Genomic DNA, 63700 nt, shown 5'->3' with positions numbered 1-63700 from the left:
CCTGTTCAGGTCTTTTGACTTTCAGATATCACAGACTTGGAACCACTAAAAAGTTGTATGGAACTTGAAAACTGCTTCATTAAAAACCTCGTTTATTATAATCCCGGATTGCAGAAGGACGTAAAAATGTATTAACAAAAGGTGTAGTGTATTTGATCATTGTAATTTAACAAACGTTAAGTTTTAAACTCAATTGCTTATCGATATGATAATTTAAATTGAATTTTGCAAAAATAATTTTACCTTATATGATATGTAATACATCGTTTCAAGAATCATTTATGAAAAAGTATTTGAACCCGATGTAGGTCCTTCTATTTTTCTATCAAATGCAAATTATTATAGTTTAATGATGCTTTAAAACAAAATGGATTCATTTACAGCTTCATCAGTAGATGTTCAATTGGAAATCAAGCGTCAGAATCTCTTACAGGTGTAACTGCTTGTGTTGAAGTAATTCATGATCGCATTGTAAATTATGTACACTAGAAGTAAAGAAAACTTGTGTATAATGTTTTGATTTTAAAATACTAAATAAGTGCCTTATATTAATAAATATACTCTTTGTTTTATTTAACCAGATCGCATCCTATATAATGTTTTTAGAATTGTATAATTTGTATACGTAAGATTAAATTTTGAAAAACATGAATATGTTTTAAAAATATCTGTTTGCCGTGTTACACAGGTGAAAATGACTCAAGGGGATATTCCCCTTGACTTTAAAATCTCCTGCCCAAAAGTGCAGCGAACATACCAGTACATACTGCACCTGTTATCATAACACAATCTATAGGTACTATTTTCTTCTGTTGGTGAAAACAACCTGTATGTACTATACATATATATACATAATATATACTGTACGTATATATATTAGTGCTACAACCCTTACGCAATAATATAACATTTATAAACGCCGCATTGTGCATTACTCATAATAATGTTGCAACCAGCGCGACAGGTTACATGATGATATTAAATGTAGCCAGATTTTATTGATAATATTAAATTCGCCTTATTGATGTATTACCGCCGATTGTATATGACATAACCTATGATGTAACCGCATTCCGTACGATATGGAAGCGGGACGTAAGGTGGGGAGCCCATTATAAGGAGTGGAAGGAATGGGTTGAAGTCAGGTAGACCGTGAAGTAGGAGGAGTTCAGACGGTTATTTCATGTAATATCAATTGACGATGGTCAAGTCTTCATCACACGCTGAAACGGCAAATTCTAAGCGATGGTTTGTGGTTTAGCAATGGCCGGCTACAACGATAAAGCACTCTTATCCTCTTTTGGAATTTTCGGGGTTTGGCCAAACGCTTAATGTGCTCTGACGCTTCATATCTTAGAGCAGAAGAAGACACGCCAGTTTCAGTGGTTGCGTGGAGGCGGGACTTATACTTGCATGGTTCTTTGAGAGGATCAGGGCCTTTATGCACCATGAATCTGATGGGGTGCTTCTGTGAAATATGGTATATAGGTACGATTTAATGATATTGTGATGTGGCCAGTATTTGTAGGTAATGCGCAACTTCATAAACAAACTTTTTTCTTTTTCTATAAGTTTTAATAATTTCAATCTTTCTTCATCATCAACAGTGATATGTGGTACCTTCCAAATTATTTTATTCAAAACGACTTTTACAGAATTAGTATTACTTCCATCTTCATGTTCAACTTTTATTAAAACATTCAGATCACTATGACTTCGAGTTAATATTAGTTCTAATCTAGAATTAACTAATATTTTTTTAAAGTCTTCGAACAAACCTAACCAATATTTCAGTGGAATACAAGCACTAAATTCACCATTTGCGTTTGCGGGGTTTGTATTATTTTTAAAAATCCACTAACATTGCACATCCCAATTAATATTTCCATCTCTGCTTGAACAGCATCAGAGCATACAGATTGCCTAAATGTTGCTCCTTATTACATAGTCACGACCCGACCCTTAAGTATAGATAAATAAAATCAAATGAAAGTTATGCACACACGGATCACGACAAACACGACGAATGTATGATTCATTACAATATACTCAATGACAGATTACTACTTGTCCCAATAGGTCTCAGATAAGATAAGAAAACGACTTTGCCAGGTTATATGGACTATAAATATGACTATAAATACATTATGTTAATTAAAATAAGCAAAATTTTACATAATATTATGCATTTAAAAACCATATATATGCAATTAAAAAAAAAAAATCGTAAAATACAGAAATATGCAGTGCATGTCAAAAAATTACGAAATATGCAAAAAGCGTCAGAGCACATTAAGCGTTTGGCCAAACCCCGGAAAATTCCAAAAAAGGAGGATAAAGAGTGCTTTACTGTTGTAAAGCCATTATTGCTAAACTACAAACCATCGCTTAGAATTCTTCAATTGGCCAAGCCTCAGCGTGTGATGAAGACTTGACCATCGCTTCAATTGATATTGTATGAAATAAACCGGTCTGGACCTCCCCTCCCTCGGAACTGTCAAAGCCGTCAAAGGACTCAAAGACATCCTGTAGTAAGTTATGGATTAGCTCGTTTACTATAATTTCGATTGTGGTAGAGATAGACATAATGAAATTTAAATGTATTGTAATATTTGTAAAGAAAAGCAAGTGAACTGTTTGAACTCTAAAATGCGACTGAACTCGAATTATGATTGTCCCGACTTCGTCGCCTAGAATTTCAAATATCTCCAAGACGACGGATATAGCGTCGTTTTTATTACTGGCCAGTGAGTACCCATGTTGATCATTCTATTCGGGCCAGCATTAGGATTTCGTGGGTCCGTTTATATCTTTCAAAACACCTTTACTATAATTATTCATACACACATACTATATACATATTACATCACCCGCGTAAAAGATAAACTATTTTATAATGAAGATTTCGATTTTCGATTTGTACTGTATCCCCCGTTATATACTTTAAGATGATATTTTTTACGTTTTTTTTTTTTTATAATATTTTAGTTCTTTCGATTGTACTATGTATATGAGGCATTATTTTTGCAATAATAATTGGACATTTAATACGATAACGAACTAGCGTGCGTATTATCATATTAGGGGAAATCGGGTAAAGTAACACGAGAGGTCAAAAATTGTAACATCGTCGGTTTTCCCTGTATATGGTTTTGTACGGCAACTAACAATAATATTTGTCATTAAAATATTATTACGAACGCCCAAAATAATACAAATAATACTAAAATTAGTTGTGCGAAAATCTTTTATTATAATATTACTTAAGAACAGTAAAATACATAATATCATCTGTATTATAATATATTCTATTAGGTAGTCGGTAAGTATAATATGACTGCAAGAGGCACTATAATCCTTCAAAGTCGATTTAACATATTATGCGCATTCGTACGTTGGCTGTTCTAGCATCTAGCTTAAAATTAATTGGTAACATGCGTAGATATCAACAAACATCATGACAACGCGTATGTTTGGACGTCGTGGTTGTTGATTATGTAAACAAGGTTTTATAATTTTAATAAATTATCGACGATTTATAATTTCTTAATACGTGTATGTCGTAGACATTTTGAACAATTTGTGGTTATTTTTTATAGTCTTCAATTTCAAAATTCCCTATGATATAATAATATACAACAGTAGAATATAATATCGTATTTTTCACGTTAATGAAGATCTATCAATCTACCAACATATTTTAATATTGTTTTTAAATCAACCACCCACATAATCTATTTTTGTTGAAACTTTAAAAATTATTTCATTGGTAAAAATTTTATCAATTACAGCGGCAACAAATGAAAGGTTTCTTTCATCGCTCAAAACAGTAAAGTCATATTTACGCACTACCATGGGTTATCTATATGGTACTGAATGTTGAAAAAATAGAAGTTAACGATTACCAATCTAGAAGAAGCTGTAGACGAATTTGCTAAACTTAAAAACCACCACTGTCCGCTTATTTAAATTTAAAATATTTTATTTTTTTTTTTTTTTTGAGTATTTTACTTTTACAAAGATTATAAGTATAAAAAATAAACGGCAATTTATAAGTGCTATATTACATGCATTTAATACTTTTTTTATTTGCAGCTAAATTTCTTCTTCTAGCTTTTTATTCATCGATTATTGATTTTCACTGTTAAGGTAATTAATTAATTATTTATTTTAGTTTTTGAATTTGTTTTATTGTTTAAGTTGGTGCAATGATTTGGTCCATGATGTAAGGAAACAATTGAAAACAGGATAATGCACATTATATACGTAGGTATATCTATTTTTTATGGCTTGCAGGAGAAATTTCAAAATGAAATGACCTGCTTGAAATCTTGCGCACCCGAAAAAAAGCCTGAAATTACGTCCCTAAGTTAAATGTTTAAATAAGTTTTGATACATTTATAAATTATAAATGCTTTAGATTAGCGGCTACGTTGGGCTATTCTTGTATCACAATGTTATTAAAACAGTTTTGGTAACCACTGTCTGCCATCTGCCTCACTTATCATCACAAATTCCTCCTTATCAGTCACTAATTTGATTATCTACATACGAACCACGGTTTCAGAAATGAAAAGAGAGTGGATGAACTGTGATAACACTTATCATGACACGTCTGGATTTTCACTATTTTCAGTTCTTTTTTGTCATTTTCATGTTTCATTATACTCATTCAGTATTTACTATTTACTATTAAGCCTGAAATTTTTATTTAATTAATTTGCTTAATAAATAATAATTGTTTTAAGTGGCCACGTATAAAATGTGTATTAGCGCTAACTATTGTTCCTTTATTTTAAACAACTTGACTAAAATCGAATGAAAACTACAACATTATTTATACTTGGTATCCTTTAGTTATTTCACACATAATTAAATAATAACAATGGATGTAAGTATTTTTAAGCTTAATTAAATTAGATCAGATATACACTTGTTTACAAATAATTTCTTGCATAACACAATTTAATTATTTGTTCATAAATTTTTGTTGTAAAAGATTTATTTTTAAGCATTTTAATACCTAATTACATAATTCCAATAATTCATTGGTATTTAATATAAAACAATGATTTACTTGTGGTTTAATCAGTCTACAATTTTTACCATAATATTTTTTAATCATTTCCTGCACAGATTTGCTAAACAAATGTTAAGGTTTTTAATAACTAAATAGATAAAATATTATTAGTTATAGTAGTTATATGTATTCTATTAGAGCGTGCATGGGGACAGTTCTTGTATTGTTATAATATTAGTATAAATCATTTGCATCTGAAGTCTTGTTTTGGCACATCTTATCAACAATAGTGTTTCTGTTTTTAGTATTTTGAGGTAAAGTAATTTCGTTGGGGCAACTTTCCAAGTCATTAATAGAGACAATAAATTTGAATAAAAATTTTTTTATGAAAAGACAAAAACAATCTAACTAATAGACAACCAAAGACTTGATTTCTATTCATTTGTTTGATAAATAATTCAAGTTAACTTTTTACAAATTTTATATTTACCCATGTTACAAAATAAATCCTAAAATTTGGATTATAATTAATAAAATTATTGAAATAGTCTAAATCACTATTATGTTAACTTCAAAAAATTCTTATTATTTTTTTCTTATGAATTTTAGCTAACTTATATTCTTGTACGTTATAATATGTAATTCATAGAATTTTAATATTATTTAGTTAAACTAGTCGCCCATTTAATCGCATAATATGATATATACATTTAAATAAGTACCTAGAAATATTATTCTTATATCTAAATTATTAAATAAAATTTTGTTTGTTATTTTTAAATTTTTAATGAACCTTAAATTACAAATTTAATTTAAACATAATTTTCTGTATGATTAATTTTTTTTTTTTTATATATATTTAGTTTTTGAATACTAATACTGGACAAAGTAACTTCAATAATCCAAATGGTGGTCATACTGCAATTGTAAGTAAATATTTTATAAATTGTTCAATTTATTATAAATTAATACATTTTATTCAATAAAAATATTCCAAATTCAATTAAATTTTATCAAGCAATATATTATGTTTTAAAATTAAATTTCTCATTTCCAAAAATGAAAAATTATGATTTATATTAATATTAAACTAATAAGTGTATTTACCTACTTTTACTATTATATAAGTATACATTTATTTATATTACTATTAGGTTATATACAGCCCACGGTTATCTACTCGAGTAGATGACTGTGGTCCAACCTCACTAGAAACTCTACATGATTTCATCTATAACATTATATGGGCATAATATAAATGAGGTAAATTGTATAAATAGTATAAAAAATAAGAATATCATCAAATTTTCTCAAATTATCTTCGGTATAATATAATTATTCACTCAGTACACCTATTGGCTATTATCTACATATAATTTAAACAAATATTCTTTATAGCTAAGTAGCCAAGTAGTTACAGCAAAATAGTTATTATAGTTATCAACATTTTGAATAATTATTAAACAATGAATTTAATTTGAATACAATGTAAAATTGAATAATTTAAATAAAATCCCTGTTAAAATTTAAGGTATTATTATTTTTTAATACTAGATAATATAGTTAATGGTATGAGTTGTTGATTATAAAATTATTATTTTTTAACTAGTCTCTAATTGTTTACACTTGTTTTTAATTTTAGTTTATCGATGACCGACCAATGAATAATGTTGAAGGACGAATGACTGTGTCTGGATCACTAATGCAAAATATTGGTGAACCTGGATTCAATACATTAGATGAACCCATTAAAACTACTATTGTAATTATAATACTTATTATTCATAGTTATTGTATAATTATTGGTATTTATTAATTTTAGATGAGAGACTTAAAAGCAGTTGGAATGAAATTTAAACATGTCTTGTATTTAAAAGAAAAAAATACACTTCTTAAAGAATGTAAGTTTAAAATAATGGTTGAAATTAATTTTAATTTTATATTTAACAGTATACTATACATTAATAAATTATGAATTATATCTTTAGGGGACTTGTGGGGCCCTTTGATGCTTTGCACATTCATGGCTATGTAAGTTTATTAATTATTTCTATTATTAATTTAAAATAATAATTATTTATTTAAGGGTTCTACAAGGATCACCAGATTCCAGACAAATTGGTGATGGAGGTCCTGAGTTTGCTGAAGTTTTCGTTATTATTTGGATAGGGTCTGTGATTATTACATTAAATTCAAAATTACTAGGGGGCACAATGTAAGTATTCTTCATCTTTTTATTGTTTGTTTTCATATTTAATAAAATCAACTTTTTGTTTTTTATAAATTGTTACTCTAAATTAAGTTGTGTTAAAAATTTGTTGAATTGTATTGTGAACGTTAACCTAGAATTAAGACCTAGATTGACTCAAGAGTTAATATCTAATTTTAGGCTTTTATTAATTGAAAATAATACAGTCATCTTATTTCTGTTTAAACATTTTCATAATATAAATTGATATGCACAATATAACTTTGTAATTATCAAAATTCAAGAAAATATATTGTCTCTATCTTACTAACACATAACATACTGAAATGTATGTTTCTTAGTTTCAATTTGTGTGATTGACTTAAATATTAAATTGAATTGATCTATTATCAAACTTTAAGCTAAGAACATATATGTATTCTCTTATTGGAATTTTATAGTTATTTAAATTTTGAGTTAATTATAAATATGTAAAATATTAATATTTATAAATGCTTATAATTCACTTAAAAATTTAAATATTGTATAAACAAATGTGAAAACAGATAATGTTGTTACTTTTAAGCGTATTATAGGTCAATCCACTCTAATATTCAAACTTATCACACCAGGTTGAAACAGCTGGTTCCATATTTTGGTATATTATACGTTAGTAAGATAGTGACAACACATTTTTTCACAATATCCTTTTTAGTTGTTTGGAAATAATTTATAAATTTAATCAATAATATTACTTTTATTACACTTAAAGTAAAATACCAAAATATTACTCTTTTTTTTTTTTTTAAATAGTACAACTTAATTGTTTGAATTCATAGTTGTTATTTAAATATTTGCACAAAATAATGCCTTATTATACTATGATATACTATGAATCTATACTGTGATAGTAGCCTTATATCACAGTACTAATACATTTTAAAATAATATTCTTATTTTTTTCATAATACCTTCTCTTTGTATTATGTTACTATTTTCAATTAAATAATATAATTTAAAAGTCAAATAAAAAAAAAAAAATGGTTTAATTAATATTAAGTATTATCACATTTAATTTCACATTAATATTTTTTGTCTAGAATACCAATTAAATATTAAACATTATTTCTATTACATAAATGATGATTTTTTTTTCAGATCGTTTTTCCAGAGTGTATGTGTTTTAGGTTACTGTCTGTTACCAATTGTTATAGCCTTGATAGTATGCAGATTTATTTTAATATTTGAGCAAACTAATTTCTTATTTTTTATTCGATTTGCCATATCAATTGGTTCATTTTTATGGGCCACATATGGTAAATATATAGCAATTAACATATGAATATTTTAAATAATTTCTAAATTGTATTTTTTTTAATTTTAGCTTCTGTTGTATTCCTTGGAGATAGTCAACCACAAGGGAAAAAAGCTCTAGCTGTATATCCAATATTTTTGTTTTATTTTATCATGTCATGGCTTGTTTTATCACACACAGTATAGCGTTGTTGATCAAAATTATATTTTGAGAAGTTACGTGATTTTGTTTATGACTTGTAATTATATAAACTATATTAAAATATTAACTATTAAGTAATTATTTGGTGCTTGATGCCTCAATGTAAAACACCTCGTCATGTGTATAAAAATACTATATTATTGAAAAAATTTTCTGAATTGTGTCTGTGCAATAAATTGTTCATAATATTGTATTTTTATAGTTTTTTTTTTATTCAAATATATCAATCCTTTTCTTTTTTTTATATATATATAAAAATGTTACTTAATATTATAGTTATTATATTATTTAAATTAATTTTAAAGAATAAGAGCAAGAAATAGAAAGCCCAATAAATTATTTGTTTAATTATAGTGTTTATGTTTATTCAAGTACTAAAAAACATTATTCATTTGTCAAAATTTATAAATAATATGTTACCATGGAGTTTATTATTTATGTTTTGAATTAAAAATTGTATTTTTGGAACAGACTTTATAAATTAAATTTTATTTTTTAATAAACATAAAGATCTATAAGGAATTTATATTTTTCAAATGACCTTTTAAAAGTATCCTTTCACAATTTTTATTTTTTGCTAACTTTAATTGTAAGAAGAAAGTTAAAATGTTAATATTTTAACAATATGTATAAAAACTAATTAAGTAGAATTAGATTCTTATATTGTAACATAACTTATATTAGTTATCCTTTAAATAAATTTTATGAGTTGGCCGCATTGTCAATTAATTTTTATATATTTTTCTGCCATTTGACAATCATCATTAATAGACTCAAATTTCTTTGTTTTATGGCTGAACATAAATTTGTTGTAATAATCTTAATGTTTGAAAATACTCTTATAAATACATATATTATGTGAAAATTAATAAACATTTGTAAACTTTAAACTTTAATTTTTTAACATTTGAATACATTAAAAAACAAATTTGATTAAAAAGATATCTAATTATAACAAAATTAATATTAATAATTTTATTTTTCTGCGATTGTATACTTTGTTAGTATTGTATATATATATATATATTAAACTACTGTTATGAAATATTATTTGATTTATAAATAATTAAAAAAATAAAATCAGGTCACCAAAAATTAAAATATATCGAGTAGGGCCTTGAAGTTGAATAGCCTCCTAACCACTTTAGCCAAACAAATGCTGTCCATAAGAAATAATTATATTTTATATTAAAAAACATATTTATTTTTATAAAAACTGAATAACAAGATTTTTATTATCTCAGGACTTGCTGAGATCTTGTAGTGTTTCTTTACCTAATAACAAAATGAATATACCAACTATTACACCAAGTATGTATACTAATATTTTTATTTCATATCATTATTTATACTATAGTAAATCTATTGGTTATTATTAGAGCAGCAGTTAGATGCTATATTATTTTTTAAGGGTGTATTATCTATGATTTGTGATAATTATGTAAGCACAGGTGCCTACAATTTTTTATTTTTATTTTGGGCTTATCGTTACTAAAAATATATAATTAAATTAAATGTGTATCATGTTATTTGTTTTAATATAAAATCATAAACTCCATGTTCTACTGCAATGATACTTAACTAAAATAGACTAAAATAGCGATGGTCCATAACCATTTTTGACTCAAAATAAAAATCAATTTAAAAGTTGTTTCTTATCATTTATAACCCTCCCTTCCTCCCTCCCTTTACTCTTAGTAAAAATATTGTAGAATACAAAACAAGAAAAAATATGTATAGCACCTAATCAATGAACAAATTAATAATAAATTAGTGTTCAATCATTTGTAAAAACTTGTTTTTAACTTTTAACTGAAATGTCTTGAATAACTTAGATTTTGTTATATACACTTTAATATTACTAGTAAATTCTACTTCTAGATTATTTTGAATATTAACTGAAACATATTTATTTAAATGTTTCAATATACCGTTAGATAATTTTTTTTTTTTATTATTATTATTTTTGATTGCTTATAAAATTATAATTGCTAAGTGTAATATTATTATATAGGTATTCAATTAAAACTGAACTTCCCCGTTTAATTGTAAATTTTAAGAAGAGACAAGATTTTACCCATCATTTTGCATTACTTTTAATACCTGTTATTAACAAAGCCTGATCACTATGTAAAGCTAGATATTTGTCATACACACTGCTCAGTAAAAGCTGAAAAGCATAATTTAAGTTGGATTTTCATTATAAGTATTTTAGCTAATACAATATACAAATATCAAAATTATACAGCAGTGGCAGAAGATGCAAGTGTAAATGCATAGATGTCTACCTGGACCAGTTCACCATAAAAAAATATATTATAAATTTAGGTTCTTTAAATTTAAATTATTAACTCTTATTTTTTTCAACAACCTAATTTAATCAATAGTTTACAAGTAAAGATAATTGTTAGAAGATATTAAATATCTAGTTTGTCAAATTCAAATTGTCTCTAACAAACGTCTCTGGATGCTACAGATTTTTTGAAAGAGTTCATTTTATAAAAATCTAAACCACTTTGTGCGGCCATAATCCTTACGCCGTATACTCCTAACTTATACTTCCTAATCAATCAATTACTTGTAAGCTGTAGCAAAACTACAAATTATATTTGTGTATTATGTGTTATTATATTTCTTTACTGCCATTTGGAATTTATATTTTAATAGACAAGTAAATCAATTATAATAATTTTCACAACATATTACAAAACTACAAAAAAAACACTATGTCAGAAAATTTAGATTAAAGTACTGTACCACTCGGACTAACTCATAAATTTTTTTTTTTTTTTTAACTCAGTATAACACTTTATTATTGCATTATTTCTTTAATGTACGTAATATTTATGTAGTTTTCACAAAAAAAAAAAATTATATTAAGGAATATTTAACAAAAATAATAATAATAATAATAAATTAAAGATACAATTATGTACATAAAAAAAAAAAAAACAAAAACAAAAGAAATTGATCTACAATGTTTGGGGTAAAAAAAAAAAATAAGTAAGTTAATGCTAATAGGTTAGGTAAAACTATTATACTTTATTACACATTGAAAATAGAAATAGGGGTGACATGACAGGTAACCAAAAATAAAAAATGAACAAGGATTTTCAGTTAATCTTTGTTTTATTATCTTAATATTTTACACATACTAATAAGACTAAAATGAATTTCTCCTTAGCATTTAGTTACCTGACACTTTTTGACGTATACAAAACCGATAGCACGGCCCCTAGTATTTATATAATATAATAATAATAAAAAAAAAAACACAAATACTCTTATTAACTATTTAATTTAACTTAAATTTATAAAATTATACATATATATATAGATATATAAATAATGTGTGTGCGCGTGCGCATGTATAAAATACATATTCATATATATATATATAAATATACACACACATTTATATATTAATTAATTTACGTTAACACACCTCTCTATTCTAATGATATGAACAATGGAACGGTATACATTGAAATTTTGATGTTAAATTTGTTACTGATTTTTTGATAGTGCTAATAATCTTTTTAGCACAATTAAAAACATAAGCATACTTTAAAATAATGTATGTTAAAATCAAACGTGTTCAATGGCCGGTTATTCGATCCGTTCACATTTTGGAGTTAAATGTCTCGACAATGAACATACACATTACATTGTTACTGTGTTCTGTACAAGAAGTCAAAACATCCAAGTCCAACTTTTAATTCACAAATAAGACATTTCTAGAACAAGGTATTAAACTACAATGAAAGATTACTTTGAATGTAATGTCAGTATTATGGGATATGTCGCGGTTGGCTTTATAAGGTATGTCAAAGAAAAAGGCTGAACACATAATTGTAGGAACAACAAATAGAAAAAAAAACAACATTAGTAATAAAAATTAAAAATATTAATCCCTAAAGTTCTTTGTAATAATAAGATTAAAAAAAAAAAAAAAACCACTAAATTGTCAAACAAAATTAATACCTAACGTAGAGAGGCTGATAACACTTATGAATATAATATTATTCCCTACGACTATAAGACTATATTTTCATTGTATGGGATTGATAATGTTACCAACAATTTTTTGGAACCAAACAAAAGTTGATTTGCTTTTTACAATATTCCTGGTGATGATTTTAATCCCTGGTTATTGTTTGGGTAAACACTTAATGGAATCATTTCAAAATAATAACTGACAAATAATCACTAGGGCTTAAATTATGATAAGAATTGATTAATGACTACACTATTGCCATACAGGCAAGACTTTAGGAACTTTTGTGAAATTAATAAAAAAAGGTGGATTTTAATGATATGTGAATTTAAAAAAAAAAGTTTCAAATGCTGTGAATGGACCCAAAAACCGATAGTTATTGATTTTTTGAATTTAGTTTATTGAATTTGAACAGATTTAAAAAACAAAAACAAAATGTATTAAATAAATAGGTTTAAGTTATAAAGTCACACTAATAAAACACAGCAAACAATGAATTATGAAAGTTGTTATTGTCTCCTTAAATGTTTCATTATATTTTAAATTCTTCAAAAAAAAAAAACATTGTACTTTTTTTTTCAAGTCTCCAGGTTAAGTATTTGTATAATTTTAACATCATTGACATTATCAGTGTATTTGATCCCAAAAAAATACGACCTGCAATGGTGTAACAATGAAAAACGATAACAAATTTAACATACATAATGTTCTGCAAGACATTGATTGGTGGTTTTCCAAGACTAATAACTCTGAATATTTCAATACTATAGTTCAATACAGTTGTAAAATTAATATAATAATCACTTACATGTATGAACTATTACTAAAACAGTTTTATCAAAAACACATTAAAAAAAAAAAAAATTACTTACATATAAATTAATTAACAAAAGAAAGATTGCTTATTAGCACAATATAAAACTTAAAAAGTTTGATTTTCAGATCGACGATGACATTATTTTGATTAATCCCCAAATTTAATGTTACTATTTACAATGTGAAAAGAAATTAAATATTTCACTAACATTGTTACAACAGATCAAAAAAAAAAAAACATACTTATCTAAATTTAAGTTACTAAGTATTATTAATTATTAAAATACTAGCCATTATTACTTTGTTTGTTGCAAAATAATAATTATATGTACAAACTATTTATAAACAGATAGGTATACAATATATATTATAATATAAACATTATATTGTTATAAATTAAATCATTATTGATTTACTTAATTAAGTATTGCGAGGATAGATCTTTAAATTGATTTTATTTTTGTTTTTAATTATTTGTTTCAAATAGGAATTTGTTGCTAATTTTCAATATGAAAGTCAATACAAAATTTTATGTGACTAACAAAGTGATAATTTGCCATCAATAGGAGCCCTGAAATATCTACGTTGACCGAGCTCATCAAATCCATTGTTTAGGGACGATGAGATGGACCAATGTCACTCACTGTTACTTTGATGATGGTGATGGTGATGATGACCTCCAATGGAAGGAGAAGATACAAGTGCTAGTGGATGTCCTGGAGAAGTTAGCATAGGAAACATGTCACTCTGGTTTTGTACTGACATCGAAGCGGTAAACATATCTGTATTGGTAGATGTAGTTTGACCAGCCATAGTTGTTGTTGGCGGATTAATGCGTTTCTCTTTTTGCCTGCGGTTACAGAACCATACACGTACCACTTCTTTTTCCATGGATAGGTTATCGGCCAATATAGATATTTCTTCAGATGTAGGCTTAGGATTTGCCCTAAATGCTTTTTCTAAAGAATATCTTATAGACGTCTCAATGGACGTACGTTTTTTGCGACGTCTTCCGATTGCTTCTGGTGTTGTCAGAGGATTACACAATGCACTAGGGTTGGTCATTGTGCTATCAGCATCTACAAGCCACTTTTGCAACAGTGGTTTTAGCTTGCACATATTTTTAAAAGACAAATTCAAAGCTTCAAACCTAGATATTGTTGTTTGAGAGAAATCGTTGCCATAGAGTTTTCCCATTGCAAGGCCTACATCACCTTGAGTAAAACCTAAAGAGATAATTTAAGATATTAATAAAATGTATTAATTTAATTTTTTTATTTTTCGTGTAAAATATAATATTCTTACCTAATTTAATGCGTCTTTGCTTAAAGAGTTTAGCGAATTGTTCTAATTCTTCGAGATCGGTGGTATCGTCAGTGCTAGTTTTGGTTTCTGCCAGTCTGCTTAGAGCGGCTGCTGCTGATGGATCCAAGTCATTATTAGATGATTGGGTCTGAGCAGAGTGTTTAGAATGATGGGATGGTGTTGAAGAACCAGCTGGACGTGTCGACTGAATAGGACCATTACCAACTGGAGAATGCTGATGGTTGTTAGTCATATTTTGAGCCTGTTGGATCTGTTGTAGTTGAAGTGATGCTTGAGTCAATGCTTGGTGGACCTAATTTTTATATGTTTTAATTATTAATAACCAATTAACAAGTACAAAATAATATGTAAAAAAATTTTCCATTAAATTTACTTGGTTTTGAAAAAAAAATGGAGTCTGATTCTGATGTGTTGCTGTAGACTGTCTCATTAATAAATATTGAATTTGTTGCTGGAAAAGTGCTTGGAGTTCTTGAGGAGTAAGAGAAGATTGCCCTCCAGGAGGACTTCCGATCAATGGATTACTTTGCGGCGATAATACTCCCAATCCAGGAATCTACAAAATATTCAAAACATATTAGATATGAGTTTCGTATATTTAACAAATTATATAATATTAATTATACCTGTGCGAAATGCTGACTTTGTAGTGCAGCTAATGGATCACTACCACTTGTTACATTTGCTGAACAATTTCCCGACGGTCCGGTACTGCTAACACCTGAGCTCGAAGAGCTACCAGAATGTCTGTGCGAAACCTGAAAAAGTAAATAAAACTGTTCAAATATTGAAACATTCATTGCTTTTTAAGACACGCATTTCTTATTTTTATGAAAATATTATACAAATCATTGTCCACAGAATAAATTAATATTTCAATATTATTAAAACGATACGGTAGTCGCTTTAAAAATTAAGCAGAAAAATAAAGAGACAATCAAACTGGTATTTTATGCAAAATTACAGAGACGTAAGTAGTGCACTACAATACTAAACAAATCATGTATAAGGCATTTAGCCTTTAGGTAAATAGGTGTAAGGAAATAGACACGTATAATTTAAAACGAAATTAAATTATAGGATCAATAAATTATTATATAAATTTACTCGAATTTTGGACTTACACAAACATTAATGAAAAAATCAAATGTCTACAATTAGTATACCGCCGATCATATTTATTTTTAAAATGATAAACGCTAACTCGTGGTTTAAAACAAGTAATTGTGCGAAAATATTTATCGCGAGTAACGCGAACCACCGATTAACGAAAACGCAATCAGAAAAAAATAAACTAAACTAAAAATAATAATAATAATATAAAAAAAAAAGAAAAAAGAAAAAAAAAGCGTTTAGTTATTTATGGATGGAGGGGCACTGTTATTTCTCGGAAAATTTAAACCCAATACGCGAAACGACAACTGGAAAACATTTTGTTTGCGAATCGCAACGGCATTGTCTGTCGGTCGCCGCAGTCACGCAGGTATTGGCGCGAAAAACCAAAAGACACTGAAAGTTCGCGTGTGATAATAATATGTCTCCCTCGTTTCGCACAAAAGTTTCATCGTCGTCAGTGTGCGCTGTACCGTCGTCGTGTAGTTTATATGTGTGTGTGCGCGTGACGTGTAAACGCGTTTATTAATATTACGGGCTATGTGTCGAATGATTTTTCGATCGTTTTGTTTACAAATTTTTCTGCCATCGGTTGCATTACGAACGCGTACGACGTATGGATTTTCTTATATTGTGTACATTGTACAGTGATAATGTGCGAGCGACCGACGACGACGCGCGGAAAAACGAAACTGGAAAATAACGACAAACGCAGCAGCGGAGGGATACATACGTGACATTACACGAGGTCAGCGACGGCGGTAAGTACGCGATCTAATTTATAATAATATAAATAGTATGTATACAAAATGATATTGTATATTGTGTGTGTATTGTACAATACGAAATTGTAACACAATATACACAATAATGTCGTGTATCCGATAGACAATTTGGATGGATAGGCAAAAGCGTAAAACGAGAAAAAACAACGAAATTATTATTATTGTGCGTAATAAACACACACATATTAGTAAAATACACCGAAAAAACTATGAGTTGTTTTATGTAACCCGACACCGGCTGCCAGGTTTTTATCGAGTTTTTTTTTTTCATTATTTCGTTATAGGTGTATACAGTTATATAGGTGGTACACGCGTCGCGTCGGTGGCACGCGATCGTCGTTATTATTATTAATTATTACTATTATTTTTTATCTGAACGGTTTTTACACTTATGCCCCGTTTCCTCGTTATCTCTTTGCGTGTCAATTGCGAAAGAGATACCGCGAATGTGCGTTAATATCTCAAAAAAAAAATAAAACCCTACGATGCGAATACATCTTGGCTGTTGATCGTCGATACGAATAGAAAAACAATGCACGCACACACGCGGTAGGATGCTCAGATTTAAAAAATAAAAATACGGTACAAATTTCAATAATGTTTTATGCACCCGGAATGCATCCTCTAGCATTATAGTTATCCTATTTGCTTAAATAACCAAAACTCTTTTTCCACTATTAAAATTAAACGTTATTGACTTGTTCCCGAATTCAAGTTGATCTGTTTCTAACCATTATTATTATTACCTAAACTGGATTTTTATAATTGATAAACAATTTCTTCTCGAGGAAAAGTAAATAAAACAAACAATACGAATTTCTTATTATTTTCACGAAATAAATAACTATAAGACAATCAGGAATTATACGTTATAGTTGAAAGAAAATTTTTACTTTATTATTTGATTACAGTCAGAACACTAGAAAAATATATGTATAATACATAACGTCTAAATACTCTAAACACATACACATACATATACGCGAGTATAGATTCTGGTAGAGAGTGTAGTGTACTAGTGTGTATAATAATAATTGACACGTCCAACGGCGACGAGAGAAAACCTTTTCGGGCGAAAATAATAATTTGCCATCGCCGCCATCTTTACCAATGACTTTTACCGAGACCAGGAAAAGCCATTAGGAAGAACGTTCAGGTTTATTACGGCGGGTGTTGACAACGTGGCGGGGGGTGGCGCAGAGGAGTCTATAAAGGTACCTACACATTTCGCCAAAGTTATTAATCAATTCCTATCAACCGGTAGGTATATATAGTGGGTGTGTGTGTCATTGTTTTTGTTGCCTCGCCGAACCAACGATGTCTTCATACGAGTGAGCACGAGCGCGAATATATGACTGCTGTCAAAATTCCTTTTATTTAATTATAACTTATTTCCCTCGTCGATGCGTGGTGTTGTTTTTTGGGATGGGTAGCCACGTGCGCTATAGGACAACATAAAGCATTCGACGGCGCGGCAGTTACACCAAACTTTCCACGAGATCTAATGAAAAAAAAAAAATCATTCCCCTAATATACCCGCCTCTCAACCCATAGCGCCACCCACAAATATCGATTTTTTTTTTCAAAAATTCGTATAATCGTATGATAGAGCATAGAAACGCACAAGAATATATACGTAAATCGAACCACCTACCTCTTGTCTGTGACAAACATAATAAATGACAACGATAATATTATACATACGAGTTTTGTCAAATAAAAACATACACAATGAATGGTAAACAATATAATATTTAATTCGACCGGACAGACACAGTTTTTTCAAATTATCGTGCTGGCGTGTCTATATGTATTAAAACCATCTGTATTTCGTCCCGATTATTTTTAATATTATTGTTACGCTTATATTTATTAACCGAAATTCTGTCGTATTTCTACCCATGAGATTTCTCAAACAAATGATAATACGGTGTCACGATAAAATCATAGGTACGTTTCAAATGGAAATTCAAAATGGTAAATTTCGAATTTGAATTTTAAATTCGTATATAATCTTGGATGTCTAGTGTAAAAAAAAATTGTATATAAATTGCGGATAACATAATATAATATGGGATTCGATAAGTTATATTATTTGTGCAACTGTGCAAGACAGTTCATATGTGTGTTTTATTGTGGATACATATTCGATGAGTTCCCATACATTATATATATCACACACAGCATGTTTGCTGAAATCGAAAGGGGCTATTTTTTGAGCCTTTTATGAGTTTTTTATTTATTTAAATAGCATACGTCGAGCCCTTATTTTGACCGCAGTTCGCACTCTTTTTGAACCAGGCTATATTAAAGAAGGGTCGAATATTGGATAACCTCGAGCCACACATAATATTATGTATAATATATATATAGGAAACCTATCGATGTATAATCTTCAATAGACTGTAAATGTTTAAATATTCGGACGAAAGAAGTCTAACGCGTATCAAAGGCATGTTGACCGGACACTCGGAATATATTACAGCGATATAAGACATCGTATTATTATACAATGAAAACAGATCGATCTATACACGCGTATAATAATATGTATACACCCCTAACCTATATATTAGGCGTGGGGAAAATTACCATTCGCGTACATAACATATACGTATATTATATAATATATACAGTATACATAGGTGCTTTGTGCGTATAATGTTTTAGGTCTGAAAATTATTAATATATCACATTAGAAATAAATATAGAGTGCGGAGCCAAATAGAACTTGAGAGAGAAATATGCGCTCACAGGATAATTTTTTTCCAAACGACTTAAATAATTATTGAGCCTGTGGGTTAACGCCCCCTGCACATGATCACAGTAATGCTGTATATACATATAATAATACATGAGATACGATATTATAATATATTATACGTGAAAATATGTGTATGTGTGTGTTTACCATAATACATTATATAGAAAACGTCAAACATAATATTGCGCGCGTCGTTATTATACAACCGCCGTCGTGATTTCTCTGCACGAGCGTTATTGTACAAGAAATTATAAACGGATACCTACGCGTAATTAGTGGCGAGCGTGGAATTTATTAAATCGTCGGGTAGCAGCAGTTTGTGCGCCTCTAATCACGCATGTCCCCCGGGGCTCCGGTAAAACACCTAACGACAAGGCGTAAAACAAACACCACCCGACACTTTATGGCCGAATACGCTTTATATACATAACATATGATATTAAACCGCGAGTTAGAGCCCGTTTTTTTTTGTTCTTGTGACGTTTTAATATTACAATCATTATTATCCACATTTTGGTGGCGAGTGAGTGCGAGCGTTTATTATAGGTGCACGTACACGCGCGGGACTGATGGTCATGTTGCATATCATGTAGGTACATATAATATTGTAGGTAGATGCGCCGTAAAATTCGCAGCGACGAACGACCTGTTATGATACCGTTTGCTCAAGTGTTGAGAACATAAACGCTTACAATCCGTCGTACATCATAGTATGCCTACAACACAATGTGGGCGTAACCAGTAAACGCATTTCACGAATAATCATTGTGATTTATATGATAGACACGACTAGTTTTAAATATTGTGTATAAATATCTCGATCGATCATATAATTTATAAGTTATAAATTATAACTAATAACAGTAATAACGATTGAGTCTTGCCAAATTTGTCTAACTAAATCAAAATATTCGTTTTTTACTTAAAGTTGACAATTAAATTATAAAGGGATCCATACATGTAATGAACCAGAGCTCTGAGCTGGTGCTAGGGTTATGCCGTTATGCACATTGGTGTGTAGTTTTAAATACAAATATTGAAATAATAAGCTTAAAAGTGCTATTTCCTATATATTTTAATGTACGAGTAATGAAGTAAAATAGGTATATTATTATATTATTTTATTAAAGTATTTTTGCAACTATAGATGGTTCGAAAAAAAGGTCATTAGCTCGAGTTGTATAGTGAACATTTTTATTAGTTACACCTATAACATGTACTTTGTTAAAATTTACCAAATTTAATGCTCCAATTCTATCTGGTGATCCATCTGAGTTGAGCAACAAATCACTTCCAGTACTGTCCTCGCTGTGATCAACGATATCTTCCACCCTTTCCTCTTCACCATTATCATCTATAACACAAAAGATAATATTAATCATAGTTTTGTAATGAAAAAAAAAATCGTTCCATAACTGATTTAAAAGTTTTAACAAGCTTCATACTAGACATTAGTACATACAATTTATACATAAATCATTTGATGTATAATACTTTTTGTGTGGCTTGGCTCGTGCACGAAGGGGTGTCATTTGCCACGAGTCTCACCCCTTTTTGTAAAAAGGGTTTAAAAAAATGATTATCGAATAATTTACGCTTCTATAATACAGCATCATGATTGGGCCGATGATGAATCGTATGTAGGGATAAAAAACGATTATAAAAAAATAACCCCGCATCTAAGTCGTGTATTTTTGCAATTGGTTAGTTATGCAAACGAGGGTTTGCATTGAACATGGCTTCCAACTACCCTTTTTAACCCATTGAATGCGTGTACACACGCCCAATTTATAAAGCCAACATAGTTTTTCTAGTTTAACTGACATTTCAATTTTACTCGGTTGTAATCTTTAAATTATAGTTTCGTTAAACAAAAAAAAAACAGATTATATTATATTATACATTATGTTAACGTTTCATTTTTATATTAAATATAATTTATAATTATTATAAATGTAATTTTCTTTATACTTTAAGTATTATCTATACGACTACATCCTATTATAATTAGGGCTGAATGGTGATGACCATTGATATTGAGGGTTGCACCAGATTTTATACCCAATCAGTAATATCAGATCATCTCTTAATTATGCTGGTGCCCGTATGTCTAGTTTTGTTGAATATAAATAAAATAAATATAGTTTTTAAGTGTGCTCACTAATGTTAAAATTAGGACAAGTTTTGAAACTAGTAAGTATTATTATCTTTACACATAAATGAAAATCTTGCTGAATCACTTTTACCCCTATATGCGGGCTAAATTGTACTTTTTACTCCGAAAAGTAAATTTCGTTCAGTGTCAATCACGAGAAATATTTTCCCATAAACGATTAGGGGTTGATTTTAAAGCCAAAAATATAGTTTTACGGGTTCACGAACACACAAATTGAGCCTATGCTATATGCAGTTTTTATATTATATGCAGAAATATAGGGAGCAAATCTTTTTTACCCCATTTTCACCCTCTTATAAGGTTTTACATTTACTTGAATTTGACCCCTGATGTTATGATCGAGGTTAAACCATATGAGCTGTATAATATTCACTATACGACATTGTTATTGATCAAATTCATTATTTTATGAGTATGTAAAATATACATGGTATTACGTAGGTATATAATATTATATTATATTATACAGAGTAAATATGCATATAAAATATTTGAGATATTTTTACGTAAGTAGTATAGTGTATATTACTTACCTAACTTAAACTACATAGTCTAGATAAAAGTATTTTTTAACTTACCTTCTTCTGGAATAGGTGATTGAGACTTGACACTTTTAATACTCTCGGCATCAGTACCTGTGAAAGAAAAATAAATTATTATCATTACACTATTCAATTTCACGTTATAAAGAGGGGTCTGTCTCAAAGGGTTGTGAGCTCGTGCTATGCGGATTGTTGTGTTGTGTTTCTGTTCTTCACGCGTACACTGCCTAAAGGGAATCGGTCGAAATTTTTTGAATAGAGCTGGCACGAGATATTATACAAGGACCTGATTTATACACACATTTCCTTTTGTCACGGGACGTGACCAAAGCAGCGGTTATAAACGAAGGGTAAGCTATTGACAAAATACAACACGTGATATTAGAAGCTATATATATATATTTTTTTTTAAATATTTTTAACAATTTCCAATTATATATTTATATCGCTTATATATATATATATAGGATATTTTTAAGGAAAAATTCGATACATATTCCCATGGGTAAATTCAAGTTTGTTAATGATCAAAGTTAATATATTAAATCGTTTAATTTCTAAAACTCGACTCCACTCTTAATTTCCCAATGGGCTTGAAATACCAAACCTATATGAAATAAAATATAGTAAAGAAAAACTTTTATTTATACATTTTTTCATATCTAATAACAATAACTCTGATCACGTTTTCACAATATTAATACAAATGGAAAGTCGTTGAAAATAAAACGTGAAAAATCTAACAGCGGCTCCTATTGCTAAAAATGACCACAACGAACATATGAAAATTCACGAGTTTCATAAGAAAGACTTAGGGATTCACAAAACACATTGAACTATTATACAAGACGAGTGAAAAAAGATAAAGGCCATAAGTAGTATGTATTCCCAAGGGTGACATTTCGTGTTCGAAAGTGCGATTTAGTCAGAAGTGATGTGTCTTATTTATACGAACGTAACGCGCCAAAAAAGACAACCTAAACACCCTATGGCCATTTATTACGTTTAACCTCAGTGGACTATATTTTTTTTTTTATAGGGAGCCCCTTTTTTGAGGGGAAACAAACACGAAAGGTGACGGGAAATTTAAATTTATACACCAAACTGCCTGTCGAACGAGTCCAATAAGTCAGTTAAATATAAATAATGACCAGTCGTTAGTTGGTCAATTTACCTCTGAAATTCCACTTTTGAATTTTATACCAAGGCTATATGAATTAATAATTTCCTTGTGGTTAGGGTGTATGTATATTTGACAAAGGAGTAGAACTGTCTATCAAGTCTCTCTTTAAATTTGACGAATCGTATACGCAACTTTAACCCAATAAAAAATTCAAAAGCACGTCTATTACACATTTTAACGAATTATTGACAGTAGATATTCTAGGTTAAGTCAAATATTGTTTTTAAAAGAATATACTTTTCAAAGTAATAAAAATAATACCTATTTATAAGTTATTAACATTAAAAATGTTTTCTTATTTATAATTTCAAATATATAACACAATACGATAGAAATACACACAATTATATGTAATACCAGAATAATATAGGTACCGAAGTATACTTTGCATGTCATAATAATTAAAATACTGACCACCAACAAAAGAAAAAAAATTTAAAATATTGTTACATTGCAATATTTAAAAAACAAATAATGTAATTGAAATCTTGCTTTTTTGGTGTCTTATACAATTGATGTTATCAATTTGTATCATCGATTACATTAAGACAAAATACTTAATGTATACTATATGTTATAAGTTTATAGATTCATATACTGATCATATACATTATATTAGTAAGGTACAAGTATGATGTTAGATTGGTCGTTTGTGATTGTCTACAGTATTACAACAATTATTTTAGTTATGTACAAAAGGACATTTTGATTTCACTAACTCACAGAATGACTCATTTAGATATTGATCGTTGTTTGTGTGTGACATATTCTAATACCCTCGCAAATAGAGCGACCGTGCATGCGTAATCCATATACATATAAGCGAAAAATCCCCAAAAATGAGGGTAGTTTTTGTCTCGAAACTGGATATATGTACACTGAATATATTATAGTAATACAGCTCTGTGAATGTTTGCCGCACGTATATTCATTATATTCCCCAATACATCGCAGATGTTGGCTCGGGGGCGGGCTATAATATAGGGGTCAGCAAATCTTGCATATACGAGTGAGCTGTAGTCTGAATCATTCACCAAAGGGAGAATAATTTGAATTGGTTTTTTTTATGAAAAACAAAATGAATAAATAAATAGACATCAGGAGTAAACTGACCGAAATACAAAAAATATAATTCGAATTTCCATCGAAAAAGAATATAAAATTTAGTATTTGTGAATACTATTTTAATAATTTAAGTATGGTTCAAAAGGCTCACCCTAAACAAATAAATAGTATACGTTTAAAATGAAGGGCTAAAATAATACCCCCTTCTTATTCATATCACTAGCCAAAAACGTAGGAATACCTACTTTATTTATTCTGGTCAGAACTTCCATAACTAGGCTGTGTATAACAATATGTAAATTAAACAAAATATTTCAAACACACGGATTATCACGACATTCGGTGGTATACGTATTCCACGCGCGTGTGGCTTATAATATTTAGTAGGGTATTAAAATTGGAAGGATGTATTATAGTTTATGTATGTGTGTATATTTTTGCATTATACATTTCCAATAACACCAGGCTACCATTCATTGTGAAAATATACATCATACAAAATACCACCAGGAGTTTTGAAAATGCCGATTCAGGGTCGATACGGACATTTAAAATGTATATTTTATTATTGTACACATTATAATCTTCGACACATGTGCACCGCGTACTATCTATATGTGTATTATATGCTAATCCTGCCATCCTGGGCTGACCACTTGGTCTGTATCCCAGGTAGAAAAAGCGATTTCTTTGAAAATAGTTTGAATACACCTTGTACCTGACAAAAGACTTTGTCCTTACGTTTATATCCGTTAACATGCAGATATTTGTGTATAATAATAATTTTAACGAAGAAAAAAGCGTGACCGTCCATAGGTGTATTATTGTAAAAAATAAAAATAAACTATTAATTTTCTTAGTATTAAATCAACAAATTATAACAATATAATGATTGTATGTCAAAAAAAATGTTTCGCATTAAAAAAAAAAAGTGAGATTTATGATTTTGGAAAAAAAAAAGTAATAGGTAAATAACCTTTATACGAGTACATACCCAACTATGTTTTATATTTCAGTTTTTTTTCAGTAAGTTAACAAAAACTATAGCTCTTTTCCCTCTTCAGTGCTCCCTTTTCAATTATTTCCCATTAACTATTTCATTATGGTGTCCACTACTATACGCATACAAGTTATCAGCCCCTTCCAAACACCCCAAACGGCAACCTCTAAAGGCCGTTAATAATAAATATCTATCCTCCCCTACCTTAGACATTAGTTGAAAGTTCTTCATTCCCTAAACTGAGAACCAACATGTGCACAAGAGTTCCGTCATCTTGGAATCGAGTAGATATATAGAGTATATAGTAGAGTATATATTAAACGATGTTAATATTACTCTTATTGTGACAGAATTGTAAGCACTAACTATAAAATATATAAGTAAAATTGTAAAATAATAAAAAAATTTTAAATGGAAATTAGAAACTCTGAGAATCATGGACAAGTTTGTGCTACGTTTTATTAAATTCAACAATCAAAAACACAAAATAAAACAATATATATAATACGATACAAACAATGTAGAGTTATCATAATCGTATAAGCAATAAGTATCGACTTCGTGTCTATGACTGGTCACGTAATATAGAAGAAAATAAAACATATTAGGAAAGAATAATTTATATTCTTTATAATATAACTTTCTCCAAGTTAAATATTTTATTTTAAAGTAACTTAGAAAGCGAACTATCATAGTTTTAAATTATAACCGATTTAAAAATTGGATATACGAGTACAGTTATTATACATAGCACATAATCATAGCTAACAAAAATATTATGCTAAACAGCGTGTAATTGGATACTTGCCATTGATTGAACGGTACACATGATTTTATGAGTCAATAACGTTTATGTTTACATATTTGACAATAGATAGTTAAATTTTAAATTTTGTTTGTTATTCTTATACGCAAAATACTAAAAAGTAAGCATTTTATTGAATAATATTTATTATTTAGATTATTCTAGTCATAATAAAGAATAAAGACTTACTCGGATAAGAAAAATATTTAGTGATTTCAATATAAGGTTCCATTTCTTCTATTTAAATTAATACTAATCATTAACATAAAATACACGTGTATTACAGGAACAATATTTACGGATCGAACAGTTCATAAACACTTAACATGATATACTATTCAAATATTTATTTGGACCTAATTTCGATGTTATGTTATCCCCTCCTACGTTCAAAATTTTGGTTTTTTTGTGTATACAATATTATACATTTTTATTACCTACCTAAAATGTAGTTTCTCTACCTACTCGATGTGTACAATTGTGTCTCAAAATTCCCGTTGAACAAAATTATATATAAAAACCATCACAAAACATTTAACAAGAAACACAGTTTGGGTGTTTGACACACGTACCATACGTCAGTGATTCATATTTCAAAAACACATAATGTTTTATTCAAAGAGGATAAGAAGTATAATATAAATATTAAATACTGAGTATAGATAATACTTTATATTATGATTGTTGTAATAATTATTTTTTTTTTTACGTATTTTTTATACACGAATATACTTAATAGATATAAATTTAATAATAGAATCAGTTGATTTAATGATTTAATAATTTAAAAATTTGAGAAACCCTGTAAATCTGCACGCAATTCTTGAATTCAATACACAATGTACCTAACAGCTTTACACATTCGAAAAATTCTTGGTACCCTGCTGATTACGTTTGAATAAACATTTTACAATTGAATTTATATATTATTACGAAATGCTTTGCCCTTTGATGTCAGTACCCATTTTACTTACATACTTATAATATCATATACCTTATATATAATTATCTTCCGGTTTTTACCAAAATCGTTTTTTGCAATCATTCTTTACTACAAAAAAAAAAATAATAATAATAATAAATTGACCCTCAACATCACGATATTTCAACGTTATTCATTTCACGCCTTTTAAACATGATCACTCGCCCTTGGCAAAACACAGCTTATTTATGATATCCACATGCTTGCTTATAGTATTTATTTAACGAACAGTCTACTTTTAAGTATTAATTTAGTGTAATCTTAATCATAAAAATGTAGTCACTACAAATTACAAAATTTAAATTAGCTGTTATAGATATAGTTATAGTATGTACAAAAAAAACCGATATTATCAATTAAAAATATTTTTTTTTTAACTAAAAATTATTTAGATACACGGAAAATTGTTTTCAAATAGAATAATAATACTTGTTGAACTTGGGTTTTATCGCTCAGTCCATTTAACTACTACACATCGTTATGTCGAGGGGCTGAAAAAACGGTGGAGAAAATCTGAACAACTAGAGGCCTAAAACGAAAAAAATGACCGAATATAAAAAGGGGTGAATGATACACAAGCACGAGTTTATGATGGCATGTTTTCATCGTATTACAAGATGTGCCACCCTCGCATACTCGTTTGTTTTTTTATGCGCTTTTCGCATGTCTGCACATATAAATCAGAGATTCGTAACACCTGCTGTTGAAATGCAATAGTCCCTTAATATATATATATACGTAAAAATTATACTACCGATATCCTTACAATGTCTACATTTACAAGGCCACCTCTTGTATACCCCATGCAATCCAAGATATTTTCATTGTTTTTTTCTTTTTATTGTAACTCTCGATTACGTATAGACCATTTTTTTTCTATAACAGATGTGTTAAAGTGTGCATAACTAATTTGTAAAACTCAACTAGTTAATAAAATTTAATTCAGCATTCTAATACTTGCAATAAAATTTTAAATTATTTTCCCTCGAATAATTGTTCGTTACATCTTTTACGTAATAAATTAACACAATTTATTTTCTTATTTATGTGCATACATAAATTATTAAAAAGAATGTTGAATAAAAAAATGGTAGCTCGCGTTTAGTTTCTATATTTTATTATGCTCGTGTCACGTGACAAAATTTCCCTTTTTATTATTACCTGTATATTTAACAGAAGGGTTGAATGTAAGTAACGCATGCCAACATAGCTTGTGCCAGTAGTAAAACCCTTTTGCAGTATTTTCAATCAATGAATAGCGAAATTGTTTATACTATATGTTATATAGTACGTGTAACGTTACTCTCTTTTAAACATGCTGGATTTAATGCGCAGTAGTTGTTTTTCTATTCAAAAGGGGTGAAAAAGCACCCTATTGGCTCGAGCTATTTATTCAGCTCTTTTATTCATTTTTATATACCTGCATTAAAAAGGGTAAAAAAAACGGTTGGTTTTACCACCTGCGTCACGTGCTTGTGTCGAAATGCACACCCTTTTTTTTGCCAACGAAAAATATATTTGTAAAAAAAATTATGTATTATAAACTTAAGATCCCGGGGTGTTAGATTGCTAAGGAGGAAGTGAAAATTAAAGGGAGGTTCATTAATTCAACAACATTTTTTAAGTAACGGATTTTTCAAAAGTACACAATGCTACAATGGTATACCCTTTTTAAAAGTAGCCTATAAAAACCGTTATGCAAAAAAAGGGGTGATTGTAAGGGTTGACGATATGGTAATTCGTTACCTGATTGGTTTATGTAGTTCAATGAAAGAAAAAACAAAATGGTGATTCAACAAATAAAGTTGACAATAAGTTTATAAAAATAATTTTTATTATTAAGTTACTTATTTTTTATTTATTGAGAGTTAGTATGTAACAAGTCTCATATGAACGAAATTAAGTTCACTGATGGAGTCAACAAATTCGTGTTAAGTGAACTTTTCAACGTTAAGACGAAAATAATTCAATCTTTCGCTTAAAAAAACGTAATTTAAATGCCATTGACCAACCCTAAAATGCGTTCTATACAGACTTATAGGTTTTTTTATATTGTCCACCATAATCGAATTTTGACCGGACCCTTTCGCACGTTTTTTTAGAGTTTTACTTTAAGTGCCTTTCAATTTCGCACCCATTTACCCAAGTAGGAGTTTATTTTCTAGCTAAAAAAAGGATAAAAAATAACCACTTGGCCTTAACAGCTGTTGACGAGTACAGAGTAAATAAATAATAGGAAATGAATTTATTTCTTTTGTTTTGTTCGATTTCGAAATGATAAAAAAATCATTCAGAATTCCGAACACAACCTTTGACGTTTTTTAAAGAGCTGAGATCAACTAAATACATATATATATACTTTAAAAAACCAGTCACATAATTTGAACTAAATCCGATTGAAATGTAAATAGAAATAATTCGGCGGCCAAACATTGGGCATAGAGCGAAAACGATGAATTCGTGCTTGTGTGTTCAGTGTTCCCTCAATAATCTAAAGCAGCCAAGGGAGTAAAGATGGAAAATAGGAATTTCAAAAGGTCAGTGAGGAACAATAATACCAGATAAGAAGAGACATGGCAAAGGGCAGATAGCGTGGATACAAAGGCCAGTGAATTGGAAAAAGGGGTATGTTAAAAAACCGTCCGATGATTGAATACATATATAATATATATCCTTCGTGTCCTCCCCCAATTTACTTACGAGTACATATTGTGAGATTCTAGAAGTAGAAGAGGGACGTCATATGTTTTTTCTCTCTGACCATAGCTTTCCTGAATTTAATTCTATTAAAATATCAGTCTAACGCTTTGTACTATAATGTTTGAAGTTTTAAATAATATCCAAATTGAAAATACATTAATCAAACATAATTATACATGAATATTATTATATACTCATATACACAATACTTTTCAATAAAAATAAAATAAATTTTAAACATTGTACTTATAAAAAAGATTTAATAAAGATATTTAAGATTAACAGAAAGGTTTACCAGCTATTAATAATTGATTACTATTAAGTTATTTTGAAATCGACTTTAAAATACAAAACACTATAAAATCGAAAGTCAAAGTATTTTTCGTATTCTAAATATGTTTTTATATTCTTAGTTCTTATCTTAACCGTGGGACAAAGCGTATAGGTTTTCGCAATAAGTACCGATTGTTCGTGCGCCGACGGCACTGCGCTTTCTTAATTGTTTCGCTGATCAACTTATACACACGGGCTTCATTAGAATAATAATAACATTATAGGTATTATTATTATGGTTATTTGAATAGTTAAGCCGTTATTTTTTCTGGGTGCTGTTTTGACAACACAGGTTTTATTGCGTAATTTTTGTGCACAACGTGTGTATCACACGTATTACATTCATATTCATTCCTCGCTAATATATATACATTGATCGACAAATTGGAAACACATTCTTTTCATTTTACTTACAATTCACTAATAAGCGAACATATAAAATAATGAACACGTAATAGGAATATAGATAGAAATAATTAGACCGCACAGTATGACGTATTTCATAAAATATACGCATAGTACATGTTTAATAAAAAAACAACCAAACTCTTTTTTTTATCTAATTTAAGGATTGAAAATACTTTTAGTTATAATATTAATTTATTAGTTATTATACTAAGGTACCTATTTATTATTTAAATTATTATAATACGTAACAATATTTTGAAGAAATACGCATTATCATATCGTAAATACTATTTCGTAAAAGTAATTATTATTATTAATTAATTTTTTTTTCATCACGTACCTATAAACATGATTATAAGAATTATATATACCTACCTAATAATTTATTGTCACGATTATGCATTTTGTTTTGATATTTTCTTACATTGTACATCATGATAGTTTATAAGCATGCACCCGTGCTATCTTGCTATTATAATCGCGAAAAACGCTGTCTTGATTTACACGCAGGATTTTTTTTTATTCAAGTCCTATACGGATATGTGCGTTTTTAGGATGGACCCATTGTGCAAAGCTATACCTACTGGTCTTTTTTATATACACGCAATATCGAATGTATTCTTTCTAAACCAACACAGCTGCATTATTTTTTTCCGCATTTTTTTTTTTTTTTGTGTTTGGTAAAAATCATACTACCCCCCACAAAACACGCACACACACACAGTGTACGCAAAGCAATCACAATCGGCATGACATGTGTGTCTGACATTAAAGATACATTGGCGCAGATATATACAATATGTATAAACGGTAGAATGAAACCTAAGAAATGTTACGTGAGCATAACCTGGTTTACCGCGAAAGATAAGTAGGTTTAAGAAAAGGGGGTAAAAAACGTTAATAATAAAAAAAAAATCGATTGTTGAATGTTTAACGGAAAATACATAGGTACAACGAATACATCGAATAAATTTTACTAAAACGGTTAACCCGATTGGTCTTGCATGGTTTTTTGTATATAGTCTATATTATATAGAGTAAAAAAAAATAGGGATCGAATAAAATGGCTGTTTTAGTCGAGAAGGGTTACACATTATGTTAATAAAGAATCGTCTATCATTGGTAATATTTATTAACGGAATTGAACAAATGGCGTTAGGGTACAAAATTTCCGTTAGTGTGTATATAAATGATTTTTATTTTTAAAATAATTTTTATTATAATTTATTATGCCTATACGTATTAAATATCCGTAAGCGTTTATTTTTAGAGTAATTTTTATTAGTAACTTAACGATGAAATAAATCACATCACGACATTTCAATAGATAATGTAGTCGTTTTCCGTTGAATGTCTATCAATGGATAGATGATTATAATTCATAATAAAGTATATAAGGTTATTTGAATTACGATACAAGAAAAACGAAAAAATTATAAATCTGTATAAGGTTAAAAAAAAAAGTCTCACGCAAAAATAATGATAAACAGCTGAACTTGAATGTATCTAATGATATTTTACATTTTCCTGTTATTCGAAATACTACCGCGAACAATACCTTACGATTTTTTGGATTTAATAAAAAAAAAAATAGGGGGTTTGACTAAAAAAAAAATCCGGAACCACTTATCTTTTTAACCCTAAAATCAAGTTATTTCCGTACCTACGTATACAACGGTAGGGGGTCAATCTCCCTCAGAAACGGAAAAAAAAGCAACATATTTTAAAGTGTAAAAAATGTCCATTATTACGCAAAAAACAGTAATTCCCACGAAAAAATTCCCTACTTAATAGTATACAGATTTTTTTAAAGGGGGAATCGTTTAATTCAGGTTAGAAATATTTTTTTTTATTATTATTAATTCAACGGTACCTATACATTATACACGTATATATTTTATACATATATAGGTTTTTTTTACTCAAGTTAGGAATATATTTTGGGGTTGGTTTTTTAGTAAAAAAAACGAGTTCTCACGGTTTTATTTTTATATCACGCAAAGGTAGTGTTAATTTTTTCTACGGTTATTGTTTGCGATAGATTTTTTTCACAAAAAAAAAAGAAATGTTCCCGTATGGATGATCAGTTTCCAAAAGAAAAATTGCCAGTGTTATCCAAGGGTATGTTCAGTTATGTATATATGACGACAGAATACTCGTGGGTATTGGATTCGCTAACACCTGACAATTTTGACGAAAAAAAAGAATGAATAAACTCAAACATGTTTTCGTATTTATATAATCCAGAAAAAAAAAATACAACCCAGATAACATCATCTTATTTCTTTCAACACTATTTTTTCATTACTTCTGTCTCCTAATATATTGAATTAACAATATTTGAAACTGTCAAACAAATGACAAACGAATATTTTTTATGACAAGTACTGATTGTAGGATTCTTGGTAATATAAACTTAATATATCTATTGAATTTTAATAACTACTCAATAATATATAAATATATACAAACGTATTATACATAGGTACACAGAATATTTTTTTTACTTTATACGCAATTTAGCTTTAGTACAATAATGCAAAAATACCTATATAATTAATATTTAATCGAAATTTTAATTCCTGATATATAAATGTCTAATGTATCAAAGTTACGCAAGCAAAATATATTATTGTATCTATCGACACAATTTTCGACTCCACCGCACATTTGATTCGTTTGTGATATCATCATTAGTTTGAAAGACCGATTATTATTTTTCATGTGAGATAATTCGATACATTGTCACAGGCAACGGTTCGTTTAATCGGTCGCGTCTTGGTCGATTACGCGACGACGGCACATTCGTCACCGGACACGGGGGTGTGCTCTTCCGACACGAAAGCGCGCATAGGTGTTTTTAACGCAAGCTTTACGGTTCGAAAATTTCCAAGTGAAAAATACAGATAGAGAGATAAAGAAAACCGTGTAATCGCAGTGACCTGTAAAAAAGGCTGTACGTTTTTTTTTCTCGACAATTTTTTCCGCGTTTTTCACCGTCGAATAAGCACATACAGCGGCAAAGGCATTGACGATATTGGTGTTTACACAAAGGCAAAGACCCCAGGCGGGGAAGGTAGTAAAAACAAACAGAATTCCCAGAACTCCTCCCGAATACAATTTCTGCACCGTGTTTGACTTATTTTTATTATTAAATTTTCTGTTCCGGAGTCGCTCCAGGGCGTTTTTATCCCAACCCGCCGGCTGTATGCACTACAAATCCTGACTGTTTTCTAATAAAATGATACACACACGGGCGACGTGTAGTTTTTAGCTCTTGCGTATACGTTATTCGATTTTCAGAGGTCGTTCAGTTCATTCTTACAGCGGCGTTTTTCTTTCTTTCGAGACCGAATATTATTCGTACGTATATAATAATAATAATAATAATAATAATGATAATAATGTATACACACATAGACCGGCAAGGACATTGAAATGTGCAGCAACATCAATCAAACGAGATCGTTAGCTTGTACTGCGGCGCATATTCGGCAATTAGTCGGTGGCCGATGCAGAAGTCTCACGTTCCTCTTTTAAACCATACATATAACTTATATAGTTAGTTTCTTACCATCACATTATGCGTTTAATATTTACACTATTTATTTGGGTATTTTTTTTTTAAATCATTATTCAAAACGTTTAGCATAGTGTATAAAGATATGCTTCTCACGTAAGAATACACTTTCCAAGCAAGCACATAACCGAGGCAAACATTAATTAGTATCGTTAAATTTAGGTATTTTTGCTGGAGGGAAGGCATAAAAAACTTAACTGCACATCATTACACCCTGTATAAATTTGCTAGATTATTATGAACATTATACCTTCTTGTACAATCCTCCCACTATAGTTACTACTGCATTGCAAGGTACAAAAAAAAAAAAATAGACACGTTGCAAACGCTGTCATATATAAATGAAACCCTACCTGTCAGTAAATGGATAATACAATACGCGTCAGTATTATGATTGGCAAATGAATATGTCAGACGGGTTTTTTTAAAGGTTTTCATAAGCTTATTTATATCCGGTACGGGGGTGAAGGATTTATAATAAAAATTCAATTAAAAAAAAAATTAATAGGATTAGGTTAAAGGGTATCGAAATTATATTAAAGGTTTACTCGCCGTCTTCAAAAGGAACTCGATATTTTTAACTACGCTGCAGGAAATGGTAATAAAGAGAAAAAGTTTTTGGGTGTCTGAAAATACGAGTAAATGTTTAAAACGAATGCAATGGTTGAGTCATTAAAGGAAAGAATTATAATAGATTATTATTTATTCGTGATGTCATTATTATAGTTTCATACTTTAATCTAAATAAGAGAGTTAAGAGAAAAAAATAATGAAATAGATATTCAAGCGGACGTTTTTATTTTTTAAATTTAATTATAATAAACCGTTAATTTAGAATAGCATCCTAATGTTTGTATATGTTATAATAAAATAAAAATATGTTTCAAGAGTTACGGCACAATAAAATATTTAATTCTGTTCTTCTTAAATGCATTTAAAACCTAACAAAATAAATTTTTTCAACAAAAAATGTCCCAAGTCTCTTGCGTGAATTACATATGGAATTTAATTTACTTTGAGCATGAGTTTACAATTACATATTAAGGTCATTTAAATTTTAGAGTAACATAAAGAGTATAAAATACTGAATGCATCTTTATCAAACAATGAATATGTTTTAGTTTATAGTAAGAATTAATGTTTAATATAAATAATATATTATTATTATACAATCATAAATAATGCATATCATAATAATATTAGTATAATTTCAATTTCAATAGGTAAATTATTGCATGTGTAATTTTTATATATTATTATGAAAAACATTATAATACTATAGTTAACCATTGTATGCAATAATTTAATTTATCAATAAATTTACCTAATTATTCCGTATTTAATAATAAACTTACTACAACTCACAGTTAGTAAATAAAATATAATACAATAAAAAAAATTAAAAAATAGTACCTATAGGTATATTAAAGTTAATTGTATATTAAAATAACATTTTAATCGACCAGCGTTATAGGGTAAAATAGAAAAATATACATTAAAAAAAAATACCTAAAATACCTCTAACATATCGAGCGATTTTTTCAAAGCGAATAATAACAATAATATAGCAACTCGTGTGCCGTTATAGACGAAAAGTAGCTGGTACCTAAGCTAACAGAAAGCATTTTATAAACGTCCATCGGGTCTCAAGCGAGTGTTTTAATAATAAATATAAAACAGACCCAAAAAAGAGAAATACGAAACCTATACGCGGGGCGGTAACGGTCTAATAGATTTAAGGTAAAAAAAAAAACGACTTTGATATATAACTAGAAGCCAAATACTGCACACACGCACTGACATAATAATACATATATATAAATATATTGAGTGTAAAGGAGGAAAAACGAAAAGGAAATTGAAGCGATATATTTTCGCGTGAGGGGTTAGCCGCCGGTCGTTTCGTTAATATGGAAATGGACGAGCAGCTATTATTGGGTTCTTCGTCCAACACCACCCTTTTTGGATTTTTGAACGCGCGTGCGTTATGATTGATGCGGTGCGAATTATTATTAACAATCGACGCGGGCGCATTCGCTCATTCGTTGCAGACGATATTCAGGTAAAAGTGCACGTATAGAAACGCCACCTCCTGAGACGTACACGTAACGACGGCATCCCGTCGCGAAACTCGAATTTTTTTTATGTCCTGTTTGGCCGTTTGCGTGCAAGCAAATCGCATCTCGAACGCTGATTGATTATTTATTTTGAAATCGTTTCATCTTCAAGACAACTTTAAATAAATGTTAAGAACCGTACAATAATGTCGTAGAGCAAATTTGCTCGATCTGTGCTTATTAAATTATACCTTTATTTTGTTAGTAAAATAAATAAACAAATAAGTACACATTAATATAAATTATTATCATTTGTATACCTATTTGTTTGTCTAATATATAATTTAATGTTTGGATACATTTATTATAAAGTACACGAGGCTCGTGTATATTCACAACAAATAAAAAATATATTGCTAAAAATAGATTGAACCCGGCAGGTTTGTATTATCTAACATGAGTAATTGCAAAAAAGAGATTTTCGAAATTGTAAATTAACAAAATAATTTGCGTATTTTAACGTTTCCACACTAGTTGCGAGTCAATGGTTGCATATTAACTTCTATATACATCTTGCTTATATCCTATTGAATTTTTAAGATTCCATATCATCATTAGTTATACTGTTACCTATGTAAATTGAGTAAATGAGAGTAATAACTAATCACTAATAAAATATAATATATTTATTGTAATTTAAAATTGAACCTGTAAAATCTTGAATATTCTTATCAAGTATAATAATATTTTTCTGACGTTCTATTTAATAAAATACTACCTTAAGTTAAATAACTTAAGTATTTTAAATTATACAATTATTCTTAACAACGCAAACAACTGATTTACATAAATATTGTTACGTTACAATACATGTGGTTTTGAATTTTTTTTTATGTTTTCCGTTTACTTACATAACTATTTTATATTTAATTACATGTTGTTCACATCATGCGTTATAAAATATACATATGTATTATCACATATTCGACCGATGTGTGCAACTTGACATCACTGAAATAGTCTGTTGTACAATAGCAGTTGCAGCACGTGCAATAGTTCTTTGAATCGGTGTGCTCGGATTGAAGATGAGTGTACAAAACTATAAAATAAGGTAGGGAAAATAAAATACCCGTCTAGGACCAGTCTGGGGGGTACCGGCTTTAATGCAGTTGTGTAAAAAACGTGACCAGACTGCAAGAACGTGTAGGAAATTGTCAACAAAATGCGCATACATGAATGGGAATTATATTGTTGCAGGGAGGAAAAAAAAGAAAGAATTGTCTGTTTACAAGAATTTATTGAAGAATTTCCTAGTCTGGTTGAGAAACTGTTTATTCGATGTGGTCCAGTAACGATTTTTTTTTTACATAATATAGTACCTGTTAATTATTATATTTCTCGTATGCATTATTATAATTTATCATCGTTTCCCTTCCACTTTTTATATTTCCGACCTGAAGAAAGACATTAAAAACGAAATTAGTTTTTTTTCTACGAATAGTTCTACTCCCACCATTTTTATAACATTAATTATGCTTTCGCTATTACACGCAATATAATACCATTCATTTGCATAACTGATAATCAAGAGCAACATTCATGTACTTAGTAGGTACACACTCGTTTCCGATATTGAATTTCTGCGTGCAAAAAAACTACACTATCTGAATCGTAATCTTATTCGGAATAAAAACAACGTGTGCATTTACGCGTTTTTATGTGCATTATATTACATATACATTTATTACTAGGAATAAAATAGCATAGAACTTTATATCCATATAAAAAGAAGTAATTTAAAATTAAATTAGATTTACGCTTGTCTGTATAAGACATGATTAATGAGAACGAGCCAGTTGTTCAGGTTTCAGTTATTTCAACAGTAGTGCAAGTCATTTTACATTTTTATCCCATTGGATTTATATGATGCAAAGATACATAACAAAAACACTAATTTTCTAATTTTTTGTTTTTACATACCTGCATGTAGTCCGATACATTTGGTTGAATTAAGATATTTCGTATTACGCATTTTGGGTGATTTAGATTAACGGAGTACAATAAAATAACTAGTATTCACGTTTCGGTTCATTAAATTACTACGGGGAAGCCGGAAAGAAAGCAGACGAACCACCGACTCCCGAGAAGTTCGTGACATACCGAAACTATTAACTCGTGCTCAGTACTGGACCGTTTCGGTTTAATAACGCAATTTGTCTTTTACGGAAGATCACGATAATCTAATTAGATCAACGTAAATATAGGTATGTTTTTACTATTTGGAAAACTAGAAATTACTGATTATTAAAATTTCGAAAGACAACAAAAATATCGACCATGGATTTTTAACGAGAGCAGAAAATATATCGTTTTTTTTATTGAACCAAATTATTGACACAGAGAGTGAAAGTAACATATATACGTATACATTAATACACAACCGTTTATTGCTAATATTGAGCGTGAAATTTGGAGCCTAAAAATGTTTCATTTTTTTTTTTGTTTTGTTTTTCATTTATAATTCCGTATTACAATGCCAAATTCCATTGTCAAATATCATTCGGTCGTCCATCACGATTCGTCGTCTGCGGTCCAGTCGAAAACAATACACGAAACTACTACTTCATTATTTCATTATTTTTTCTTTTTTTTTATTCCATAGACCTCTAATAGACTCTCATTAATCTGTGCCGTGTTTCCCACGGAGTTAATCCTTTTACTTGTACCGATTCTCCAGTAAAAAAAAAAAGAAAAAAAAATCGGCACCAAACACTCATATAAGATTCTTACACAACGCTTACGCCAACGTATATTATATTAAATATTTATATATACATGTATATATAAATACAATATCATATACCTAAACACAATAAACTAACCTGAGCCAACGTTTTACAGGTAGTCGCCCCTATAGGGTGGTGGTGACCGGTGGTAGTGATTGTAGTGGTGGTGGTGGTTGTGCGTTGGCGCCAGTTTTCTGCACCCGAGAGCTATCATTTTTTACATCGAGTAAACACGTTTTGAAAGTAGTACTTATATTCTAAGATGAGGCCTAATAGCCGTAAAAATATCGTCGATAATTTTCGACCGCAACGGTAATAAAAATGCCAAGGTCACCACCGATACAAGAACGCGAACATAATTATGTTTGGCGAAACGAATAAAAAAGGAGGGAATTATACACTGTAGTGATGCACAGTAAACATTTTACACATATTGTTGTGTAATATGTGTTTGTGTAGAATAAATGATTAAAATAGAATTTTAAGACTCACCATCTCGGCAGTAGAATTTGTGTTCTAGGTGCATCAGTCGGTCTGAAGTGTCTAAAAAAAATAAATGAAACACACATTATAGTGTTGAAGAAATAAAAAATATACGCATGTTGAGTGATATATATACAGACCAGATTTCACACACAATTTAAAGTGAAACTATGCAAACAAGAAAACAAGGTGAACGACAGTTTCGCAGAATAAAATATAATATTCCTATTAATATCGTCAATATTATGATAAATTGACCGATTAAATGTTTTAATTTTGTCTCGTATATATTATAATATTTCGGTAGATATTTGAGTCATTCGTACATAGTGATAGTCATCTGGTATTTACGAGATGAATCAAATGTGTTGACGTCACCGTATAGTATATATCATAGTATAAATCATGAGCCTATAAATTATCATGTTTAACACAAATAAAAATAATTTAATATTATTAGTGTATTACCTATAGAATTTTTTTTTAATTAAAATATTCTCAATGGTTTTGAATATTTAATTTAATATACAGTTATCGGAATCATATTGTATTGGTCTTGGTACATAGAAGCAAAAAAAATAAAACCGCAACAAATGACCATTATGGCATTACAGACTTTTACTTATCTAGTTTATATCAAGAGTGGGGAAGATTAATAATCATACACAGAGTCGTGTGTGTGTCATTAGCGGGGTCCCAAAGTTTGAGGGGAGGTGGGGAGAGAATCGAAAGGCACACACTCGTTCGGACTAATGATATTTTAATGAGAAACAGAATGGGTTTGAAGCATATATATGTAAAGAATATTTCGTCGTTAAGCAATACGATATTATTTCTCTACCTCTCTTTCTTTCGGGTTCTTTTTTTTTTAATAACGCATGATTCAGCCCCGCGTGTCAGCCATGAATAACTAATGGCCTTCTCTCTAAACACTTTTTCATTCTTCCGGGGCTACCGCGGTTGTTATTATTATTATCAACTATTATTATTAAAATACAATTTTCGTCTATTCTAATTACGCGCCGGTTTCCATATATTATATCCACAGACGCTTTTATACACAATTAAGACCAAGGATTTCTTTCGAACCCTTTCTATCTCGCCGCTAATGAATTCCTAACGCTCGGTATATAGTGTATGTGTGTGTGTGTGTGTGTGTGTGTGTGTATGTTTTTTGTCCATCTTAATGCTTTTTTTACATATCAGACCGCCACCGTCGTCAACGCACATGAATAAATATATTATATACAATACACTATATACATGTATGAGAGCTACCGGGTGGCACCGAAATTCGCAGCAATAAATTCCACTATAGAGACCTTGACTTCATTTCAAGACTCCCTAGACATATCCATACAATAATCGCTTTTGTCTATATCCCGGGCCCGGTAATACTTCTCTCGGTAGGATCTCGTTTATTGTTGTGGTTTTCGTTACTATGTGTGTCAAGCACTCGAACTCGAATTCACTTTTCGAACGCTAAAAGTGTCCCGCTGGCCCTATAAATCCTATAGTCACGTTCAAGGAAATACACATAATATTCTATGAATATAATAAAGTGCACTATCTATGCCGAATAAGTTACATGTAAATACAACAGGAAAATATAATATAGAGGTTATACAAACATCACAAATATTTGATAAAATAACGAATGATATCATCGAATCGCGTGTAATGACTATTTAATATATATATATATGGACAAATGTTAAAGTAAAAAATCACCGAGGCAACACATTTCGCACGTATATATTATAATATATAAAACGTATTGTGATATAGTTATTTTGCAGGCGTATCTGGTCAGATATGATAATACGTAACACAGCGTTCTATTCGCGATAGAGATAATATATATATATACACATCTAGTGAGCCGTCCATATATTCCTATACGAACGATTTTACTCACGTCGAACATATAATATAATATGGAAAAAAAAATTACACCGATGGTCAACAGTGGCGGCGGGAAAGTAATAGCGTTTGATGTCGGCGCAGGTACCTATATATTATATTATATACATATAAACACCGACACTTAATTTCGTTTCCAGGCCGCGTATATTACCCATATTACCTATATATACATGTACACAAAACCGTTTAGCAGTCGGTCGTATATACCGGCGCTATTATTGTACGAAACAGGCGTATAGTACAGATTTTGAAATTTGTAAAAGTGAAGAACTCGACGCTCGCGCGCGCGAGCGCAGAGAAGAGGCGTTTATAATATATTATTTTCCTCTTTCGTTTTGATTGAGCACACCTGTCTCGGCGGACGCGCGTTTATGCGCATATAAACGTAGCGTACGATACATATATTATACACACATAATACACCTATGTATATATAATGATAGTATTACGGGCGCTGCAACCGCGACCGGCTCAAGTCCTACTACCACAGTCTCGTCGTCGTCGTCAGTATATCATATTATTATCATTATTATTATAAATTATATCGAGTGCGAGCGGCGTTCGTCAGTAATGAAGACGTCGTCGTCGTCGGGCCACGAACCGATTTACATGCAACGCGCGGCGGCGGCGGCGGCATCATCATCATCGTTCGTAGTCATCGTCGTCGTCGTCGAAACACTCGTAACATAATATCATATAGTGATATAGGAATTGTAAAATAAAAATAAAAAACATTCCTAGGTGCCGGTCGCCGGCCTCGGGGGCACAGCCAATCCTCCTCCTCTTCTTCTTCCTCATTCTACCGCCACCGCCACACCGGTGTGGTTTTTTTTAATATGCGTACCTACGGCTTATGTGTGTGAGTGTGTGTAATTTTTTTTTTCTTTCCACTCTTTACACGCGTTTGACAAACGACCACCGCGCGTATCTATGACGATGATGCGGCGGCGGCGGCGACGGTGATTAATCCCTTGCGCGATAATTGGACAAATTGAAACGGTGCGCCGCCGCGGGTAACTTGTTCACACCGTGTCGTCTCTCCTCGCGCTGTACATGATGCGTGTTGCCGCCCGAGGAAGTATATATTTTTTTATTATTACGTATTACCATGCGCGGTAGTAGGACGCGCACATACACATTATTATAATATATTACTTACCCAGATCTCACCGTACTACATATAAATTTTATATATATATATATATACATCATGTATGTGTGTGTGTTTAGTGGTAGGACGGACGGGCGCGTTGGCAATTATTGTTATTATTATTATTATTATCAACCGAAGACGACCGGTGCGCGGTGGGACAGGTGCGGAAACGACGGGGGCGACGGTTCCGCGCGAGACCACTGTCGTCGTGAACGTATATAGGTATGGTATAATATTATTATATAACATTATATTATCATGGATAATAGTAGTCGATAGTAGACGCGTGAACACATATACATACGTATTATACGGAGTGGCGGTGGTCACCCGCCGATGGGCCGCGCGATTGTAGGTAGAGGTAGGTAGGCACAACACCCGCATCTCGTACTACAACAACAGAGTCGAAACGTTTTTACTCTTCGCTATATACACTTAATTTTTTTTTCCGCTCAACTCGGATCGCCTTTCGAGTTTCGACCCCAGTGTTCAAATCCTATACAAATATAATATTAAAACCCCCGCGCGTTGTTTGTATTTCGAAATTGCCAGGCGGGACACTATGGAGAGATAAACGCCGAGCCAACACCGAAAACCATCGTACGAATACCTCGACATATTATACGTTTATAATAATAATTGTATGACATTGATTACGCTAATTACGTACAAGGACTTTCTAAGTTATATGTGTTATTCACGAATAATTATTATTATTTCGCAACAAAGAAAACTGAAACAACGAGATTCTTTTCAATGGATGGTATTTTATTAATAATTTATGATTTAAAAACCATAACTTTTTTATACTCATATAAAAATATTAAATTACAAGACACTTAAATGATAAATATTCTTCGCAGTCATTTCAGTATCAACGTGAACGTTTTCGAGTTATAAATTATGATCAACCAACCAATTTTAAAAGATTTAAATACCAAATTTGATTTTTTTCTTTGTACGGATTTCTCTCCTTATAGTTTTCTTTTGTGTCACGACATCAATCTGAATACATACATTATAATATAATAATAATGGAATTGAGAAAAAACCGCATGTGGAATGATATTATTGTCCATGTCGGCCATTGGTCGAGACACCAATAAAGAACGCATTTTACTAACAAAAGAATAATTACCCGAAACGGATTACATATATCGCCGGCATTCTTGCACGAGTCACACAATCGATGACAAATAATATTCTTAATGCATTTTTATTTTTTCTGTCTTGCTCTTTCTAAGACGTTCGTCTTCTTACATATTATACTGTATTCATTATTGATAACTACGAAGGCCTTACACACGTGTAGTATGGTATGTATGTGTGTATGAAAGGAGAAGCTAATTCCGAACTAACAAATTGTGCCGAGTCATTACCGGAGTAGAAATAATACGTTTTAGCTTCTGGGCTTTTAACCGGGCACTTCTTTTTTCTTATATATAATCATAACGTATTCATAAGACGATCGACGCGCCGGTCGTCTCTCTGTTTCTCAGTACATTTAATTTATTTCTTTTTATTTCCCATTATTTTACTAGGTTTTTTCCCATTCTTATATACACATACCACCCTTCTGTCTCTTGTACGATCAAGTGGCGAGTCCAATTTAGATTTTTCGGAAAAGTGACTTTAACGCCCTAGGCTTTGTCGTGAGAACGAAACAATACCGACACAGTCATTCGGCGAAACTGTATGTTATATACTTATACAGTGATATTTATCTCTGAATACGATTGTATAAGGTTATATTAAAATACACATAATATATTTTAACATCTTCTGACTAAAATCTGATATCGAACCTGTTAAATTGACGTATCAACAGGTGGTATACAAATATGAATGCATTTAAACGTCGTTGCCCCGGGTGCAATCTACAGGGATCTCTGGAGAAAAGGCGCCACTGATTTTTAGTTATTATTGGCACTTGTCCGGGTTCACTGGGAGCGTGAGATAATGCACTTATAATTATTGTACTCGAAGGAGAAGTAAATTAAAAACCGATTTGATGCATTTAGACATTAACATAAAATGTTGGATACGATATTATATGGTAATTTTACCAGTCCTTGTTCTAATGCGTTACGACGGAAACCAGGCTATACGTTACCTTTAATAATTTCTTCAAGTTTTGATGGATATACGTCATTAGGTACACCGTAAATGCAATTGTTCACGTGTTCGAATAACAAAATATTAAACAATCAAGGACGAAACCTTATTTTATTCCTTCTTAGCACTTTTTATCTTTTGTTTTTACATAATTAACTACACGGCTGTTCAATGAAAATATATATATCGTCCATTGGCTGAAAGACATGCATATTATTTTGTTTATACGTATAAAATGTGTGAACTCATTGTTTCTGTAGATGATTACTTTAGACATTATTCAATTTTTCATTTTTATAACCATGATATCTCATTATGTCTTATGCAAGTCTTAAAACGGAAACTCCTTGAGATCGCCGGTGCAGATAAGACGGGATATCACCGAAATTAACGGCACTAGGTCATAATATTATGCTAACGTGTTATTTGCATAAAATTAAAAGACTACTGTGTTACAGAGGTCGTACGTTATTGTTCCCTTTTGTTTCGAGTAATTTTTATTTAACTACGCGGTGGTGCCTAAATCCAATTATGGAATTAATGACGTGGCAATATTAAAAAAAAAAAAAACATAGAATTTAAATTTTAAATTTTTGAGTAATAAACACCACGATTCTCTACTAATGATATAATATAAAATGAATAATATATAGGTTTAGAAAACTTAGGTAGATGTTCTCCTGTAAAACAAATTATAACGTCAATCACACGGCCACGTCATCAGCATGTATTTATTATATACCAATTAGTCATACGTCGCAACGAGAACGATACAAATTACTAATTAGTTACTATATCGATGTTTCTTCTAATTTTATTGGTACATTATACGCGTTTTGTAATATGTTTTTTTTCCAGTGAAATAATAATAATAATGACGGTGGCTTAATGACAATTATCTTCAAATAATAAAATGCTTTGAATAGCTCGCCAAGACGTTTTCTCGATACGGTTACTTTGCATGACATGTCTACATATTATTATTATATAATAACGTCAGTGGGGAAATTATAAATAAGAAAATATTGAATAAGTATGACGTTGCGTGTGATAAATAATTCACGGGAAAATCGCGATAATCACGATGGGCGTGGCGTACGGAAACACGGTTGATACCAAACGGTACCATGAAGCGAGACATCGTACGCGTGTAGGTACATAATAAAATAACGTATAACGTATGCTTCTGGAGCGGTTACGCGCGGTTTCTGAATCTGGAAAAACATCGGATTCGACCTCGTGAAGGTGACAACCGCCGCCGGCAATACCATAATATTATAGCGATATCAAATACTCCAAATCGTTTTGCGTTAACCCTCGAACACGGTAAAAACCGCGAATTGATGAAATTCAACGCCCATCGTCAATGTGTACGTATTTTAGGTCCACTGCTTGACTGCGTTCGCGCATGTGTGACGGGGACGCGAATCGCCCGTCAAAGTCGTCTATGGAAAAATGCGGAAACGCGCGCGCGCTGTTTTATTTTTTAATCGTTATTGTTTTTTAGTTGGATATTGTATTGTTATATATGGTTTTGGCTCGAGCGGGGGAATTCATGAGTCTCGCGCGCCGAGGTAGACACACGTCGGCCGTGCGTATTTATTATATTATACCATTATTACAAACATCTGTCCGGGGGACGCAGCAGCGGCGCACGGGCACGACCGCCGGCCCGAGAGTCACCGTGTAAATATTATAACGGCGCGCGCGAGCGATACGTATGGTAACAATAATAATGGGTACTACACAGATGGGCGGGCGGGGGATGAGGAAGTGTGCCCTCCCGAACAAAGTAGCCCTCGTGCCCAACCCGTTACGCCGTTCAATCCGCACGGGATTCGGACCCGCAGACCTAACCGACGACGGCGACGATGATGATGATGATGGGGGGTGGATGCCGGATGGGGTTACGCGTACGCGAGCCGTCGGAAAACAAAACGGGAAAAAACCGGGAGGCGCGACCCTTCCGGATAACGACTTGTGTTACCTACCTCTTTTCTTTTTTTTCGCTTTCCGATCACGGTATAATTGTATGGGTACCTATTCCAACAAAAAAAAGGGTTTACCTACACGGAAAGGACGCGTGCGATATATCAACGATACGAGCTCGTGCAGGACAGGGACACTTTATTGGTAAATACAGCGTAATAGGATTACAGTCAAATGGCTTCTTCGCGTCTACCGCGGGTTGTTGTATAGTATTTTGTTATAATAATTTTTTGATGATTTTACAATAAAAACTTATGACAATACCGTACGTAGTAATTGGGTGGCTCACCGGAACTTAGCCCCCAATTAATATATTCAGAACCAGGGCTTAGCCCCTCAATTAACGTATTCAGAATCGAGGCCCTCCCCACAAAAATAAAATAAAGAAGAGCACCACCACGTGTCTATATAAAATTTACTTATTTATTAAAATTAATTAAATTATCATTTAAGTATCCGATTGGTTTTACGATGATGTGTTTTCTTTTTTACATTCTATGAACTCGTTTTCGGGTAGATATACATATACTAGTCTAAAAGATTTATTTTATTCACCTCTCTTCAAACCTAACATTTCCTCAGCTTGATACTTATTAAAAATTGGACACAACAGTAAATTTAGTACATAAAGATATTTATTTTCATTATTTAATTGTAACTTCAAGAATAACGATTTAAAGACTATAATTTAAACATTTATCAATTTGCATTTTTGAAAATACAAACATTAAACACACATAAAAAATTATTATTCAACCCAATTTCATAAGACTTTTACATAGAATCATGTGCCATAAATCGTTTGGTAAATGAACATTTTTTTTTTTTAAATTTTAAATTAATATTTCAAACGTTGTACTTTTTTAATTAGCCTACGGCTCAAAATTATAATTTGTAGTTAATTTTAATATACAAATTAGATACATCACGATTTACGATTGAAGAAGAAGGTAAACAATAGTTTTAAAAAAATGTAATTTTCTTATTCTGTAAAATATTATATTTATTCTGTTCAATTTGTCCAGGTTTCTTATGAAAATCATTTCTATATATATATATATAAAATTCATTATCAGGCAAAAGGGCAAGCTTTATGAACGTATATGTTTGGTATTTTATAGGATCCTACACGAACATAGGTTTATACGGTACATGGTACAAAACATAAATCGCGTAACACACATTATTGGTACAGAAACGATGTTCTTGCTGTTTGACACATCATAAATTCACAACAGGCATATTCACTTAATTTTTTGTAGTACAGAGTCTAACCATCAGTTTTAAGAATTTCAATACATAATGTATAAAAAAAATTGGATTTATTACACTTAAATTTCGTTTTTATGGTATAACACCGTCGCGCGCCGTGAACCGTAGTTTGAAATAATGTCAAAGTGTTATTTTTATTACGAGGTAAATCCCGGAAAAACTATTGGAAAGTTTTTTAATTTGATATAGTGTTAACGATCAACAGTGGTTAACTTGTATCAATTTCGTTTGCCGATTAGCAAACATTCCTCTCTGATAACATTTTTTTAAATACTTCACACATCCGCATAGTTTATATACATGAATATGTTACACAATTATGTCATCGACAGAATTCCTAACTATTTTAATTAGAGTATAATAACTGAGTTCTTATAAACTTATTATAAGGGATATAACCATATAAAATGAATGTATATGTTGCAATGTTTTGACGGTTATAGAAGACGTTACCCGATGAAACGAAAATAAAGAAACGGAACGAAACTAAAGCATTGTGATAAACGAACTAAGATATTGCACACGTGTGAGTTTTGTTTGTTTCGCAATTAAATAATAATTCTTAATTTTTACCAAGAATCGCATTAAAGAACATGAGCAAAATATAAACATTTTTTTTTTTTTTTTTATTGTAGTACAACTATCCGTTTCTATGATAATAAGTATACATTTTATGGATTTGAATACGATATGTGCATTATATGATGGATGTTTGTAATTCACACAATCTGCACACGAGATAAAAATGCATACAATTACTTATTATCCTGTGTGTAACTACATAAGAATTTATAATGATAAAATAAAAACAGGTGAACTGTAGAGTAATAACTCATACATACATAAAACGCAAATAAACATTATGGTGTAACAAAAAAAAAAACATTGTAATTAATGAGATTTCTAACTGCCTGGGTTAAAATTTGATTAATAATAAAATTAAACCAAAGAAATGTTTTATCATAAGCAAAACTGTTTAAAATAAAGTAGTGAAGACTTTGATTATTGTATAGATTATAAATCATAATGATTAAACTAATTATATCAATAGGTATAGAAAAAAGACAGATTTTTATTTTTTTTCGTGAAGATATTAAAAATATATTTATATAAAATCTTTACAGCTTTATATTATTATCGTTATGCTTCATAAATTATGTTTGAATTATTTAAGTTACTTTATATTTAGATTTAGCTAATTTAAAAAATAAAATATATACTATTTAAAATTTAATAATAATATTATAAAGTTAACAAATCATCAATTTGTTAGACGCTATTATAATAATTATTACTTAATATGAAAAAAAAAATTATGTCAAGATTTTTTTATCAATAAGTTTATTTGATACATATAAATAAATAAAAAAAATACTGATTATTTCAGTTTCAAGTTAAAAAAATTTTAAAAATATTTTCGAAAATTAAATACACACAGAAGTAAATTTGACAAAAAAAAATGCATTACAAAACATTTCTTTTGAAAAATGTTATTTATACTCGTAAATAATAACATTTAATTATCATTAATTTATTATTGTACAAGAAGATGTTTCTGATCTTATAAGAAGTTTTAAAAATAACACTATTAGTTATAATTTAAAGTCATGAAGAAATTAATTTTCTAATATCATATCAATATTTTAAATTTTAATCGTAATTTCACGGTTTATGTACACGTGCCGTCTCGAATAATCTATCGATCTCTGTTTAGGTGTATTATTCTAATTTTATAACTTGAATTTGGGAAATGTAAACGATCTGACAATGGTTACATTCAAACCCGTATCCTTTAAAAATAGAATTTCCGCGAAATGATTTTTTTTTTTTAATCTTAAGTACCTATTTAATTTTATTTCTATGAGGATCAAACAGTTTGCGCTTTCTTTATCGCATTAATCAACGAAACATAAGTATACTCCAAATTCCCGTGCAATCTAATTCCAAAATTAATTCGTTTAACAAGTTATACATTATACAATATTAATAATCATCGCATAATATCGAGTCAGAGATAAATAGGTTGTAGGAATCATAAAATGGAATATCGACCGATTCCACAATACAGGCACATATTATTAAGATTCCAAAACGATTTCTAATAATAATAATCCTGAAACGACAAGTCTTTGCAGGTGCGCGCATACGGTAGGAAAATACACCATCGTGTAGCGAGTGTTTAATTAAAAACCGTACAAGTACAATACACTCGTCGACAATATTATTAATAGCCAACAGTCTCGTCACATCTCATTCAATCGTACGAGCATGTGTATATTATCTCACGCCACAGTTTATAATTATTAGTATATTGTACTCTGATCATTAAAATATTGCAGCCGTGACGCAAACGCGATCGACGGATTCGGGAAAACATGATATTCTTTCACCGGAAATAACTCTCTCGGGAGAGAGACCTGCAGCGAGTGTAGGATTTTCGATAACCATGACTAATCGACATGTCGTTAGTCGTTAACATAATATTACGATCGCTAATTATAACACCGATGCCCTTGTTCTAAATATCGTACCAGACGTAATAATACTATTGTGTTCGATCGTTCCGAATATAACCGATGGGCTGCGATAAAAGGCAGACTTGCCGATGTCTCGCAATCGAGAGAAATACTTAGGTACAATAACAGGTGCCGCCGCGGGACGAGGGGCGCGAGACAAAGGTCGAGAAAATTTGAATAAGTGTGATACGTCGGGGTGAAACCAACAAGGTCAACATTGCCGTCAGTGTGTGATGATCGCGGCGGCAAAGGATAATGCAGGACACATAAAAATCGGCTTACCGTTTTCGTTGGGCGTGGGCGGCGGTAGCGGCGACGACTGATCGCCGCGACTCCTCCTGCCGCCAATGCTGCCGCGTTCGTCGTCTTCGTCTTCGTCGTCGTCGTCCTCGTCGTCGTCGTCGGACGACGAACCGACGGCCGCGTGGACGGCGCGCATCAGGGCCGGCGGCGGTGGCGGCGACGACACCGCCGACTTGGCGGACGACTGCTGGTGGCCGGCCGCCACCCGGCCGTGATGATGGTTGTTGTGGTGATGGTGCGCAAAGTACGGGTGCGCCCGGCCGCCGTTGTTGTACTTGGGCACGGACAGCGAGCTGAGGTCGAGCGGCTGTTGGTCGGTGGCCGCGGCGGCGGCGACGGAGGCGTCGCAAGACGACGGCCGCCGGCCGGCCAGCAGACCGCCGATGCGGTGGTGCTGTTGCAGGATCATGGCCGCGGCTGCGGCCGCCGCGACGGCCGCTTTGTCCGAGGGCGGCGAGTCGTTGTTGTTGTTGTTCTTGCTGCTGTGGTTGTTGTTGTTGTTCAGGTTGTGGAACTTGTGCAGGTTACGGTAGAACTCGAACCCGGCCGGGTGGAACTTGTGCGCGAGCTTCGAGTCGTCGTCGACCCGGCGGTACTGGGCGCCGGTGGCCGCGGCCAGCCTTAGCCCCTCTCCGCCGGCCACCGCGGGTAAGCCCTCCAGCTTAACGGACGGACGGTAACACGGGCGAACGCGCGCGCGCGACAAATGCTCGCGCGGCAAACGTAGTGTCTCGACGACGGCACAATCGCGCGTACACGACAATCGTAAAAATTAATAATAATATTATCCACGGCGCGCGTATGTTATTTATATTGTAATTATATAATATTAAAATAAATACAACAATACGCGTGTGTGACGTACGGGTATGACGACGACGACGACTCTCAATAATAATTCGATATTATTACGATGTCGTGTATCTCGACATGGGCACTGTGTCTCGCGGCGACGACGACGATTTATTAAAATTTTTTTTTTTTTTTTTGGGGTTTCCACTATATCGGTAACGAGGAAAAATTTTTAAAAAACGTAAAATAAAAAACGGAAAAAACCCAAAAAAAAAACGAACGACAACCGCACGCGGGACGACCGTGTACGTTTGACCGGTGCGTATGACTATATGAAGGCGGCGCGCGGTGTAGTCTCATTCAGTCGTCGGCGTCGCCGCCGCCGCCGTCGGCCACCGCCGCCACCGCCGCCGCATCCGCCACCACCACCACGCCGGACCGGCACGGGTGGAAGCGTTTACGCACACAGGTCCGGTGGGGCCGTCCGAGGGGCATGACGGGCGGCGGGACCAATCGGAACACGCCCCGCGTGCGTGTGCGCGCCGGTGTGTACGGCGGGCGCGCGCGTCGAGCGCTGTTCGCGGGCATTTTCGTCAGAGGCGACGACGATTTTCCTCTCCGTCCCCGTCGGACGTGGCGCGTACGGATTTGCAAAACTTTAGACCCCCCCCCCCAGGTCTCCTCTCACCGTCAAAAGTCCACCCGGCAGCTCTTGTAACTTTTCGCGGGTACGGATTTTTTTCTCGCATCTCCGGTCCCCGAAAGGACACGCCTAGTTCTTTAAATCGGACTTCCGTTTGGCCGCGCGGCTTTTTTAGGTTTTCTTATATTTGTACGCTCGGCATTTTTTTTTATACATAATATAATAATATAATACAATATATTTATTATACGTGCGCGTTGGTGCAGCAGGTATTTCGCGTACAAATATTATTCCTTTTTATTATTATATTTTTTTACTATAACTACGTTTTTCGAGCATCGAGAGAGAGAGAGAGAGAGAGAGAGATGTTGAACATCCGTTTAAAGTTTTATATCGCCTATTTTAAATTCTACTCTGATAAATGCCCTTTTCGTCCGTGGTATGTTGTAAACTATTTAACAACGACTATACGCCTCTATAAAAGTATAGGTTTGACTCTACTGTAGATATATATCAAATCGCACAATATATCATTTATAGGTATAATTTGATTTAAGTACTTATACAATTATCCTTTATGTATCAGTAATTAGCACAACTTTATACGTTTATATAGCAATATAATACGAAATTTGTTTCCAATGTCTGAAATATACGAGTATATAGTTAATTATTATATACACAATGTTTAAAAAAAAGTACATTATCATAAAAATATTAACGTTACAATACAATAAACATGCCAATAAATATCATTCATAGGTAAATCCAGCTTTTATGTATTTATAGCAGTCAATAATCGAAAATAGGCAATGCTAAATAATGCTAAAAAATACTAACTAAATTAAAATCTTCGTACCTATATAGTTTAGTATTTGTATAAATGTATTTAATGGAGTAAAATATTATATAATATGGCATGTAAATATTAGGTATAGTAAACGTATCAATTTTTATTCATCTAAGATATCGTAATACATGGATAGTTTACTTTAGTATACATATTATACCTTTGTATTGTATGCATAATTTATATTGATGTAAAATGTTGCGATATTAATTTTAACGTTTAATTATAATAATATGTCCTTACCTATAAAATTGCAGAACCATAAAAACTATCGACAACTAATCCAACGGATTCGTGAATGTGTCGCTTTAAAAAACTATATTATACTATTATATAAAAACAACGATAAAATCCCTTTTTTCAAAGTCCCCGCGGTAGTGCAAAAGTAGTTCTACAGCGCTAATAATATATAACCGGTCAAGTCCACGTATGTTACAGTATATACGTATATACAGTATATGATAGTTTTATTATAGTCATGTACATCTATCGGTGCAGCAATGACACGGAGTAAATGTGTATACGAGTAAAGCAGACTTGCAGTGTCTTATAAAATATACGAGACAAGTAGGCAATCGGTCGTATTTGGTAATGAAAACAACCACCATTATCGCGGTTAACACCGAAATAAAAATTTCTTTGCTAATCCGTACGCTCTACAATTCCATTTGAATAATATAATTTGAACACAGGCACAGATAATTATTAGAATATTATTTATTTATACAATATATACATCACGTATCAAACCGAGACCAGCATCAAACTACAATGGACCAAGTCGGACAAACTCTACAGTGGTATGTCCCGGTGTTTTCTTTTTTTTTTTGGAAAGGGAGAGGGGAGAACCCAACACGTTAATCGTACAATAAAATAACGACCCGAATATCGTTGTTTATTAATTTTTATTGCGATAGATGGTTTTTGTAATCAGAGAGCATCATAATAAAGGCCGACACTATATAAAAATATTATGCTTTCTAGCGGAATTCTGTCAACACAGCACTACAATACGATACTAGACGAAACTCTATTTACCATCGTATTGTTATTTTTTCGCCAGAGATCCGATTTGCTCTCCGTCTCGACAACAATATTCGTAATCGTAATATTTCTGGTCCGAGCGCCGGTCATTTTCGTTCATATAATATGCACTCTGCGCAAAGTACAAAAATGCATACGAGCTTGTATAGATGTCTAGGCATACTACACCTATACCGGTTATACTCGCGCATTATCGGGGCGAGCGACGAGACCGGCAAATCGCCTTTTCAAACACAGCACGTCACTATCCCTCCGGCTCGGTGGCGGCGTTTCTCCGCTAACGTGCAGCGATAGTGACGATACACAGATACACGCGCGGGAAATTTGTTTCGCCCACGCCGTATACATACATAACGTCATATTATAATAATAATAATATTATCACGAGCCCTTCATCAGTGCCTTTTGTGTTTTACGGCCGAGGGTCTTCGCCGCCGTACATATAACGTATAATATAATATATTATGTATGATGCAGACCTATATACGACCGACCCATCGTCATATTCTAATTGCACACTCGTCGTAGCGCACTATCTCGGGTACTATACAACAATGCAACGGTCATTTCGCTGCGACGGACTACAATAATAATAATATAATGTATATTATTCACGCGCACACCTCTGCAGCGCATAATATAATATATATAATAATAGTATAGATGATGGTCGTTATATATACATGTACGGAATGGTTTTATTTTTTCCGTCGTTTTTATTGCTATTCGCGCCTCCACCCCCGCGAACCTCCGGATACGGGACACGCTGATATTTATGCAGCGTGTGTGTATACATATATATGACGACAACTGGGTCATTTCAACAGATGTTGACGTTATACACATAATAATAATATATACGCGTACCTATAATATTAATATAATGTATACCGGCGTATCGTGCGTGTATGTATATGTGTGTCTATGTGAGTGCATATAGGTACCTATATGTATATATATATATACGCAGCCTCCGCCGAACGGTCATCTCGTCGCGGCTCAAAGGTGCGGCGCGGGGGCGGTATTGATTTTTCGCATTCACACACACACACAGGCGCCGCGCCCGCACGCACACATACGCACAATGGGGCCCGCGGTGTTGACCGGTGAACAACGCGCAGAGGGGACGTATTATATTATTATTATTTTAACCAGACGGACGCGTCATACGGCGTAGTGTACGAAATTATTGTGTATATATATCGTTATAATAACGGATTTCTGACGCGCAAAGTATTTTCGTAATAATAAGTAAATGCTATGGAGGTGCCTAAATACATAATACAATATATACGTAGGCACTCAACGCGGGTTGCGTTTGACCGACTTCACGCGCCGCCGTTAACAAACGTCGCGTACCTATTTTAATATTGCAGCGCCCATTGTATTGTCACATGACGATGTGTTTTAATGTGTGGAGACCGGAATTATATTATGCGCTAAAAAGGCGCTAAATATATTATTATGACGTGAACGAGCAGAATAAAAATGACAAAATATGTACCAAATATGCGCAAATACGTTCGAGATGCGTGCGCTGTTATATATGCGCGTTAAAAACTCACAACCCTTTAGATATGCACTTATATGCAAAATAATATTTGGTTTATTAAATCAGTTTGATTTGAAATGCCCACATGACCGGTCTTAACATGCATATCATACTCAATGTGAACAATATACAAATGTATTTAATTGTAGTTTCTATACATAATAGTAAGTAGTAACCATACATTACATAGGGATCGAACTGTGTTGAATTTTTCGGGTTATTGGATCAATATTATTTCAAATAGCATGTAATAAATTTATTTGAAAACTTCACAAACGCAATAGGTATCAAAAGTTTCAGTGCGTGTTAAAAGATATCTTGATTTGACTCTCGCATAGACTTGTTCAGAAGATCCCTCATTATATATCTTTTATAAATATAAATTATAAAAATATATTGATTTTTCATAGCTTTGGTGCACATATTATATAGGTTATTTTCATATGTTCTAGGCTCGCTAGCTTAATTTATCCGACGATTAATACAATTTTTTAATTTATTGTTATATAATATGTAGGTTAGAAATAATATGTTAAACAAAAAAGTTTTGAACTTATAACCATTAACGACTAATGTTATTATAAGGTTCGTTTTTTTTTAAGGTTCGCAATTAGTTTACTACTTACGTATTTGTTATAAGCAGTTGTACACATATAATAATATTTCGAAATAAATAACTTTAACGTTTCATATATATAATTTAATTATTTATAATTTTAGGTGTCAAAATGTCAAAATATACAGAGCCAATAATAATAAAAAAAAATTGGTAAGTGAATAAATTTGTTTTTAAGCGTATATTTTTAGTTTTAAAATCATCATAATTGCATGCATAAGTATTATTAAAAACATTTTTAGATCATTAAAGTTTGTTTTACGTAATAATGACTTTTTTTACAATAGTCATTGTCGTAAATCAGTCATGCTATTCCAAATAATTAATTATAAACTAATTGATATAGTAAGATGTAACGTAGTATGTACTCAAAACCGATGTTCATGTATAACAATATGATAAAAATAATATAAATAAATAATGATATATAATATACGATATTCAAAAATAATTCTGCGCACGATGCAAATGCACAGCATACCATTATTGCTGCTTACAAACGTCTTGTCTAGGTTATAAAATTACACTTAGTTACAGATATTAACATGTTCTAATGTTATTTTAACTACCTATGTAATGATTGATAATCATAATACTTTAACAAATATATATATATATATTAATAATATATGAATACTGAAAGCTACACAGGTATGTTTTCAATCTAAATTGTTCTATACTTTTTAACTATCTATATAAATATAATGATTTTTTTTACTTGACTATGCTGCTGGAACATGTATCTGTTTTTTTGCCCCGGTACCCTAAGAACCATCCGTAAATACTTGTATATTAAACATATAATAATGCATTTTATAATACGCTGTAGTTAGATGTATAGCGCTATTTGCTTCTATATTACAGTATACTGCACTACCTTATTTTGGAATGAATTTATTAAGCAATATCACAATAGTATTGGTAGCATATACTGATTTGTTTCGGTGCAGCAGTAGCACACTATTTTAACACGCGCTTGCTCTACCAACAGCGACTAAACTATATATTATATGTTTGGGTGTTCAATTGTAAACAGCACAAATGTTGCCTTATACTTCGAACGCTAGTTTAAATTAAGTTAAATTTTAAAGTTTGACAAGCATTTACAGCAACTCAAACTAATCAAATGTTTATTTTTATTCTGAACTAAAATAAATGAAATTCGTTATAAATTAAAAACATGTTTTGACATATTATTATGTCTCATACTATAACAAAATACTGAAATAACATTACTGTAGTCTGTAGCATACTTATACGACTGTGTAGTGACTAGTGTGTATAAACCATATTTTGAAAAAATTAAATATAATAATTCTAGACACTAGTGGATTAAAAGCTCTGTTTGATATTTCCTTCTTAATGCTGCAAAAGACACTTATAAGATATACTATTTAACTTGATTATAACTAATTAAATAATGACGTATTTCGAATAGAATTTATTTACATTTGCCTATACATTAAGTAATTATTGTAGTCTACTTTATTTTGTTATTAAGTCGCGGTAGTATAGAACATAATCATCACGTTAAATCAAACGTAATTATACTGACTATTCCAATCGACAACCACTGATGAAATTATGTACTTGTGCCAAATTGCGTGCCAAACATAATACAATAATAAAAGCACAACATAATATTTTATTATACATTTATTTTTACAATTGTGGCGTGATTAGGTAGTTGTTAAATATTAGGTACATAAATTCGCGTGTGATCTAAATAATAATACCTATGAGACATGACGTATATATGCGCCCCCCCCCCCCAAAAAAAAAAAAAAAAACAAAGATAAATTTAATGAATATTTTGTGTGAAAACATTTGTTTGATAATAGTACTTTCCAGTAATATCAAAACACGAAAAAGAATCAGGGGCATATGTTTCTAACTCACTGTAATATAATAAATTAAGTATCTATTCCTATAATTTATGTTTCTGGATTTAAGTGCACGTACGTGACGTCGAGAATGACAGAAAATCAATATCTTCATTTAACGTGTCTCTGTTTTTGCAACTTTACATAGGAGATAAAATAAATCAACGCTTGCGTGAAGTTAATGTAGTGTCTTTTATTAAAAACTTAACACAATTTTAATAAAATTGCAACGTAATGTATAAAAGATACTGCTGCTACATCAATGTATGGTGTTCTATGTGTCCCTTCTTATATGACGATATATTATTCGGGGCATTATTGTACACATATGTTGATACTTATTTATAAATCCAATAAGTATATACTATATTTGTACAAATATTTTATGATCAAAGCCTAACGAAGAAACAATAGCAATAATATGTGAGGATAATCCTCCAGTAAAACGAGTGATGACTTACAAATATAACAGTTATACTGCAGACAAATGGCAACAGTATACAGCATTATAAACATTATATTATGACGTTTTAAAGGTCACATCAATGCTGCTATTAAACTTTCACATATATCGCACACAGTTTTAATCACCCATATAACACATGTATCTTGTGTGCTAATTATTATTATTATTATTATTATTGTATATAATATCATATAGTATACGTAATATACAAAAATCTAGAATTTTTATTTTTAAATTTCCCTCCCAATTGCTGGAAGAGTTTACACTATAATATTATTTTAAGTCATCCAACAGTGGTAACAACCATCACGTAATGACATATATATATATATATACGTACACATATATTCAAATTATGTTAAATTAATTCGTATTAAATTTTCGATTATAATCGTTGATAATCATTCATAAATCATCTTACACGAATTTAATGTCAAATGTATGTCAAAATTTTGTAAGAAATATTGTGACTTGGCAGTTGGTAATAATGTATTGCACTTGCACGTTCAATTAATTCAGCCATTATTTTATGATAGGTTTAACAATCAAATAATATGTAGGTATCTATACACAGTTGCTTAATCAAATACTAATAAGAATTTGCTTTATATAAATTTTTACGTGATATTTATAATTTTCTATTACGATGATAATATACCAGGCAACCTCATACTTCTAAGCAAAAAAAAAAATGTTAAAAAAGAGTTATCTAACATAACTAGATAAAACTATTATTAAATTTAATTTAATGGTTGTTTAGTATTGTTATGTACTGCAGTCTATATGGTTTTTAGATAGTAATAATATATCGCCTGTATTAGATTATTAATATTAGTTTAATTCTTTATTCTTTAGCTACTTTATCGTTAGATTAAAGTATATTATACTACATACTACATTCTTATTCATAATTAAAAATATTTTATTTAAATTTAAATTAAGTTTTTCCAAATAAATATTTTTACAAACTAGGTACCTATATTACATATTTTTTAAGATTTTATTGTGTAAAAACTACAAAATTATCACATTATAAAGGGTTTTTTCTGATATAAGCAAATAAATTATTTGGACTTTTTAGATTTCACTTTTCACACTGTTATATATAAGAGAAATTGAACTTCTTGAAACTATTAAAAAAATGTTAAAGCGTAAATTAATTTATGTATAGGCGTAATTACTAATTAAGGTAATAATTTAAAGGAGTGCCACATAGTATACTAGCTAGTACTCCAATCTTTATATTTTTTGCATGCATTGTTTAATTTTCAAATGTTTAAAAATACATGAGCTATGGACAATTTAATATAACTTAAAATATTGGTATGTAGAATATTTTATGTAGCAAATATTTTATTTGTACATGAATATTATGGATAGGTACGTCACATAAAAGTATTGCCAATATTGGGTACAACCATTTCGTTCTTAAGAATAAAATAAAACTAAAATCGTGAAATTTCAGTAATCTTATTAGTTATTTCGTAGTAAGATACAACTTAGCGTGCATATAAATTTAAATACGAAACACAATCGTTATTTATTTTTTTAAACAAATTTTAGTTAATTATTAATTTAATTTATTTAGTCAACATTTTTTAGTTTATAAATGAACAAAAATCGTGCAAGTAACATAATATGTTGTAATTTCATTTCGTGCGAGTTATTTATTTTTTGTTTCATATTTAATTCTTAAATTTTGAAAATAATCAAGTAAGCGATCTTTGGTTGAATATTATTAAAAAATAACATATTGAGGACCAATTATATGTTTATCTTACAGTATTATAAATTAATGTTGCATAATAAATAAATTTAATATAATGTATATTATACATTTATATTTTCTGATTAATGTCAACGTGTGGACGGATAATACAACCCTGCTGCGATGAAAAATATTCAGGAAGGGTCCATCCCATAGGAAAGGAAAGTACAATAATAATCGTATTTTAAAAATATATATATTATATTATATACTGTATAGACGTGCAGTATTTTTAATACAATATGGAATAGCCTAATTACATTAAATGATACACAGAAAAGGTATAAATTTCCATTACCATTTTATATGTGGGTACCGCATGTTGTTCGATCCCTCTCAACTTATTAGCTATTTTAATAGCGCATTAATCTTCGCCCATTTTTCATTAGTTACATACTTACATGTATATTTTTTGGGGTGAAATAGTTCAAAAATAATACATTATACCGGCCTTGGCTCAAATTGAAATATACTAATAATTCAATGTTTAAGTCTTTCTAGTGTAGCGTTCATTATAAAATATTACGTTTTACTATAGGTGTGTACAGAATATTATTATATTTACAAGCAATTATGTGTTTTTACAATAATATGCTATTGCTGTAGCTCATGGTTGGTACCACTCAACTATATTGTGTAGTTAACGTACAAATAAATATTTTATAGTGCCCATGGACGGATCGTGTTGCTTAATCGCAATAATTTGCGTCTTGAATAAAACACTTCACGCATCACCTGCACTCTCTTCACTCATGCTACAAGGTATAGTTGGGTACCTACATAAAAATGATAGACAAAATTCGTTTCCTTTCGATTCTCTCCCCCCATTTGCTGCCGTTAAATCATTCAATTTGTCGATCATCGCAGGATAAGCACAAAAATACAACATTATAACAAACCTGACCTGAGGTTTTATCTTTTCTCTCCTATACATTGTTAAAATATAATTACATTCCGGTTCTCTGCGTGGGAGTTTCGTATATATATATATATAGTTCTATAATATACCTGTTCTTTTGCCATCCGTATTTTGCATGGATGATATAAAAAAAATATACACCCGAAGACTATGAAAAGAGTTTCGACCGGATTTTGATTTAATGGAAAAAAAATCGCTCCCCAATCGAAGTTGACCTAGATTCCCTATACATAATCTTGTAATTATTCTCGCAGTTTCCGTCGAAATTCGCACCCATCTGTTAAAAAAAACACCCCAATAACGGAATAAAAAGAGGTTGTATTTAGAAATATTTTTTCCCATGAATATCCACCTTTATGTAAGTTTTTTTTCAACAAAAAAAACTATGGGGATTCGTATAATAAATGTACGCATATTTTTTTTTTTTTAGTGTGAGACCAAGATTTTTAGGTCAACGGCTGCTTGGGATTTTTACTGTTTTTTAGAAACGATACATAATACGTTGTAGTGACAACCCTCTTTGGTTTATCTAACGTCTCCGGGGTGTATTGTGTCGATTTTTTTTTTTACGTTTCACGGAAAAAACATACAAAACGTATAATATGCGTATATTCAAGTAAATACTAATAAATTGGAAAGGGTTCACCGAAAACCAAGTAACATTAAAATGCCCACGGATATTTATACCTTCTATGTATATTCACATACGTACAAACGCACAATGATTCAGTTATATCATTGCTTAAAAAGTTATTTTTCAAACCCTTTTTTGGGGTAAATCTTTTTCATTCAAATTTAAATTAATAAAATGTTATACCTAATTATATATTTATATCTATAAATGTTTCGAGTACCTACCTCCAGAATATAACTGAAATCTGAATCCAACGTTGACAAATATGAATTTAAAGTTGAGACTGTTAATAAAATAATGTATATGTATATTGAGTAATGGTGACTATGTATACTTATAAGTTATATGTATATATAGATATGTGTTGAATGTTGATGCGAAAAAAAGGGAACTATAATAATTAATGAATGAATACTTGTTCAGTGTAATAGTACCTATCGTAGTAATATGTAGTAACTACTGGTAGTAACATCAATTATTTACATTTTACAGTATTTGTATAATAATTATTAAATTTAAATGTAACACGTCTTATGAAATGAATTAACATATACAACTATATAAGTAACAACAATTTTTATTATAATAATAAAATTTCTATACAAAATTATGCGTTTAGAAACGGAATTATAAAGATTATACTTTTAAATTATTTTGTATAATTTTTATTAAGTAATAAAAATATAAAATATAAAATGTATATATATTTTATACATACCAATGAACACCTCAAAAATTATTTTCTACTTCATACATGGGTTGTCTTAATTAAAATATAATAATGTACAGGTTATCCAATTTTTGTCTTCTAACCATGTTTTTGTTGTAATGACATACATAATGTGATGTTTAAAAATTAATAAGATGTTCATATATTTTGTTATTTACCGTTTTGATTTGAATACGCCTAGATATAACACTTTAATTACGTTTCACAACGTCAACGTAGATTATCTAAGTCTCAATTAAATTATTGAATTTTCAATTTCTGAATGGTTATTATTGTTCTATCTTTTTTAAGATAGATGATTTATTATAATGTGTTTGGTTTATGGCGACAAATTATAATTATTGTAACGTATTATGTTTGAAAAGAATAGTCTATTTAATGTTATATTGGTCAACTATTATAATATAAACGATAAATGTCAAAACTTTTATTTCAAACATTTTTTAAAAATAATTGAGCCAAATGCATATGTCTGGGGGGTGGGAACAGATGTGTATTGTGCACATCTGTAAAAAACGCTATATCACGACATCATTTTTACTGGCGTCTGGCAGGCTTATGTTTCGCTTAACAACAGTGATTTGAATACGCATAATATATATATATTCCATTTCACGCATCACAATAGGAGGCGTACGTTTCACGGGTAAAAAGATATTGAACGACGGACCATTAATAACGCGAAACTGAGACCGTTGTGCAGCGGGGTATTATGCGCATACATCTAAGGTTAAGAAAAAGAAAAAAAACAGTATTTTTTTTTATCCCTGTGCAGTGTGTTTGCCCCCAGACGAATTTACATAATATAAAACGACTGCGTGTCAAAAGAATTTCGCATAACTATATAGTATCTTGTTAGCTCCAGTCAATCGTAACACCCTATATAAACTACAGGTATGTAATA

General features: G+C 30.9%; 2 protein-coding genes across 3 annotated transcripts; one reads left to right on the top strand and one right to left on the bottom strand.

Moving 5' to 3' along the window:
* Positions 1-4713: 4713 nt before the first annotated feature.
* On the top strand, positions 4714-8896 carry LOC112595374 (protein YIPF6). The gene is made up of 8 exons (XM_025340536.1): positions 4714-4891; positions 5884-5946; positions 6663-6782; positions 6843-6921; positions 7009-7051; positions 7107-7235; positions 8367-8524; positions 8593-8896. Exons 1-8 carry the CDS (start codon positions 4886-4888, stop codon positions 8706-8708), a joined length of 714 nt encoding a protein of 237 aa, XP_025196321.1. The 5' UTR covers positions 4714-4885; the 3' UTR covers positions 8709-8896.
* A 5090-nt stretch (positions 8897-13986) lies between these two features.
* Positions 13987-52020, bottom strand: LOC112595368 (POU domain protein 2-like). Of its 2 annotated transcripts, XM_025340527.1 has the most exons (8): positions 50879-52020; positions 39635-39685; positions 22280-22336; positions 20761-20879; positions 15490-15621; positions 15237-15419; positions 14843-15155; positions 13988-14763 (listed from the first exon to the last, which is right to left on the bottom strand). In XM_025340527.1, exons 1-8 carry the CDS (start codon positions 51306-51308, stop codon positions 14174-14176), a joined length of 1875 nt encoding a protein of 624 aa, XP_025196312.1. In that variant the 5' UTR covers positions 51309-52020; the 3' UTR covers positions 13988-14173. The 2 variants fall into 2 exon arrangements, with proteins under 2 accessions (XP_025196313.1, XP_025196312.1); XM_025340528.1 differs by lacking the exon at positions 39635-39685 and having other exon boundaries at positions 13987-14763.
* Between the last annotated feature and the right edge of the window lie 11680 nt (positions 52021-63700).

The sequence above is a fragment of the Melanaphis sacchari genome, unplaced genomic scaffold (genome assembly GCF_002803265.2).
Source record: "Melanaphis sacchari strain LSU unplaced genomic scaffold, SCAv2.0 Contig271_pilon_pilon, whole genome shotgun sequence".
Classification (NCBI taxonomy): domain Eukaryota; kingdom Metazoa; phylum Arthropoda; class Insecta; order Hemiptera; family Aphididae; genus Melanaphis; species Melanaphis sacchari.
The sequence above is the reverse complement of the archived record's forward strand: the minus strand, read 5'-3'. Positions and strand labels throughout refer to the sequence as shown.

Bases quoted from the DNA above. Each gene is read 5' to 3' on its own strand.
- LOC112595374 (XM_025340536.1), top strand. The intron at 7,052-7,106 runs GTAAGTTTATTA...TATTTATTTAAG, and splicing joins CTTTGCACATTCATGGCTAT to GGTTCTACAAGGATCACCAG. The intron at 7,236-8,366 runs GTAAGTATTCTT...TTTTTTTTTCAG, and splicing joins AAATTACTAGGGGGCACAAT to ATCGTTTTTCCAGAGTGTAT.
- LOC112595368 (XM_025340527.1), bottom strand. From the start codon at position 51,308: ATGATCCTGCAACAGCACCACCGCATCGGCGGTCTGCTGGCCGGCCGG. The intron at 39,686-50,878 runs GTAAGCCGATTT...TATTTTTTTTAG, and splicing joins GCCCACGCCCAACGAAAACG to ACACTTCAGACCGACTGATG. The intron at 20,880-22,279 runs GTAAGTTAAAAA...TTTGTGTTATAG, and splicing joins ATCACCTATTCCAGAAGAAG to ATGATAATGGTGAAGAGGAA.